This window comes from Hyperoodon ampullatus (assembly GCF_949752795.1).
Source record: "Hyperoodon ampullatus genome assembly, chromosome: 19".
Classification (NCBI taxonomy): Eukaryota; Metazoa; Chordata; class Mammalia; order Artiodactyla; family Ziphiidae; genus Hyperoodon; species Hyperoodon ampullatus.
Window position 1 is genome coordinate 18,497,148 of NC_136932.1, and position 57,539 is coordinate 18,554,686.

At 49.5% G+C, this 57,539-nt stretch overlaps 4 protein-coding genes across 10 annotated transcripts; 2 read left to right on the plus strand and 2 right to left on the minus strand.

The window, feature by feature from the left end:
• Window positions 1-415: 415 nt before the first annotated feature.
• On the plus strand, window positions 416-18,001 carry EXOC7 (exocyst complex component 7; the record flags this gene model as incomplete). 7 transcript variants are annotated; one of them, XM_079725950.1, is made up of 21 exons in its annotated part: window positions 416-481; window positions 690-755; window positions 1,905-2,089; window positions 2,290-2,395; window positions 4,662-4,884; window positions 7,067-7,234; window positions 10,144-10,236; window positions 11,121-11,189; window positions 12,169-12,314; window positions 12,597-12,749; window positions 13,021-13,119; window positions 13,518-13,580; window positions 13,850-13,916; window positions 14,676-14,714; window positions 15,468-15,533; window positions 15,859-15,979; window positions 16,195-16,290; window positions 17,016-17,079; window positions 17,301-17,342; window positions 17,450-17,583; window positions 17,829-18,001. In XM_079725950.1, 21 exons carry the CDS (start codon window positions 422-424, stop codon window positions 17,929-17,931), a joined length of 2,163 nt encoding a protein of 720 aa, XP_079582076.1. In that variant the 3' UTR covers window positions 17,932-18,001. The 7 variants fall into 7 exon arrangements, with proteins under 7 accessions (XP_079582076.1, XP_079582070.1, XP_079582073.1 ...); XM_079725944.1 differs by lacking the exon at window positions 14,676-14,714 and having other exon boundaries at window positions 422-481; XM_079725947.1 differs by lacking the exon at window positions 11,121-11,189 and having other exon boundaries at window positions 422-481.
• A 961-nt stretch (window positions 18,002-18,962) lies between these two features.
• ZACN (zinc activated ion channel) lies at window positions 18,963-21,106 on the minus strand (the record flags this gene model as incomplete). The annotated part of the gene is made up of 5 exons (XM_079725512.1): window positions 18,963-19,153; window positions 19,597-19,758; window positions 19,925-20,120; window positions 20,657-20,759; window positions 21,060-21,106. The coding sequence occupies 5 exons, from the start codon at window positions 21,104-21,106 to the stop codon at window positions 18,963-18,965; spliced, it is 699 nt and encodes a 232-aa protein (XP_079581638.1).
• A 323-nt stretch (window positions 21,107-21,429) lies between these two features.
• GALR2 (galanin receptor 2) lies at window positions 21,430-23,819 on the minus strand (the record flags this gene model as incomplete). The annotated part of the gene is given in 3 exon segments (XM_079725513.1): window positions 21,430-21,978; window positions 21,984-22,194; window positions 23,452-23,819. Coding segments are annotated over 3 exon segments (1,128 nt in total).
• Window positions 23,820-27,686: 3,867 nt separating this feature from the next.
• Window positions 27,687-56,944, plus strand: SRP68 (signal recognition particle 68; the record flags this gene model as incomplete). Its single annotated transcript, XM_079725230.1, has 16 exons — window positions 27,687-27,846; window positions 29,405-29,471; window positions 31,880-31,993; window positions 35,180-35,375; window positions 35,938-36,020; window positions 36,265-36,374; window positions 36,725-36,807; window positions 38,408-38,548; window positions 44,599-44,697; window positions 47,530-47,594; window positions 51,429-51,585; window positions 52,254-52,348; window positions 53,296-53,425; window positions 55,089-55,164; window positions 55,621-55,673; window positions 56,146-56,944. 16 exons carry the CDS (start codon window positions 27,687-27,689, stop codon window positions 56,371-56,373), a joined length of 1,857 nt encoding a protein of 618 aa, XP_079581356.1. The 3' UTR covers window positions 56,374-56,944.
• Between the last annotated feature and the right edge of the window lie 595 nt (window positions 56,945-57,539).

A 57,539-nucleotide genomic window follows, 5' to 3' on the forward strand; every position in this document is an offset into this window, starting at 1 on the left:
AGCTCTGTGCTATGCTTTGTGGGGAACGCGACATCGATGCCTGGATCCAGACTTCGATCTGGAGAAACGAATTCGTCATTGATCTTTGTGAGAAGAGTCAGCCTTCCCACGAAGACGGCAAGTGAGTTGTAACTGTTGTGACAAAACACCGCTCAAGAGAACCTTCTCTGTTGAGGGTGGAAACCCGCATCAAGGACAAACCCGAACACTGTTCTCTGTCACACCCAAGATGGCCACCGTCCCGGTGCCCCTGTACTGAGTTGCACGCAGGCGCACTCAGCCTGCCACTCCTAACATGGCACATCAGCGCGGCACCCCGGGGCGGGGCCGCGGGCGGAAGTGGGTGTGACAGGGACGGGAGCCGAGAGGGCACTCGGAGGCGAGGTACTGGGCAGTGAGAGCCGCTGGGAGGGTCGAAGTCATGATCCCCCCACAGGAGGCGTCCGCCCGGCGGCGGGAGATCGAGGACAAGCTGAAGCAGGTGGGGCTGGAGCTGGGGAGGCGGGGGAGGAGGTGAGGGAGGGGGGCGAGGTGCGGGCCGGGCCTCTACTCAGGGAGGCGGCGGGAGTGGGAGGGGGCCCTCCCTGCGAGGAGACCTAGTCTCCTAGGGGCGAGGCCGTGGATCTAGGACGCGGTGGTCTCCTTTAGCCTTCGGCTTCTGGTGATGTCCTTGCGTGCGCTCCCCCCAGGAGGAGGAGACGCTGTCCTTCATCCGAGACAGCCTGGAGAAGAGCGACCAGCTTACCAAGAACATGGTGAGTAACCCCTCAGCTGGGAGGGCTTCCAGACGCTGGAGGAGAACCCTGCGACCCGGTAGTTCCGGCACCTAAGGCCTGGGGGTGCGGGTCTGGGTAGTGGTGGTGGTAACCTGTGGGTTTCTCTAGCAACAGTGTGACACGTCTCTTAACACTCCCTTCCCCTTGTCCGCCCCTTCACTGAGGATGCTGCAGCCCCCACTGGCCTGGACTTTCTGCTTTCTGCCTAAGTTCTCCATTCTTCCTTCTCTCCTTCTGCAGACATCTAGTGAGACTGACTTAGGTGGGCTGGGTACTGGCCATGCGTCATCGTCAATTCAAGTGAGGGTTGGACGGCCGGGTTACCACTTCTGAGATTACTGAGGGCAGAAAAAGACTCGGCCTTCACCCCAGAGGGCTTGAGGTGTAAAATGAGCTCTGAAGTCAGAGAGATCTGGGGTCTAGTCCCCGCCCCTCCACTTATTTGTGTGTGGCCCCTGACAGGTAACTCTGAGCCTCAGTTACCTCCTCTGCTAAAACAGACGATGCCAACCTCCAGTGTAACTGTGAAGGTCATAGAAGCTAATGCATGCAGATGCATTTTGCATAGTACCTGGTATACAATAGGTCCTCAGTAAATATGAGTTTCCTTCCTTGTTCCTAGAGAAGACTGGAAAAGCACAAACTGAGCAGATACAAACTTGAGTATGTATTTAGTAACACAGTCATCAGGCGCTAGGCCTTACTTAATGAGATTCACTCTTAGAGAGAAAGGGTTTTGAAGGTACCAGCAATGCATTTGAGGCTACTCTGTATGAAACTACTTCCTGTTCAGTCCAGGAAAGCATCAGAGAGAATAGAGATTGAGATTTGGCTTCAAAGGGTGGAAGGGAAGCCATCCTGAGGTGATTATCTGAGGAGGAGTTAATTTAATGCTTGACTTGCCTTCAAATCAAACTTCAGCCAATTTATTTGGGCCACCTCCTATGTGCCAGGCACATGGTAGGTTCTGAGGATACAGTGGTGAACAGATATACCCTGTCCCTTCCCTCATGGAGCTTATTGTCTAGAAAACCAGAGAAGAGGCAGCAATTGCCAAGGACCTGGTGGGTGGCAGAAGCAGTGCTGGGACAACCCTGAGGCCTGAGAGCACGGAGCTTCCCCCCGCAGGTGTCTATCCTGTCATCCTTTGAGAGTCGCCTTATGAAGCTGGAGAACTCCATCATCCCTGTGCACAAACAGACGGAGAACCTGCAGCGGCTGCAGGAGAACGTTGAGAAGACTCTGTCCTGTCTGGACCACGTTATCAGCTACTACCATGTGGCCAGTGACACTGAGAAGATCATCAGGGAGGGGTGAGCTAGGGCCAGAAGGTCACATTCCTAACCTAGCCTCTTGCACCAGTGGCTGTAGGCCTTGGAAGGGAGGAGTAGAATATATTTGAGCCTCGAGTCCCCTGTGTTCATTCTCTTCTCCCCTTTCCAAATACCATTCTCTTGGTCCTTCCTCTTCAACTTCCATCTGCCCAGGCTAATAGGACTTTTCTCCTTTCCAGCCCCACAGGTAGGCTGGAAGAGTACCTGGGCAGCATGGCCAAGATTCAGAAGGCTGTGGAGTATTTCCAGGACAACAGCCCAGACAGCCCAGAGCTCAACAAAGTGGTAAGGGGCCAGCAGAGTGATGTGAGAGGTTTGGGGACACGAGTCACGGCCCTGGTCTCATGAGAGACACTGAACCAGCTTAAAAGAGAATATAGTAGAATAAACAGAAGTATATAATACCATACACATACTGTAGGCATTAAGATCTCTGTCTCAGAAATTACAGGTATACATTTTTATTGCATCTTAATAATTTAACTAAATTATAAGTTAAATATGAAGTATAAGTTTAACATTTGATTTTTATAAATGCATGGGTATTTTTTTATTGTAGCAAAAAATACATAATATAAAATTTGCCTTTTTAACCATCTTTAAGGGAACAGTTCAGTGACATTAAGTACGTTCGCACTGTCGTATAACCATCTCCAGAATTCTTTTCATCATCTCAGGCTGAAACCCTGTACCCATTAAACACTAACTCCCCTTTCTCCTCCCCACCAACGCCTGGCCATCATCACTCTACTTTCTGACTCAATGAATTTGACTAGTCAGGGGACCTGCATTCATGTTTTCATATTCAATTTTTTTGTGTCGTATCTTTGTGTTTAAGTTTTGGGGTCTTTAGATCACCAGAGGGAGATGGAGAAGGGCTGGGAAGTGAGATTTACTCAATGCATTGAGGAAAGGAGAGAATGCAGACAGGAGAAAAGGTGGGAGCAGAGGCCCAGCCATCCCAGCCACTGAGGAACATTAGAGGGCAGGCCAGCTTGGACCCCCAGTCACCTGGCACACCCTCCTGGTGACACCACAGTTCTTGCCCTGAGGCGTGTGTCTTACCCAGAAGAGGGGGTGGGATGGGGAACAAAGATGGGAAACTGGCTTTTCTCCCACCCAGAAAGCTGTTGCTTAGAACAGTGCCTCCCAGCTTTTCTCCCATCGTGGCTCCATCGGAAATGAGAATGTTTGTGTGGCACACTGAGGTAAAGTGGTAACTAGCCAGTGGTCTCTGGCTGCGCACAGCGCCACCTGGCTACCCGGAGGACTGACAAGATCAATACCTCAGCACACCAGTAACGCAGTGGGCACACACCAGTAAAACCATAATACTGCAGCCCTTGGGTGGGCAGCCTGGACTCAGAGATTGGGATGCCAGGGGCTGGAGAACTTGATTCTTGAGGGTCTCTACCAAGTTTGGATCACAGAGTGAAGAGCTCTGTGCTAGAACTTGGGTGTGGGAGTGGATTAGAGAAGGAGAATACAAAAAATATGCTATAGGTTTACCCTAGGGGACGTACTTTTCATTTAAGCAGAAATGCTCCAACTCCTCTCTCTATTTTTAAAACATCTTTACTGAGATATAATTCACATACCATAAAATTTACCCATTTAAAGTATAAAACGCAGTAGTGTTAGTATAATCACAGAGTTGTGCAGCAACACCGGAATAAGTTTTATAACATTTTCATCGCCTAAAAAAAGAAGTCCATTGGCAGTCACTCTTCTTCCCTTCCCTTCCCCATTCACCCAGCCTCTGGTAATCACTCAGCTATTTTCTGTCTCTGTAAATTTACCTATTCTGGACTTCTCCTGAAAATGGAATCACACAATATGTGACCTTTTGTGTCTGGCTTCCTTCACTTAGCATAATGTTTTCAAGGTTCATCTATGTGGTAGCGTGTGGCAGTGTTTCATTCCATTGTATGGTTGAATAATATTGCATTGTATGGATCTGCCACGTTTTGTTTATCCGTCCATCACTTGATGGTCACTCCACTTTTTGGCTGTTATGGACAGTATTGCTATGAACTCTTGTGTACGAACTTTTGTGTGGACATGTTTTCAATTCTCTTATCTGCTCTGGATACCTGTCGCTTGTCAGATACATGATTTGCAAGTATTTCCTCTCATTCTGTGAATTGTCTTTTCACTTTTTGGATGGTATCGTTTACAGCACAAAAGTTTTTAATTTGATGTAGTCCAATTTATCTGTTTTTTTTCTTTTGCAATCCCTTTTCTAACAAGAACACAAATTAATGGTACAATGAGAAAATAATCAGCTGATATCTGTGAAGCACCTACTTGTAAAACTCTGGGTTTCACCTATGAACATACATTTTGAGAGAACACAAGGGAAAGAAATCATCAGGGAAAGCTTCCCAGCGTTTGTTCTCTGGGAAAAAGGAAGTGAAGGCAGAGGAGGGCTGAGGCCCAGAATCAGGAAGGCAAAGGAAGGGGATGGGGAGGCGAGGGCCTGCCAAATGCTGGAACAGCCGTGGACCCTCTTTCTTCTTTCCCTCCTCTCTTCCTTCCTACTTCCCTGTAGAAGCTGCTGTTTGAGCGGGGGAAGGAGTCGCTGGAGTCCGAGTTCCGCAGCCTGATGACCCGGCACAGCAAGGTCGTGTCCCCTGTGCTCATCCTGGATCTGATCAGCGGTGAGGATGACCTGGAGGTACAGGAGGAGGTGCCCCTAGAGCACCTGCCTGAGAGCGTGCTGCAGGACGTGATCCGCATCTCCCGCTGGCTGGTGGAATATGGCCGCAACCAAGGTGAGGTGTCCTGGGGAGGCGGGGGCCCAGGTGGCAGGGCCAGAGGGAGTGGACTTTGCCCTCTGTTTCTTTAATCCACCTGCATTTCTTTTAAAACAAAGGAGTTTAGTAGGAAACAATATGAGCAATAAGTCTACAGCTTATGTATCAAATTATGAATCTAGCTAAATTCAAGCTTTTTTTTTTTTTTTCTTTGTGGTACGCGGGCCTCTCACTGCTGTGGCCTCTCCCGTTGTGGAGCACAGGCTCCAGACGTGCAGGCTCAGCGGCCATGGCTCACGGGCCCAGCCGCTCCGCGGCATGTGGGATCTTCCCGGACCAGGGCACGAACCCGCATCCTCTTCATTGGCAGGCGGACTCTCAACCACTGTGCCACCAGGGAAGCCCCCAAACTTTTTTTATGTACCTTACTTTCTTGTTTCTTTCCTTTTTTTGATTAATGATAAAAACTTCAAATAGCACAGAAAGGCTTAGGTGAAAAGCAAAAGTCCATCTCCCCACTTCCCTGATGCTTACAGTATCATAACCCAAAGATGAGTACTGTTAAGGTTATTTATACCCTGCCAAAAAATTCTTTATGCCACTGTGTGTGTGTGAGAGAGAGAGAGAGAGAGAATAAATATGTGTGTATCTGCTCCTCGTTCCCAAGTGGAAGGGAGCATACTAAACACTCCCCTATGATTGTTTTTTTGGATTTTGCTTTCAACTTAGTAATATGTCTTGAGAGTGTTCCATATCAGTACATGTGTATTGCTTCATTCTTTTTGGCAGCTGCATAATATTCCATGGTATGTTGGTACCATAATTTTTGAAATCCAGTCCCAGAATTTTTTTAAAAATCCCAAGTTAAGCAAAAAATTAAAAAAAAAAAACCCAACTGTAATGAATATTCAATTTTAAGCTTTTTAGCCCTCCACACTCTTCTTCTCTTTGTTAGTTTGTACACATACCAAGTTGTCAGTGTGCGTTATCACTATCCCTGCCTTCCCTCAAGGACTCTGTGGTGCCAGGTCTCAGGGCCACTTGTACTGACCACATGGCACGTCTGTGGCTCATGAGCTGCACTGTGGGAGCTGAGGGCTCAGCAGGAGCTTTTCAGGGGCTCCCTTGGGATAAGCCAGAGGCCAGTGGATGCCTCCAGACCCCTCAGTCCCCTTCAGTCAGAGCCTCAGTGCTTTGTTCCATTTTTCACATTGGCGACACACTCGTTGGGAACTGCTAAAATGTACCGTGGCATTCGTATCTTTTTCCTTGCTCGTTTGCATTTTTGGATTTTCCAGTTTTCCAGTATCGACAAATAGTGCTGCAGTGAGCACAATTGTATGGCTTGCTTTTCTTATTTAGGAAGTTCTCTGAGATATTTTCTCAAAGGTACAGTTATCAGGCAGAACTGTCTGAACAGATCTGTAACCTTCTTGCCGTCCTGAGTTCGTCTCCGGCTAGGTGGGGCCAGTCGACTGACCCATCGAAAATCCCACAGCTATTTGTTCTTCATTAGCTTTATTTATCTTAGCTATTTGACAGGGTTTTCACAATCCTCTAATTTTTTAAAATTTGCATTTCATTCATGGCTAAAGAAATGGTGTGTTTTTTAATTCAGTGACACTTGTTGTCTCTTTACCGCATATAAATTGCTCACATCCTTTGACCCCTTACCAAGTTGAAGCTGGATGTTAACTTTACCTTTTTTTTAATCTAAAAAAACCTTACTGTGGACTTCCTTGGCAGTCCAGCGGTTAAGACTCCGCAATTCCAGCTCAGGGGACATGGGTTCAATCCCTGGTCAGGGAAGACGCCATGTGGCATGGCAAAAAAAAAAACAAACAAACCTCACAGGGAATTCCCTGGCGGTTCAGTAGTTAGGACTTGGCACTTTCACTGCCAGGGGCCTGGGTTCAGTCCCTGGCTAGAGACCTAAGATCCCACAGGCCACACGGCACGGCCAAAAATAAATAAATAAAATAAAAAATAACAACTAACTGTTGGTTCTGTTGGGGGATACTTTCCCTTTTAAGCCTTTGATTTGGGACGGACGAGGTCATGTGGGAGGCCGCTAGGAAGGGGGTAGCAAGGAGCAGTGGTGGGCACCACTGCTGCCCTGCGGAGCTGCGTCTGGAAGTGAGAGGGAGGCCCTGGGGCCAGGCAGAGGCAGGGACCCCAGCTGTCGCCCATCTCTCCTCAGACTTCATGAACGTCTACTACCAGATCCGCTCCAGCCAGCTGGACCGCTCCATCAAAGGCCTGAAGGAGCATTTCCGGAAGAGCAGTTCTTCGTCCGGGGTCCCCTACTCCCCTGCTGTCCCCAACAAGAGGAAGGACACACCTACCAAGAAGCCGGTCAAGCGGCCAGGTGAGTCCCCACCCTGGCCCACCTCAGAACCAGACAGAAGCTCTGTGGGACCCGGGTTGCCTTTGGCCACCCTGGGGGTAGCAGCCGCTACAGCTTGACCTCACAGCGACCCCCAACTATAGGTACGCAGGACAGAAAGCAGGTGTCTGCCCACCTAGCAAGGCCCCATCCGCTGAGCTTCTCTCTGCCCAGCCGAGTCTGGGGGCTACATAAGGGTCCTTGGAGTGGAGGGTCACAGGCACAGAGAGGTGGGCTGACAGGGGTGCCGGGGCAGAGCCCCTTGCTGGACCCCCTTCTCCTCCCTGCGTCAGGAGGCCAGGCACGCTGCTGCCGCCAAAACCGTGGACAGGACGGGGCAGGCACTGCAGCCGTCACCTTGCAAAAAGCCAGGGTGGCTTGAAGAAGTGGATAGGGGAGAGTTTCCACTTCCACAGTCACCCAGAAAGGAAAATAACCCCACGCCTTCTTCTCCAAAGAACTTAATCCGGCTTTTGGGCTCCACTTGAAAGTTAGTGCCTTGCGGCGGGAGAGTCAAGGGAGGGGTGTTGAGGTGGGAGACGCCTGGGCTGTGGGCGTTGGTATCCTGGGCGAACAGCTCACTGTCTGTCCTTCTTCCCGTCATCACGTCCCCTGTAGTCTACGCTCCAGGTAAACAGTGTTCCTGGGTGTCAGCTTCCGCTTGGCAAGCCTGGCTGTGTCTGGCTGCTGAGAGGTGTGGCCCTCGAGAGGCTGGGGTATTCCAGGGTGAGGGGCTGCTGCAAGCCCCAGGGAGAGAGAGCCAGTGAGGCTGGGGGCTGCTCCCACCCTAGCCTTCCCTGTCCAGCTGCTGCTGTGGGCACACATCCCGGGTGCCCCGGCGGGACCCGCCCCTCATGACGGCGTTTTCCTTACCTGCCCGTCAGAGAACGAAGGGCCTGTTGACACTCGCCGCGAGCACCTGCTCCTCCTCAGGCCCTTGTTCAGGCTTCGGAGATACGGCTGAGCCGAGGGTGCCTGCAGGGGCGCAGGGGAATAGATCGTAAGGGAATCTGGGTGGCCCCAGCAGGAAGAGCCCTGCCTTCCCCCTCCCCAGTGTGGATATCCTGGCCGAGCCCCTGGGGAACCTGCCACAAACGGTGACTCTACTAAGCCAGCCTGCGCAGCCGCAGCTGGCTGCACCTGGGCCTGTCCGTCTCTGTGCCTTGGTTCCGGGAGGCTGCGAGGCTGCCTGGGCCTTGGCCAGTCTGTGCTCTCTTCCCCTCTGTCTCTTCTCTGATGGGTCCAGTGGAGGCCCCAGGACCCAGTCTGCATCCAAGAGTGCTGCTGGCCGTGCAGGGAGCAGGGATCTGATCTCGGGTCCCCCAGTGGGCCTAATCTAGCTTGGCTTAGAGCCCCAAGAGGAAAACTCGGGCTCTGAGCGTCCCTCTGGTTTCTGTGGGGTTTCAAGAGTTGTCAGGAGCTGGGGGGCTCAGGACTGACGTCAGGAACTAGGGAATCAGGCCCCTGGGACATCAGTTCCCAGCCCTTGAGGAGAGGAGCAGGGAGGCCTCGGTGGGTAATGAAGCACCGACCTCAGCGTCGTTCGTGGTCATTGTGCTCCTGATGGGTTTGGCGGCTGCCGGATCAGTGTCCCCAGCCCACGTCCACGCGAGCATACTGGCGAGGCTCCTGGAGGCCCGGCGGGCCCACCTGCTCCTGGTCGGTTGTGGGGCAGGGCACTGACTCGCTCATTAGCGGGGCTGCTCACTGAAGGGGCAGAACCCAGCAAGACAGATGCTGAGCCCAAGCCCCAAACCTGGTCATTAGTAACTACGTGCGGTTGGTGCAAACAGAAAGAAATGAGCCGCTCCAGACGCCGTCCCTTCTCCGCTAGCCTTCTGGGGAGCTGCCAGGACCCAAGAAGCCTCACTGTGTTCAGAGGTGCAAGGGGGCACCTGGGAGTCCCCAGGGAAGAGGGACGGAGTTACACTCATGGGTGCCTCCCCTGCCCCGGTACATTTTATTAACAGGGCAGCTGTACGCATCTGTTTTAAATGCTGTTTTATTTCCCCACATTTTCTGTCCTGTGACGTCTCGTTCCCACAGAGGTAGCTGACCCTGGAGGCCGTGGGCGCTGCAGTTTTGTTTTCATTGTTCTCACTTGTGATACTAACTGTTGGTTCCCCCCCCATGCCAAGAGCATGTGCCCTTTCCTGCTGCCCTCCCTCCTGCTCTCTGTGTGATGGCTCCTATTAACTTCTTTTTGGCTTTTGAGTTTTTCCCAATTGCTTTGGTGGTTTGGGTCCCTCCCCTGGTGTATGGGGCCAGTCTGCCTCTGGGTCTCCAAGCCTTCTGTCTTGGGCGCTGCTGTCCCAGGAAGCTCAGTCCCATTTCACCAACTCCTGGGTGCTGCTTTCCTTTGGCTACTGTTTAGCCGCGTCCCAGCACTGAGCATGCCCGGAGAACTCTGCCTGCCCTCTGGGGAGGAGCCATGGGCCTGCCCGCTTCAAGGTGCCCCCAGGCTCTGCCACTTGGTCTCGCCTTCTAGGTGTGAGAGCTCCATCGCTAGCTCCTCCATCCCAGGCCCTTGTCTATTTCTGAGTTAAGTGCCACTCAGTACTGTTTTTTATTTTTGGCTTCTCCTGGTGGATCTTGGTCCATCTCATCTCCTTCACCCTCTGCACTTCCTAAAATGAACTCAGATCTGGAACAGTGAGGGTCGCTGGCAGGATCAGGAGCTCCACTGGGGGAACGAAATGTGTCCGTTCCTCCATCTCCTTCCGCGGGGCCTCTGGCGGGCCCGGGAGAGGCCTGCTGGGAGAGATGGTACCTGGGCGTGCTCTCTGCTGGGGGTGGGCGTGGGCCTGGGGGGCAGGTGGAGGGCTGCTGCTGTTTTCTCTCACTCGTTTCCTAGGTCTTCTTATCTCCTCTCTGTGTGGCTCTGGTGACAGGGACGATCCGTAAGGCTCAGAACCTTCTGAAACAGTATTCCCAGCATGGTCTAGATGGGAAAAAGGGGGGCTCTAACCTCATTCCTCTGGAAGGTAATCGTCCTGTGTTCCTCTCCTCTTCCCTCCTCGTCCACCGTGTGTCCACTCTCGTGGTAGGGCAGAGCCTCCAACCCCCCAGAGGGCCTCGGGCGCAACCCTGAGAGGGGACCAGGGGTGGGAACTGAGGTCCTGGGCCTCTGACCCCAGCTGGCTCGGGGGCAGCTTTCATGGCCCTCGGCCTGGTCCTGTCTGGCTGACGGCAGCTCTGCCCTCCCGGAGGCTTCCCGCTCCCTCCCCTCCCTGTCTCTGTCCTTGTCTCCTGTTTGAACTCAGAGAAAGTTCTTTGTCACGGGCAGCCCTTTCACGCTCAGACCAGCAGTGGCAGGACCAAGGCAGCCGAGGCCTCCTGGCCGCCCCCCTCCACCTGAAAGGCGAGCATGTGCCACAGGGGACAGGCAGCCCGTACACCATGTCCCTGCCTCCCTCCCATCAGAGGAAGGACAGCCCTGCCCTAGTGGACCAGATCGCCTTCAAAAGAATGACCCTGGGGGCAAAAAGAAGCCTGTCCCCATTCACTGGGCAGTGACATTTCTCTAACTGGATCTCTCCCCAAATATGGTGAGATAAACCCCCTGGGGCTGAGCATCAGACCTTCCGCAGCTGCTGGAAACTTCAGAAACCCGGCTTTCTCTTAGCCTCCAGGCTTGGGGAAACCAGCTCCCGAGGATGGTCCGGGGCACTGCAAGTCAGGCATGAAACGGCTGTTCCCAAGGTGGTCTGAGCAGAGGAGGGGCTCAGAGCCCTCTCCAATGCCCCTTCCCCTACACCCCATCTCACATCCCCCCCTGGAGATCGAGGGCTTCTTCCCAGTCCCCCGAGAGGCAGCCACCCCGCCCCTGGATAAACGCTGCTTGTGTTTGCGGCCGACGTCTCGCTAGGTCACGAGCATGATTTCCGAGTTAAGCACCTGTCCGAGGCTCTGAACGACAAGCACGGGCCACTGGCCGGTGAGTACTGCAGCCCAGCCCGAGGGCAGCCGCCGCTGCATTCACGGCCGTCCCCAGAGGGCCTGTTCCGGCCTGGCCTAGCCGGCCGCTCCGCTCCAAGGATGAGCCTGGCCTACTCGCATCTCTCTCTCTCCGGTCTGTCTCTCTTTTGGGCACTAGGTCCCCTTGCCTCTCTCCAGGTGGGAGTGCACGCCTGGCTCTCAGGGCCTGGGCCAAGGGCAGAAGTTGCCGCCACTCGGAAGGCGGGCAGAGAGGGCAGGCGGGCCCCTGGAGGGCAGGGAGCACCAACACCTGACTCCAGCGATGGCTCCAAACCTCTGACTCCTCGGAGCCCGTCCCTCGGCACATAGGACCAGGTTGCCAGTGGGCACCCCTGCCCCAGCCTCCAATGCAGTAGCGGGATCCTGTCTCCTGCTGGGGCAGCTGACAACCAGGGAGCCCTCCCCCTCTGAGGCTCATTTTGCCTATTCTCCAGTTTTGACGCCATGCCAGCTAGCCTTATGGACCAGAGCCCACTGCCTTTTTATACGTTCCAGAAGGCCTGGCGGGGCTGGTATCTGGCTCCAGAGGCCCAGCATTTTCGGAGATGGATGACCGTTGTGCCTGCCTCCTTGAGGTGGACGCGGCCACTTGCCCATCCCTGGGCGTCCTCTTCCCAGTACAATTCAGAATCCTCAGTCTTGGGGTCAGGCGTGTCTTATCCAGGAAGTCGATTGGGGGATCTTCTTATCCTTTTTATCCATCTCCCCAACACCTCTCGTACCTGACGTTCTGGAACAAAGGCTGGACTCAGCCCGTTTTTCCCCTTGCACCCCGTCGGGCCTGCTGGAGTTCTCTCAGCTTCCTGCCAGCACAGTCTTCTTCCCCATCTGCTGCTAGTCTGGCTACAGGCCAGGAACTGGGGAGACTCGTGCCCCACCCCCCAGCAGGGAGAGGGTCTGCCCCAAGCCAGTAGCTCAGGGGCGCTGCTTTCCCCCAGGGAGAGATGACATGCTGGACATGGAGACCGACGCCTACATTCACAGCGTCAGTGCCTTTGTCAAGCTGGCCCAGAGCGAGTACCAGCTGCTGACGGATGTCATCCCTGAGCACCATCAGAAAAAGACCTTCGACTCTTTGATACAGGTCCTGCCCCACCCCACCCTGCCCCTGGGCCCTGACCAGATGCCCCAGCAAGAGCTGTCACTGCAGAAGCTTGAGTTTGGTCCAGGCATGCAGTCCATAGCCCTCAACTCCAGCCACCACCTCCACGTCCCATCCTGGGGATCTGTCCTGGGTGGCGTGTCCTGGTCGGGACCTCCCCATTGGGGGCATACTTCCCCCACGCCCCTCCAGGTGCCCTCACCGTCCCTGGGAACCGGCTGTCTGCCCCCTCCCCTGAGCCCTCTCCCTGCCCCGCTCTCTCAGGATGCCCTGGACGGGCTGATGTTTGAAGGGGAGAACATTGTGGCTGCTGCCCGGAAGGCCATCATCCGACACGACTTCTCGGCTGTGCTCACCGTCTTCCCCATCCTGCGGCACCTCAAGCAGACCAAGCCTGAGTTTGACCAGGTGCTCCAGGTATGTGGGTGAGGATGCCCTTGGGGACCCCGGGAGGAGGAATCCTGCTGCCCGGCATGGCCTCCCCGGAGAACTGTGTTCTCTACCCCCACGCGTCTGCTCCGAGGGTGAGTGGCGGCAGCTTCCTCGGGGCCCCGGGCATGTGGAGGTGCTCTCGGGGTGAGTGAAGAGGGGAGACAGTCCCCTGGGGTGAGGGGCTGGGAAGGAGCAGGGCCCCAGGCACAGCCTGTAGCCGGGTTCTGGTGCCCTGTGCAGCCATGTGCTTCCTCAGGGGACGGCCGCCAGCACCAAGAACAAGCTGCCCAGCCTCATCACCTCCATGGAGACCGTTGGAGCCAAAGCGCTGGAGGACTTCGCTGACAACATCAAGGTGCTCTCCCTCCCTCCGCTGCCATGCAGGACGGCCAGTGGGGCTGTGGGCAGGGCCACCGGTGACCTGGCTTGGAAACTCTTTCTGAAAGCAGGCCTCCAAGAGGGGTGGGCCTGCCCTGTGGGGAAGCCGGCCGTGCTGCTAGTCTCCAGTCAGTGCCCACGGGCCTCCCTTTCTTCCCCAGGGGCTCCAGAGGCCTCCACCCCAGGCGTCAAGCTCCTGCCCCGCTTTTCCCATCTAGTCATGTCCGTATGTCTGTCCCGCTCACCTTTGTGCCCGAGGGGCATCCTGACACCTGTCTGCCAGGAGGTGGCGCCATGAGCCCGCAGACTGGGGTGTGGGGTGGGCGCGAGACTCCCTGGGAGCTGCTTCAGGGAGTCAGGCTGTTCTTCCCACAGAACGACCCGGACAAGGAGTACAACATGCCCAAGGATGGCACTGTGCACGAGCTCACGAGCAACGTAGGTGCTGCCCAGAGGCTCCTGGGGTTGGGAGGGGGCGCAGGTGGCAGGATGGACTGCAAGGTGCTTAGTGCCCCCAGCAGACAGAGCCTTTCCCAGGAGGCCAAACCCACAGGGTGAAGCACGAAGTTTGCAGCCACCCTTTTCGCTGGGCAGGCCCCTGGCCCTGTACCTGTCCTGGAATGGTCAGGGGGTGAACTGTAGGAGGTGATCTGACCTTTGGGTCCTGCCCTTGACCTTCTTCCTGGACCTGTTTTCTCCCCACGCAGGCTATCCTCTTCCTGCAGCAGCTCCTGGACTTCCAGGAGACGGCGGGCGCCATGCTGGCCTCCCAAGGTACTTAGCCCCTCCCAGCGGGGCCCCGTGCCCCACTCCCTCTGGCCTGGAGACGTGGGGTTAGCCCCCTCTGGGTGAGGAGATTTCCCCCACCCTGTGGAGTGGGAAGGAGATGTGGCCTGTGGCGGGACCCCCAAGCTGCTTGGGCCATCTGGGCCCAGCCTCAGGAATGCAGCCGGGATGTGACTACCTTTCCTGCCTCCATGCCCTCTCGGCTCCCTCCACTGTCCTCACTCTGGAGAGCAGAACTCACTGGTTTGGAGATGCCCTTCCCGCCCCGCCCCTCCTTCTGCATTTCCCCACCTCCTCTTGTGTTGCCTGTCCTCCTAATTAGTCCAATACAGCTGACCCTTTACAGCTGGCATCTCAGGGCCAGCCTGGTATCTTCCCGTGACTGTGACTTGCTGTCCTGGGACTGGGGCTCAGGAGGTTAGCACGTGGGGAAGAGCACGCTTCCGAGCACTGAGACCCAGCGCAGCTTGTTGGGCCCTCAGGCCTTCCCTTTTCCCCCCAGTCTAGGGGCAAGGAGCCAAGGTGCAGCCTCTGGCCTGTGGTTCTCCAGATGTCCACTTTCCAGTGTGTCGCTGGCCTTCAGGGGTCCAGCCTGGGCTGTCCTGCTGTCTGTTTCTGGCGTCGCGGGGAGTAGTCTGCTTGGCTCGGGTGTTGCGGCCATTTCTAACCTGTTTTTGCACTTTGCATCTTTCTCCCTCCTCTGTCTCCCCCCCTTCCCCTCTGTGCGCACTGCCTCTCACTGCGTAGTTCTTGGGGACACATACAATATTCCTTTAGACCCCCGAGGTAAGCAGCAGGGCTCTGCAGCCCCATCCTTCCCCTCTGAAGCCCCATGAGTGAGGTTCCCTGGGGACAGAGGCACCTGGACAGACTCAGGACCCCAGTAGGAGCGGGGTCAGAGGGGACACGGGTTCCTTCCGGGTGCTCCCAACCCTCTCAGCTCCCTGACGGCCACTTTCTGTCTCTGGGTTTCTCCAGGCAGCATCCTGCTGTGTCCAGCATCCTGAGTACACCCTTCAAGCTGGTCTAGCACCTCCCTGTCCCCTTCCTCCCCCATCCGCTCCCTTCCCCCCTTGGCTTTCTGCTCTGTGCAGCCAGCAAGTCTGTTCAGAAGGCCCTGGTAGAGGAGGTTGTAGGCAGTGGGGGTGAAGGTGGAGAGGCAATGGGGGGCCTATTCTAAGAGTCTGTTGCTGACAAATGGAAGAAGTGGGCCTTGTTGGTACCCCCAGCATGGGTCAGAGGCTGGGTTGCAGAGGCTGTCCCGTTCCTGTCCTGCCAGCCTTCCTGCTGGCCCTGGGCCAGCTCATTACCCCCGCCAGCCGAGACCATGGAGGCGCCGGCCCTGGGTTCCAGGAAGAGTCCCAGGGAGCACCCCCCGCAGCGGGAAGGGAGCCCTGTAGCTCAGCACATCCCCAGCTCTGCCCGAGGGAGGCTCGGGCCCCTCCCAGGGTTTCCTCAGCCACTCCGCGGGCCTAGGGGAGGCCAGAGAGGGTCTCGGCTGCTGCCACTGCTGTGGTAACAGGACTCCTCCTCTCACAGAGACCAGTTCCTCAGCCACCAGCTACAGCTCCGAGTTCAGCAAGCGCCTCCTGAGCACCTACATCTGTGAGTGCACCCCGCCAGCCAGCAGCCTCCAGCCCCCGGCCTCCCTGCCTCCCTGCCTCTTCCCTTCCGTCTCCATTTTGTGCTCTCCTGCTAGTCCAGGTCCCGCTCCTGAGCACCAGCGCCCCGACTTTTAGAATTGCAGCCTGACCTCTGGTTGGGGGGCCGCGGGGGCTCGGCAAAAGCCTCCCAAGGCTGGCGAGGCTGGTGGGGTCTCGAGTCCGGGAGGAACAAGGAGCGACGGGTGGGAGTTGGTCTGTGGGCCCCAGGATTGGGTCGTTTGGGTCAGACTGCCACGGGAGGCATGACCACGTCCTGTCCTGTGCAGGTAAAGTCCTGGGCAACCTGCAGCTGAACTTGCTGAGCAAGTCCAAGGTGTACGAGGACCCGGCTCTGAGCGCCATCTTCCTGCACAACAACTACAACTACATCCTCAAGGCCCTGGAGAAGTAAGTGGCTACGGGTGCTGGTCTGCAGCTCTCACCCGCCCCTGCCTGGCCTGCCTGGGCTGGCTGTGCCCCCTCGTGTCCAGGGCGGGGAGGGCGCCGCTTTACCCTTCCCAGTCCCAGGACCCAGGGAGGTGGGAGGCAGGCCCCACTGGTGTTGCTGCAGAGGCCGGCAGCCTTTCTATCGTTCTCTCCTCTCTCGCCTGCTTCCACCCCAGGTCTGAGCTGATCCAGCTGGTGGCCGTGACCCAGAAGACTGCCGAGCGCTCCTACCGCGAGCACATCGAGCAGCAGATCCAGACTTACCAGCGCAGGTGGGCCTCCGCCCACCCTCCCGCTCCCCGACCTGTGTCCCCACCAGTAACGCTTCCTTCTCAGAGCCTCGGGATGCTGGGCCCAGTCAGAGTGGGCTCAATGACGGGGAACTGCCACCCTGTGAACCCCAATCCTCTACTTGTTTTTTAATCACACTCATGGAGTGGAGAAGGGTAGTTGCCAAGGGTGACGACTAAAATGGTTGAAGGGCTGCCCGTCAGAGATGTGGGTAACGTTTAGACCAAGGGACTCACAAGGTCCCTTGAACTTGGCTGAGCCTCACTCTACAGGGCTCTCTCTGCCCCTCTCCTCCTGTTTCTTAGTTTGTGCGTCTCCCTCTCCCTTTGGGTGTTTCTTCCCTGTGACCGTATCTCCCTCTGCTTTCCCGTTTATCTGTCCTCCATTCCCTCTTTTTTCATCTGCTTCTCCATCTTAATTGGCCATGATATCAACGTGAAGTGTAGTTGGTAGTGTTTGTTCAATTTATTGAATGTTCTGTTTCCTGTTCTTAATTTTAAAAGCGAGCAGCTTGAACGTTTTTATTCCCAAGGAAAAAAATCTCAGCTGTGTTTTGCTTAGTTACAACCCAGACTGATCCCTGCCCTCACCCTCTCCCCCAGTAGATCAAGAGATTTTTAAAAAACAAAACAATCGAGCCCCAGGGAAGGAGCAGCTGCCTGAGGCTGTCCCTTCTCTGCCCTCTGCTTCCCTCCCTGCCTGGCAGTTGGTTAAAGGTGACTGACTACATTGCTGAGAAGAATCTACCTGTGTTCCAGCCCGGAGTCAAGGTGGGCTGAAGGCCTGGGCTGGGAAGGGATTGTCTAGCAGATGTGGTGCTTTCTGTTGTGTCTCTGGGAAAAAACAGACAACTGGGATGAGAAAGCAAAGGACGCCCATGGCCATCCGGGCAGCAGGGGAGAGGGCTGGGCTTGGGGTTTGGGGAGGGAGCAGGGGCAGGATGATTCTGCTCTGAGGGACGCTTTCTCTGCCGTCTCCCCTGGCCCCCCAGCTTCGGGACAAGGAGCGGCAGGTGATCAAGGAACGTTTTAAGGTAAGTCGGGATCCTGCCCGCTCCACTGATCGCTGCTGCTACTGTAGCAACACAGACTCAGACATTTATCTTTGGGTCACTTCTGTTTCCACTGTTTTGGTGACCAGGGCTTCAACGATGGCCTGGAAGAATTGTGCAAGATACAGAAGGCCTGGGCTATTCCCGACACGGAGCAGAGGGACAAGATCCGCCAAGCCCAGAAAAACATTGTTAAGGAGACTTACGGGGCCTTTCTGCACAGGTTAGCCCTCCGTCTCTGCCCTGCCAGCCCCACGCTCCCCGCTGCCCCGGCTGGACCACTGGGCCCTTCTCTTCTTCAAGGAAACCTGGAGAGGGTGGTGGATTTGGGTGGCAGATCCAGCGCCCAGGGCTTTGGTGTGGGGCCAGACCCGGACATCACCCAGGGGCACCCCGTCGGGAGGGCCTTAGGCTGAGGCAGAGCTGGGGAGGGGCTGGGCGTCCCCACTGACCTCAGCGCCCGGTCAGGTACGGCAGCGTGCCCTTCACCAAGAACCCTGAGAAGTACATCAGGTACCGCGTGGAGCAGGTGGGCGACATGATCGATCGGCTCTTCGACACCTCCGCCTGAGCCGCCGCCGCCCCTGCCTGCTCTGCCAGGCCAGCCGTGTTAGCGGACAGATAAACCAGTGTTAACTTGCCTCTGGGCCCGGTGAGCGTGGCGTCCTTTGACACGGGGGTCTTTCTCCACCACCCCGACCAGGAGCCCCGTCCCGGAGCCCTCGGGTCCCGGTTTGCCCTTCCTCTCGCAGCCCCCAGTCCCCGCACAAGCAGCGCTCTCCCGGGACTCGGGGCTTCCCGCGCACCTTGGGTTTCGTGACCCTGACTGCAGCCCACAGGGGCCACGTGACGGCTTCAAGGCAGGAAGGACAGAGAAGGGAGACGGAGGTCTGTGCCCTCAGCCGCCTCGTGTGGACAGGAGCAGGAGAGCGGAGCACGCCCACCCCCGGGCCAGCTCGGACTTGGGGATGGAGAACCCCCTTCAGCCCAGGCGTGAGGGTTGGGCTCGGAGGAGCCGGCCACACTGCAGCCACAGGGCCTGGAGAAAGGCAGGCAGGGTTGACCCGCTCTCGGATTCAGTGCAGAGATTCACCGCATTCCCCGTCCCCGCAGTCCTGCGGTCTGGGGGGTTCTTCCCCTGAGGCATCCCCCCCGGTGGCTGGAGCGGGAGTGTTCTCTCCCCCGCCCTCTGGGGGCCAGCGCTCTGCAGGACTTCACAGCACGAGTTCTGACCAGCCCGTGCCTGGAGCCAAGCAGCAGTGGTTGCAGAGGAGCAGTTAGGCTGCGTGTGGGGACTGGGGGACCAGTGAACAATCGTGAGGCGACCTGGGGCAGAGTGGGGGTCGGGGGGCGTGAGATGGGCCCCACCTACTTCGATAGGAGTGAACAGCTGAGCTCAGTGAAGACAGACCCCTGAGGCGCCCTTGCACTGGGATGATGGGTTTATTCCACACTCCTTGCTTGCATGCTAACAGAAGGGAGCGCTCAGGGTGGCCTGGGGTCCTCCAGGCTTAGGGAAGAGAGTGGACCTCTCTCCCCACCTCTTTCCTGAGACCCTGTCACAGCCCAACCCCTCAGGTCTGTAGCCCCAGGCCCTGCCACCTACAGCCTGGGCCACCCACCGTGGGGTGCAGCCTCACCAGGGGCTGGGTCCGACTTGCATGTCGCCCACATCCAGAGCACAGCGAAGATGAACTGGCTACACAGCACCCCTGCCACGTACACCAGGAAGAAGATGTGATCAGCAGCCTCAGCCCAGCTCCTCCTGGACCCCTTTACTCCTCTGGAGGCTTCTGTGTGGGGAGAGGCAGGAAAAGGAGGTGTACTTCAGGGCTCCCCTGACATGCACGCTTTCCCGGAGCAGAAGGGTGAATCCCAGGAGGTGCCAGTCTGTATTTCTCCCTTCGTTAGAGTCACAACTAATGAATGTTTGGGTCTGGCCCATTCTAGGTCATCTTGAGTTGAAAAAACGTCCCACAAGAGAGGCTCTGCAAGGCAGAGGGTTATCCCAGGGAGTCTGAAGTCACCCGGGCCTTTAGGGAGGCTAACCCTGCTCCCTGCTCCAGACCTGCTGCTTCCAAGGGCAGCCGTGGTGGAACCCAGGGACAGTGGAGCCAGCAGAGTGCATGCAGGAACCTCTAAACAGCCTGGTAACCCACAACCCCAGCCCGCCAGCTTTGCCCCTAGGCCTCTTTTCTCAGCAGCCCCCAACGAACGGGCCCCAGGCCCTGCCCACCTTCAGGATTAGGCCCTGGGTTCCCACAGTCATGCTGCTCCCCGCTCAGGACTGGGCTGGGGCTGCTCTCAGCCCTGAGGTTGCTGTGGGCCAGCAGCCCGGACAACAGCACGGTCTCTGTGGTGCTGATGAAGAGCAGCAGCAGGGCAGTGAAGTAGTGAACTGGGGAGGTGGACAGGGAGGGGAGGCCAGGGGCCAGGTCCGGCCTTGAGAGCCCAGGGACCTGAGCAGAGGCACCCTGGCTTGGGCGACAGCAGGTGCGGGCAGAATGAGGTGGGCCCAGCGCAAGGTGGTCCTGCCCCCGGCCAGGCGAGGGTGTGGGCCTTACTGCGCAGCGGGTTGCAGGAGGAGAAGCTGGGCAGGGCCTGAACCAGGGAGCAGTGGAAGACGAGGTAGCCCAGCAGCAGAGTCACCTTGTAGGCAATGCGCTCTGTCCGGAGGGGCAGCAGCGCCCCGCACAGGTCAGCCAACAGCAGTGCCTCCCCGGGTACCAAGAGCGCTATGATGGCCTTTAGCGCTGTGTTCTGCAGGCACAACTGGAAGGAAGAAGGTCGGGGCTTTCCAGTGGGGGTTGCGCAGGGGTGGGCATAGAAGGGGGATGTCACGGCCTCTGGGCAGTTGGTTGGAGGCAGCTGTTCTGCGCACCAACCCTGGAGCCTTGGACTTGGCACGCCCCCACCCCAGGTTCAGCAAACACCTGAAGACAAAGCCCAGGACCCAGCCCCGCCCACCTTGCACCTGCCTAGGCTTCCCGGTCCTGCTCCATTTCCACCACCTGGAACCAATCATCACACTCAAGACCCATCACGCAGACCAGGGAAGCAGGGGACCCCTACCCAAACACACACACTTTTCTCTGACACTGTCCTTCCCGTCTGGCCAGGTGCAGCCTCTGTTTCCACAGCAGGCACCGCCTGGCTAAATACCCGGACCCCTACCAAAGTGCTCTGTGCTCAAAGACCTGAAGTGGGCACACCCTTGGGTTATCCTGCCTCTCCTCAAACACTGAACTAATTTCATGTAAAAAGCTTGGCTCAAGAACTCCGGGAGTGGGTCAAACCTGGGGACAGGTAGAGGCTAGCTCCTGACTAAAGCTTGGGGGCATTTTTGTTCGGAGCGGGATTCTCAGCCTGCCCCGGTCCAGCAGTGCCTTAGAACCGCTGCTGTGCACCCCAGAGCAGGACTGATGGGTGTGCGGGTGACTTTCCTGGCCTGAGGATAAACCAAGTCCTTGGAGACCAGATCCCAGATAGCTGCAGTGAAGGAAGGAAACCCAAAGGCTGAAGGTGGGTAGGCACTGATCTGGCTGGCATGACTCCAAGGGACCCCAGGGAGCTGGGAACAGGCAAGGACCCGCCACCCGCAGGCGCATGAACGCTACTAGGAACACACAGTGTCCAAGTCTGTCATCGACCGGTTTATCGAGCACGCTGAAACACTCAGCCCGCCTTTGTCGCGCTCACTGGCGGCTGCTGGTTCCCCGATCTATATACACCTGGCGCTTCCGCATGGTCACGTGCAAAGAGCCTTCGGTCGTCCCGCGCTCCCCAGCCTCAGTTAGGGATTTCTACACGGACTTTAACTCTGCCGCCTTCGGTGCGGGCCGCCCTCTTACCTTGTAACTAGGGAGGGCACCCGCCCTCACTTATCGAGAGCTCCCCTGTGAAGTCGTAGAGCCTCGTGAGATATGCGGAGACACGGCGCGCCAATGCACGCGGAATGGATTGCGCGTTTTATTAACAGATGAAACTCCCTCCACGATCCCCCGACCTCTGACTCCAATCTTTCAACACCCAAGTGTACTCCCTAAGTGCCTTCGGGTCACATTAACTGTCATATGGCTTTGGGAGCCTTTTGGTTCCGCCAGGACAGGCTGGGAACCGAGCTCGAGGACTGGTAGCTAAGAGGTGCAGGAGCAGAGGGCCCGGCTGCCTCGCTCACGTGCGTTACGTCGGTGGACTCGCGCTCCAGCACGCTGCCGTTGTGGGTGCCCTGGGCCGCGACGCACACGCGGCCGGAGGGTCTGCGCGGGGCGCGGCGCAACAGGCCCGCGCAGATCTTGCGGAAGCCCTTGCGGAAGTGCTTGGAGACGAGAGCGTAGACGATAGGATTGACGCAGGAGTTGGAGTAGGAGACGAGGTGCGAGAGGATACGCAGCGCGTAGGTAGCGCGCGTAAGGGGGAAGCGGCCGAAACACACGCAGAGGATAAGCGCGTGGTGAGGCATCCAACAGGGGCAGAAGAGCGCGGCCACGATGATGACCATACGCGTCAACTTGCGCTTGGCGCGCCGGGCGCCCGAGCCGGCGGCCACCGGGTCGACGGAGCGCCAGAGGTAGCGCAGGGTGCGCGCGTAGGTCAGGCCAAGCACCAGCACGGGCAGCTGAAGACAAAGGTGCAGAGGTCCATGGCGCGGCGGCGAGGCGCGCTCCACGCCGGGTGGCACACGGTCAGGTTGGCTAACCGTGACTGGCGGTAGTAACTCAAGTACGGCCCGGAAAAGAGCAGCGACAGCCCCCAGATGAGCCCCATGGCCGCCAGGGCGTTGCGAGGCGTGCGCAGCTCGCGGGAGTGCAGCGGGTAGCGGATGGCCGGATACCTGCGGGTCAGGCCAGAAAGGGAGACGTCTGGTGTGCCGGCGGATTCGCGGAGGCAGGGCCGGACCCCTCCACCTCGAGCCCCACGCTCAGTGTCGAGGAATGTTTCTAGCGCACGGTAATACCGCACAAGCCCGGAGGGCGACACAGAGCATCCCAGACACCCTCAGCCGCGCCTGCATGTGGGGCGGGACCCGGCAGCAGGAAAGGCCACTCATCTGCTCTTCCTGAGACTACGACCACAATCGGATTCCACCCGGGAGGGCACCCCGAAGATTAAACAGACTTTGGGGCTCCGGCAGGCTGTGATTACCCACCAGTGACGGTGCCCGGAGAGGTAGGACCCAGGCGCCTTGAGGCCCTAGGAGACAGCCTGGAGACACTGTCAGAGGGAATTCCTTAGAGAAGCCGACGTTCTATGGGTCCCACCAGCGCTCTCTTCTTGGAACCAACACACTTGGCATTCAGTGGAACTGGGAGGTATATGGGGAATGGGGCCTCACCTCGCTGCCTGTCCAGGGAAGGTTGGGAGGACGTGGGGACGGAGGGGGCCGGGGAGATACCAGGATTCCCTCCCTAGGAATGCCCCAGGTGACCTTTCAAGCTTCAGCTTCCAGGGGGACCCTTGGGCCCGCTCCTCTCCTGCCCTTGCCCCCGGGCCTGTTGGTCAGATTGTGGGACCGAGCTAGGGAGCCTCGGGCATGCTTGCTCGGAGTTTGGCATGGGCCCTCACGAAGGACCCAAATTCTGCAGTCCGCACCAGAGTCGGCTGTGCGGAGCAAACTGTGGCTTGGAGGCCAGCGAGGTGGAGGCGCCCGAGTTTGATGCCAGGAGACAGGCCAATGGCTTCACGCACAGGATTACTGGATGGGCAACTCTGAGCAAATCACGTACAAACTCGGTTTGGTCTGTAAATTGGGCACAGTAATCCCTCCCATCCCAGCCTCCCAGGGACATTGAGCTTCAAAGGAGACCCAGCATGGGGAAAAACGCTTTGTACCCAGAAACGTTGTGCTTTGTCAGATGCCAGTGGCGCTGGAGAGCTGAGGTCTCCAGCCTGAAGCCCCTGAGGATGCACCTAACAGAGAGACACGGAGGTCCCCCATTCGTATTCTTCTTTTTCCTCTTACACGCCTGCTTGTCTTTCGCTCCTTCCTGGTTCCCTTGCCTTCCTAGTGTTCTTTTCTACTTTCCACACATCCCTCCTTGACCCTCAAGTCCAGCCCCCTTCTCCAGCCACAGCCTGCCTGCCAGCTCACCTGTCCAGGGAGACGGCAGCCAGTGTGAAGCTGCTGGCATGCATGGTGAGGAAGATGAGGAAGTGCACCGCCTTGAAGAGCAGCGAGCCGAACACCCAGTCGTCCAGGGTGTAGATGGTGGCCTGGAAGGGCACGCAGCACACGATGAAACACAAGTTGGCCACGCCCAGGTTGAGGATGAACAGGTTGGTGGTGCTGACCGCCTGGCCACCACGAAGCAGCACGGCCAGCACCAGTGAGTTGCCTATGGTGCCCACGAGGAAGATGAGCGCAAATAGCATGGGCATGATGACCGCCTCAGGCTGCCAGCTACCCCGGCCGCCCGCCTCGTTCGTGTCCTCGGTGTCCAGGCCACCCGAGCCATTCATAGTGCCGCCGCACCGGGGCTGCCCCGACTTCTGCAGCCGTCTGCGTCCTGGCGAGCGCGCAGCTCCAGCGGCTTCAGCCGCTGCAGCGCCCAGAGCGACTCGGCGGAGCTGCGGGTGGAGTGAGTCTCGCTGAGACTGGGGCAGGAGAAGCGGGTGCGCTGGGGGCAGGGGGAGGAGCGAGCAGCCGAAGGGTGGGGTGTTCCCCCTGGCGGCAGGCCGCGCAGGGGGAAGGGCTGTCCAGTGGCCTCGGCGCGCCCCGGCCAAGGCACAGGCTGCCCACCCCTGGGGCGGAAGGCCGCGCCAGTGTCTGCTCCCCGGCCCTCCGGCGTCGTCGGCGCGCTCCAGCCTCCGACTCCGGGCTGTGCCGGGCTGAGCAGCGAACCGACCTCTGGGGCAGACGCCGGAGTGGTGGAGGGACCGCCTGCCGGGAGCGCTCGTCCGCTACCCCGCGCGCCTCGGCACTTCCCTGCAGCCTGGCGGGCGCGCCAGACCTCCTGGGGCAGGCTGGGGGGCGTCCTCGAGAGAGTTCCAGGTGGCGCCTAAAGCGTGGGGTGGGAGTGATGAAGGGCGGAGGCGGATGGGAGTGCTGTCGTTTTCCAGAACTGGCGAGTGGGACGGCCCTGCCGTGTGCCCCACGCCTCTTCCCACTTCTAATTCCCAGGAGCAGCGGTGGGGATGGTGCAAGGATTTCTTTCATTCCCTTCTCTCCCTCACTGAGCGCTCCCCGCTCCAATTCAGTCCGGTAAAAATTTATTGAGCATCTGCTGTGTGTCAGGCTCTGTTCCTGGCGCCGTGCCTCGGTTTCCTCAACATTACAATATGGGCTAATAACACCTTCTCAGAGGGCTCTGGTGAGAATGGAATGAGATGTGTGTGAGAGACCTGAGGCCAGTTGGTAGAATCTGGATGAATCCAACTCTTCTTCTTTTTCTCCTTACCCTATTCAGATATCCAACAAGGGGAAACTTAAAGGAAATACAAAACAGCAGAGGACCATGCATCAGGAGCATTTTCCTAGATAGCCAGGAGGGTGTTTAGGTTGCAAAAAAAACAACTTAAATATTTGTTTCTGATTTTGACATACTAGGCATCAAACATCTGTGACCCAGAATCATCACTGTTTCTATATAATTTTAAAACTGGGTTTGAACATCACTATCTTCTGTAGCTTGACCTCTGCTTCCCCTTTCCTTGCCCTGTTCCTTGAGTCCTAGTCAAAAACATTCTTTTTCCACTTTCCCCTCCAGGATCTCAGCCTCAGGAACCCAGCTACCTGCTCCTCTTGGTAAGGAAACCTTATTCACACCTCTGCCCTGCCTGCTTATTCACTGAATAGGAAGATAATAACCATTCATGTTTCTGAGATGCTTGCCATTCATTTATTGAATACACATTTATAAAGCACCTACTCCTTTCCAGGCACTGTTCTAGGTCCTTGGGATTTACCAGTGAGCTCTACAAAGATCAAGGCCCTTCATGAGCTTCCTTTCTAGCAGGGAAGAGACAATAAGTATAACTCAAGTTATTAATCAATTACAAGTTAAGTACTTGCAGGAAAAGTAAATCACGGTGAGGGAATTGGAAGTACTGGAGTGGTGGTGATGGTGCAATTTAAAATGGAGTGGTCAAGCAGACTCATTAGGAAGGTGATATTTGAGCAGAGTTGAAGGAGCTACCTAGGAGATAGCCAAGGGAAGTGCCTTCCAGATAGAACAGCCAGTGCAAAGGCCCTAAAGCAGGAGTGTGCCCGTGTCCCTAAGCAAGGAGGGTTGTCTGGCTTGAGCTGAATGAACAAGAAGGAGATTGGCACGAGAGAAGGTGAGAGGCGTAGCACGTAGGACTTTTTTCCATTGCAAGGAAGTCTTCTAGTCTGACTAAAAAGAGGAGCCATTACAGAGTTTTGACTAGAGGACTAACATCATCTGACTTACTTTTTTAAAAAAAGCTTTATTGAAATATAATTCACATACCATACAATTTGCCCATATAAAATGTTCATTTGTTTTTTAGTACATTCACAGAGTTGTGCAATCATCACCACAATCAATTTTAGGATGTTTTTGTTCCTGCCTCCCACCCCTAGCCCTACACAACCACTCTTTCTGTCTCTATAGATTTGCCTATTCTGGACATTTTATGTAAATGGAATCATACAATATGTGGCCTTCTGTGTATACCTTCTTTCACTTAGCCTAATGATTTCAACATTCGTCCACAATGTAGCATGTATCAGTACTTCATTCCTTTTTATGGCCAAATAATATTCCACTGTATGATAATCACATTTTGTTTACCAAATTCATTTGTTGATAGACATTTGTGAGACTTACTTTTTTAAAAATTATTTTTAATCTTGGTAAAATATACAAAACACAGTTTGCCACCTTAAACATTTTAAGTATATAGTTCAGTAGTGTTAAGTATATTCACATTGGTGTGCAACCAATCTCGAGAACTTTTTGATCCTGCAAAACTGACAGTCTATACCCATTAAACAATAACTCTCCATTTCCCCTGCCTTCAGCCCCCAGCAACCGTCATTCTACTTTCTATGAATTTGACTACACTAGATACCTTATATAAGTGGAATCATACCATATCTTTTCATGACTGGCTTACTTAGCACAATATTTCCAAGCTTCAATCATGTTGTAGCATGTGTCAGAATTTCCTTCCCTTTTAAGGCTGAATAATATTCCATTGTATGGACAGACCATATTTTGCTTATCCCTGAGGGCTGCTGGGTTGCTTCCATCTCTTGGCTATTGTGAATAATGCTACTATAAACGTGGGTGTACAAATAACTCTTCAAGACCCTGCTTTCAATCCTTTTGGATATATACCCAGAAGTGAAATTGCTGGATCATATGGCAATTCTTCTGATTTTATAAAGAGCTGCCATACTGTCTTCCACTGTGGATGTACCATTTTATATTTGCACCAAAAGTGCACCAAGGTTACAATTTCTCCACATCGTCGCCAATACACTATTTTCTATAGTAGCCACCTTAATGGGTGTGAGGTGATCACTCATTGTGGTTTTGATTTGCATTTCCCTAATGATTAGTGCAGACTTACTTTAAAAATGCACCATTTAATTTAGTCTTCACCACCCTAATTGGTTATCCCCGTTCACAGATGAGGGAAAAGGTTTAGAGGGAGATTATTTGCCCAACATCTCCTAACCAGTAATGGCAGAGCCAGAATTGGAGCTGCAGAGAACAGACTCCACAGCTAGCAGTGCCATATTGCAGAGGAAAGATTCATAGTATCCCTCGCTTCAGCACTTCTCACTCCTCAGACTGCTCGACCGGAAGTCCAGGGAAGGGCACCGGTCCCCATCCATTAGGGAAAGTCCCTGCACTATGGTCGGCTCCAAAGGAAAGCGCAGACAGAGGCGGTTCCCTCCCAGGCGTGGTGTTTCGTTGCGTAGGGTGGGAACCCCATCTCCGGAGCCCCCGGGGAGGTAGACACTCCGAAATCCAAAGGTCTTAGCCAACTGCACCCGCTCTCTGTGCGCGGGACGTGAGCCGGATCCCCTGTGCAGGGATGCAGGAGGTGTGGGAGGGGGACATCTCCGGGTTCTCCACCCTTGGTGGACGGGAAGTAGGATTGCCCCCAGGAGACCTCAGCAGTTACGGCGTCCGCGAGCTTCGGGACCCTCAGCCTAGCCCACCACCGTTTGAGACCCGGAAGCCTAGTCCACGCGCAGGCGCCCTCCAACAAGTGGCCGCTGCCTGCGGGCAGGGCCGTCGGCGGCGGAGTCCGCCGGTATCCCGTCAGCCCGCCCGAGCCGGCTCCGCTCTCTCTCTCTCCCCGGTCGTCCCGCCTTCTCTATCCCGTCCTGCTCTGCGGCGCAGGGGCAAGATGGCTGCTGAGAAACAGGTACCTGCAGGCGGCGGTGGTAGCAGCAGCGGCGGTAGCGGTGGTGGACGCGGTGCCGGAGGAGAGGAAAATAAGGAAAACGAACGGCCTTCAGCTGGATCGAAGGCAAACAAAGAATTCGGGGATAGCCTGAGTTTGGAGAGTATCCTACAGTAATCGGGCCTAATTCGCCATGACTACGTGTCGATCTGGCGGGCCGGGGGCGGGAGAGGCGGCGGGTTGCGGCACGACCTGGGCAGGAGAGGCCGAAGGTTGCAGTTTCTCTCGCTTCTACTTTTTGGCACTTAGAGTTTCAGGGTCTGGTTTTCGACTGGCCTTTCCTCGCATGTTCTTTGTCCTCCAGTCTGGGGAACGTCCTCTTCTTTCAAGCGGCACCGGAATATTGGGCAGTTTTCTTCAGTTTCCCCGCAGTTGCCCAGTTGGAGGGCTGGTGATGGGGCTGACACTGGCCACTCTGGTGAACTACTGCCTTGGCAACTGGGGCCACTGAACTGGGGAGAGGAAACTGCAGTCTTGACCTTTTGGCCTAATACTTCTGTCTGACAGCCGTTGGGGAATGGATAATAAAAATTACAGTTTGATGTTTTGGAAGTGGAGGCAAAGGTTCCGTGTTGTAAGGGAAAGCTTATTGCCCGTTTTGAATATAAATCATTGTAGATTGTTAACATTACTTGTATAGCTTTCTTAATAGGTCTGTAGACCTTTTATCTTGTTGAGAGTCATTCAGATGAATCGGTTTCTAGTTTTCATCAGAGTGTGTTACAATTGAGTGTTGACGACATTAGTTTGTGGCTTTTTGAAATGAATAAGTAGTGGAGAAAATGTAGGTGAATTTCTGATATAATACATTTAGCTTGACATCTTAATATAGTGAAGTTTTCAGGAGATTGAAGTTTTACTTTTTGAACTGGTGCTATCCTTTCAAATGGATGTTAGAATGCCTTGATTTTACTGCACACCTTATATATGTTTGTCTCTTTTTAGTTATTGAAATAGCCCCAGTGTTTTAAAATACATCTGTAAAGAAGCATTGAGGAAACTTTAAAAGAAAACTAAAATTGTAGACAAAGGTCGTTGGACTTCCTGAAGTTTGGGATATAATCTTAAAATATTTTAAGATTCTTAAAAAGGAGAGTTTGCTCAGGGCTTTTTAATTTTTTTAAAGAAAAACTAGTATTTTAATGCAAGCTGTGGTCTGGTTTGGTTGGCATGTGCTCACCATAGGCACATGCAGCGTCACAGCTGTTAAGGAAAGTCAGATTTGGCAGATGTAGGAGGTTATGCAAATAGAGGAGTAATACACGTCATTTATAACCTGAATCTGCTAAAATGAGTAAAACATTGGGTCCAGGTGTAAATCACTGGGAATCACCCCAGATGTAGTCAGTATTTAGAATCAAGCAGCTTTAGCTGTTGGGTCTCATTAATCCTCAATGGCTAATGATGCCCTCCTTTTTTAGTTTGAAAGTAGTAATAGTTCAGGCAGTCAACTTTTCTACATGCTTCGCCCTGGTCCTGCCCTATGGTAAGATAGCTATTGAAAATGCTTACCAGAGATTTCACTCATGTACTAAGTATTTCAGAAATGTTTAATATGCTGTGATTTGATACAAATGTAGACTAATAGTGCTAATATAGATGAATGTTTTGATTTATTTGGATTCTTGGCACTGTAAGCGTTTCCTTAATCTTGGCTCTAGTTCTTCAGATTATTAAGGAATCCCAGCAGCAGCATGGTTTACGGCATGGAGATTTTCAGAGGTACAGGTTAGTATCATGTGCAAGATATGTACAAATCTCTGTGGAATTTTCAGATTTGGTTTGCTTTTTTACTATCCTACTTATTCTGCTGTACCAGAAAGTATACCTAGAAAGTCTAGTTCTTAACTTGTATTGAATTCTCAAGAAGATACTTAATTTTCAAATTTAAAAGGAGCCAATCTTTTTATCCATTTTGTCTCACAATATTGCAGATACATTGGAGGCTTCTGCTGAAAATAACAGTTATGGTAATCTTTTTTTTTTTTTTTTTTAACTTAACCATATTATAGAATCTGGGTCACATTCCAGCTGTTGGCAATCACTGTTCTGATTTCCATTGTTATAGTTTTGCTTTTTTTCAGAACATAGCCTTTTGTGTCTAGATTCTCTCACCTAATAGATACTGCTCAGTAGTATTCCATTGCAGGGATGAATCGCAGTCTGCTTTTGTTCCCCAATTGAATGGCTATTGGTTGACTCCGATTTTTGTTTTTGTTTTTTCTAGTTATTATTGTTTTCAATGTTACATTTTTGATTAGATTTTTTGGTGGTAAAATATTCATAACATAAAAATGACTTTGATGTGTACCTTTTAGTACGTTTTTATGTCTTTTAGTACATAAATATATTTGTATGTATGTGCCTACCAAGTAGTATTTTTGTTCTTCTAGTCTCTTTCTATGCATTTTTTTCATAAGTTTGCTCATATTATATATACAACTTTGTATTCTGCTTTTCTGCCGAACGTTATATGGTATGTATTTCTCCATGCCTATAAAAATGTTCCATACATGTGATTTTTATTAGTTGCAGTATAACTCAATATATAGGCCTACCATAATTTATTTACCTATTCCCCCAAGTTGGTTATTTATACCATAGCCAGTTTTGTAGGTTTAAAAATATTGTTCCCGTGAACCTCTGTTCATACCTCTTTGTATTTCTGATCATTTCTTTAATATAGAGTAGTATAGAAATAGACTGTCAGTTCAGGAAGTATGAACATTTTTAAGGATCTTGATAAATGTATCCATATTGCCAGAAAATTTTTACCGATTTATATTTCTACTCATAATGTGTGAGTGTCCCATTTGATTTTTATGTGATAATTAAAGCATAATTATGAATCGAGGGAAAAGATCTAGTTCATAGATTTGGTCAGACTATTATTTCTTCTTTTTAATAACCTGTGCTCTGGTAGCTTTTTTATTTTTAATAAATTTATTTATTTATTTATTTATTTTTGGCTGTGTTGGGTCTTCGTTGCTGCACTCGGGCTTTCTCTGGTTGTAGCGAGCGGGGGCTACTCTGCATTGCGGTGCGCGGGCTTCTCATTGCAGTGGCTTCTCTTGTTGCGGAGCACGGGCTCTAGTCACGCAGGCTTCAGTAGTTGCAGCACGTGGGCTCAGTAGTTGTGGCTCATGGGCTCTAGAGTGCAGGCTCAGTGGTTGTGGCACACGGGCTTAGTTGCTCCGCGGCATGTGGGATCTTCCCAGACCAGGGCTCGAACCCGTGTCCCCTGCATTGGGAGGCAGATTCTTAACCACTGCGCCACCAGGGAGGTCCGCTCTGGTAGCTTTAAGGCTGAGATTTTGAAGTACCATTTAATATCATTTTGTATTGTAAATTTTATGCTATATTATTTGATTAAGGGTGGTAAAATTTTACATGTACTTTTACACAATTTAGTCAAAATACATTTATTGCATATCTATATGTTAGGCACTGTGCTATGACATTGGGGGAAACTTGAAAATAAAATCATCTTTGCACTAAAGGAGTTTATGTTAGTGAGATAGACATAATAAGAACATAATATAATGCCCTCATATTGTAGTAGAAGTAAGAAAAAATGTTGCATGAGTACAGAAGAGAGAGGCTTGGCATAGAGGTGATGTTTATAGTTTTCTTATTGATATCCTAATTAACCTCCTCATTTTTCTTCACATATGCTTGCAGTTTCTTTCTCCACGTCTTCATTGTCATCACAGTCTCCCTCAGGATGCCCCTTCTTCCCTTTTACATCCATCAGAATCCTACTCATTCTTTCAAAACCCACCATAAGTCCACTCCAGCAAAGTGGGTTAGCAAGAAGAGCATGATGACTTGTGTCCTATACGTTCAGTTTGACATTGGCCTTGTTTTTTTGGTTGCCATTCTATCTGCATGATTCTCTCCAACTAGAGTATGGGTTCTTTGAGAATGGGTACTGTGTCCTTGTCTCTTCCTGTCTTCTGTGATACCAGTCATATTGCTTGCAAGTTTCCATTCAATAAATGTTTGCAAGAGGATGGTGGTATCTATAGCAACCATAAGTAGAATACCCCGAACTTTTGACCTTACTTTATTGTAGAATTTACTGTTGAAAGTATTATCAGCTTGGCCAAATGATTTTTGGTTGTGGTTTCCTACAGAGGCTACTGTTCCCGTAGACAAAGACGTCTTCGGAAAACACTCAACTTCAAGATGGGGAACAGACACAAATTCACAGGGAAAAAAGTAACGGAAGATCTTCTGACTGATAACAGGTATTGACTGCTCAATGCTAAGTGCTGAATGCATCTTGCTAATACATTTATTGAACAATTACAGCGTGACGGGTGTTGTGTCAGACTCTTAGTTATTTCACGTGATCCTGTGGAATAGACATCTTTACTACTCCTGTGTTATAAGATGAGGAGACTGAGCCTCAGAGAGACTCTCTAACTTGTTCAGGAACTATGGTAGAATGGTAAATGTGGAAGTCAGTGATTAGACTCTAACTGGTTATTAGGTAAGGTTTCTAGAACGCAAATTTCAGTGTTTGAGTACTTACTTAAATCATTATGTCTTAAGCGAAATCTGGCCATGTGTAAATTATTACAGAAGAGTTTTATATTTTGGTGCTGAATGCATTCATGCTTAACATGACAGGATTACTCTGTGAAAGCAATATGTATTAAAAGTCTATGGGTCAGTTCCTCAGACTTTGACCTGTGGGCCAAAATGGTCTTCCTGCCACCTGTTTATTGTAAATAAAGTTGGAACACAGCCACACCATTTATTTAGATATTGCTTACAGCTGCTTTTGTGCTACAGTAGCAGAGTAGTTGTGACAGAGACCATATGGCCTCTAAACCCTAAAATACTTACTGTTGGGCCCTTTATGAAAAAAGTTTGCTGCCCCCTGGTCCAGTATGTGGCCAGAACTGAGTTAGACATCATATTGGATGTAGAAGAGTTGGGGAGGCATAGTTACTGAACCTCATTGACTCTGATATTGTTGAGAGATATTGGTTGAGTACAGAACAGGGAACACTACAAGATAGCAAAACTGCTATATTGTGTGTAATTTACTCATAAGAATTCTGAAGTCTTGGAAGGGAGAAGTTAGTTTGGGGGTTCTTGATGGGGAAGCCAGGAAGCCTGCATGGAGGAGGCTGGACCTTTAAGGGTTTGTGAGAAGAAAAGACATTCTGTGTTCAGGGAAACAGCATGCCATGTTGTCTTTGAATGCAGTGTAGGAACTGTAATGCTCTGGGCAGTTGTTAGCTACTGCTCAGGCAGCGAAGAGGCTTGGAGCTTGGTGTATGAGACACAGTCAGAAAACTAGATCATGATGGGATGAAGCAGGATGAATTGATTAAATCCGATGAGATGAAGTTAGGAAGAGTCTGTTATAACAGTGAGACCAGGCTAAGCTGCAGTTAAAGGAAGATTAATCAAGGCAGTAGTTTAAAGAAAGATTCACCATAATAATAATAAAGTAGCTAACTTATATAGCAGTTAGTAAGTGCCAGGCTCTGGTCTAAGTGTGTTGTATGTATTACTGCATGGGAGAGTGAAGCACAGAAAGGTTAGTATTTTGCCCAAAATCACACAGCTAGTGAGTGGTGGCACTGAGATTCCAATCCAGGCCCTTAACCACTTCAGTATACTGCCTCTCTTTGCACAGCGAAAAAAACCATCAACAAAATGAACAGGCAGCCTATTAAGTGGGAGAAGATATTTCCAAATGACATATCCGATGAGGGGTTAATATCCAAAATATATAAAGAACTCATACAGCTCAATATCAAAAAGACAGACAATTCGATTAAAAAATGGGCAGAGGATCTGAATAGAAATTTTTCCAAGGAAGTTATATAGATGGCCATCAGGCACCTGAAAAGATGCTCCACGTCACTAGTTGTCAGGGAAATGCAAATCAGAACCACGATGAGATATCACCTCACACCTGTCGGAATAGCTGTTATCAAAAAGACAAGAAATAACAAGTGTTGGTGAGGATGTGGAGAGAAGGGAGCTCTCGTGCACTGTTGGTGGGAATGTATGTAAATTGGTGCGGTCACTATGGAAAACAGTACAGAGGTTCCTCCAAAAATTAAAAATAGAACTATATGACTCAGCAATTACACTTCTGGGTATTTATCTGGAAAAAACTCCCAAAAACATGAATTAAAAAAGATATATGCAGGGCTTCCCTGGTGGCGCAGTGGTTGCTAGTCCGCCTGCCGATGCAGGGGACGCGGGTTCGTGCCCCGGTCTGGGAAGATCCCACATGCCGCGGAGCGGCTGGGCCCGTGAGCCATGGCCGCTGAGCCTGCGCGTCCGGAGCCTGTGCTCCGCAATGGGAGAGGCCACAACATTGAGAGGCCCCCGTAACGCAAAAAAAAAAAAAAAAAAAAAAGATATATGCATGTCAGCGTTTATTGTGTAGCATTGTTTACAATAGCTAGGATGTGGAAGCAGCTAAAGTGTCCACTGATAGATAAAGAAGGTTTTATATCTAAGTCTGTGTCTATATATTTTTATGTATATTTAAACCAGAGCTCAGAAACAAAAACAAGGGATGCCAACTTCATCTTGTAAAAGCAAGATCAGGTTACATATATGTGACTCAGCCATAAAAAAGAATGAAATCTTGCCATTTGCGACAACATGGATGGACGTAGAGAGTATTATGCTAAGTGAAATTAGAGGAAGACAGATACTGTATGATCTCACTTATACGTGGAATCTAAAAAACAAATGAACAAACAAAACAGACTCGTAGAGAACAAGCTGGTGGTTGCCAGAGGGGAGAGAAGTGGGAAGGGGTGGGTGAAATAGGGGAAGGGGATTAAGAAGTACAAACTTCCAGTTATACAATAGAGTCACAGGGATATAATGCACAACATAGGGAATATAGTCAATAATATAGTAATACCTTTGTATGGTGACAGATGGTGACTAGACTTCCTGTGGTGATCATTTCATAATGTATAAAAATATCGGATCTCTGTGTGATACACCTGAAACTAATATAATATTGTAAGTCAGCTATGCTTCAATTAAAAAAAATACACACACACATATATATATATGTATGTATACACTGCTTCTCAAGGACTTGGTTTCTAACTGAGTTGGGATGAAGGAGATATGATTCAAAGATGAGGCCAGATTATGTGCCTAGACTGCCTCTATTTGTTAACTTTGGGAGGGTAAGTCTGGGTTTGCCAAGTTTGAGGCGATAGCAGGCTTTTCAATGAGATGTGTCTGATAGGTGGTTAGAAACCTATCAGAGATGCTGATTTGGGAGCCATGGTTGATACTGAAGAGCAGCTCTGAGGAGGAAGGCAAGGGAGAGCATAGGGAAAAGGTGAGAGGCCAAAGAGTGCACGTCAGAGAATATCTGAGTCTGGTGCTCTTGGCCTTTGCTGTTCAGTTGGCCCATTCTGTCTCTGGTTTAGATACTTGCTTCTGGTTCTGATGGATGCTGAGAGAGCCTGGAGCTATGCCATGCAGCTCAAACAGGAAGCCAACACTGAACCCCGAAAACGGTTCCACTTGTTATCTCGCCTACGCAAAGCTGTGAAGCATGCGGAGGAGTTGGAACGCTTGTGTGAGAGCAATCGTGTGGACGCCAAGACCAAGTTGGAGGCTCAGGTTAGTGTCTCAACATCAGCTTTGCTTTACTGTGGAGATTAGAGGTGTAAACAGAACAGAGTTTCTTACATTATATGTTGGTAGTCAGGAGAGGAAAAAACCTAATCTTGCTTTTAAAAGGTGAAGTTGGCTCTTGTTTTTGTTTTTGAGCTCTTGGTTTTTAACAATTAGCTCTAACTTTTAAGAAAGCCCATGCTTCTTTTGATACGTGCATGGAGAACTTGTATCTGGGAAGTTCACAAAATAAGAATTTTTTTCTTAATGAATATTTGAAAAGAGATGAAAGATATTTCAACTTGTAATGCTTATGTTATAGCCCAGAAGCGGGTTGTTAAATAAAATGAAGGGAACAAATTTTCTTTATTTTGCAGTTCTTTCCTAGGAAGTAAAATGAATCATAAAATTACCTATGTATCACATTTTATTAGTGAAATAAATTTTTTTCTTTTAGAATCAACCTGAATATCTCTGTATTCTTGATATCAAAGTTTGAAGCAAGTAGAGGTTGGGCTGTCTGGTTATCGGGTGTTGAAGCAGTTTCTCTTTTCCCGTCACCTTACAGGCTTACACAGCTTACCTCTCAGGAATGCTGCGGTTTGAACATCAAGAATGGAAAGCCGCTATTGAGGCTTTTAACAAATGCAAGTAAGTCCTCTGGTCCAAAGGCTGTGACCAGTTTTAATGATAGTAACATTCAAGCTGCAGATCAGCTAATGCTTGTTTCTGTGAAAGTTATTACAATTTCTTTCTTTTTTTCTTCTCTTTAGAAATGTTGATTCTTCTCTTTCAGCCTCAGAACATGCCAGTTCTGGTAGTTGGTCTGTGTTCCTTGTGAGTTTATTTTCTTAAAGTGAGGCTGCTGTGAACCGTGATGTTTCTTTCCTTGCAGGACTATCTATGAGAAGCTGGCCAGCGCTTTCACAGAAGAGCAGGCTGTGCTGTACAACCAGCGTGTGGAGGAGATCTCGCCCAACATCCGCTACTGTGCATATAACATTGGTGAGCGGGCTGCATAGGGCATCGACAGGTGGCTTGGTGGTAGTTCATCTCAGAGAGCCTAGAGAACTTCTTTAACTTTCTTCCCTTTCCCTTGCTTCCATATTTGGTGTGGGTTTTGGTTGATGAAAAAAGTAGAATTGTCGAGCCCTGCTCGAAATCCGGAAGGGAATTCCATTGCTTCAGTTTTGGCCCTGCCATCTTCTTTACTCGCCAAGAGCTTTGTGAAAGGACTTGGGAGGCCTTCAAACGTGCTTATGGAGGGAGAAGAGCTTGGAGTTGAATCTAGTGGTTCTTGAGGGAACAGCCAACTCCCTCGAGGATTTTCCACTCAATATCTCTCTTTTTCTTAGGGGACCAGTCAGCTATCAATGAACTCATGCAGATGAGATTGAGGTCTGGGGGCACTGAGGGTCTCCTGGCTGAAAAATTGGAGGTAATCCAGTATGCACATTTTTGTGAAAAGTCTTTGGTTTGAAAAAAGTCCAGTAAAAGAAGTAATCCATAATCCCATCATCCAAGGATAATTGCTGTCAATATATGCATATTTATATCTATTTTTAGCAAAAAGTATTTTCACTTAATATTTTTAAGTGTTCAACTTTCTTACTTTGGTACTCATAGAAAAAATAGGAAATATAAAAGACTGGGAAAGATTGGGGGAAAAAAATAGAATCATTTAGGAGCTTCCCTTGTGGCGCAGTGGTTGAGAATCCACCTGCTAGTGCAGGGGACATGGGTTCGAGCCCTGGTCCGGGAAGATCCCACATGCTGCAGAGCAGCTAAGCCTGCGCGCCATAACTGCTGAGCCTGTGCTCTGGAGCCCGCGTGCCGCAGCTGCTGAGGCCCACGCGCCTAGAGCCCATGCTCCACAACGAGAAGCCACTGCAATGAGAAGCCTGTGTACCGCAATGAACAGTAGCCCCCGCTCACCGCAACTAGAGAAAGCCCGCTCACGGCAACAAAGACCCAACACAGCCAAAAATAAAAAATAAAATAAATTAAAAAAAAAAGAATCATGTGGGTTACCACCCAGAGGTAACCACTGTTAATGATATGAATATCTTGCAACCTTTTTTTTTTTAATTTTATTTATTTATTTATTTATTTATGGCTGCTTTGGGTCTTCACTACCGCATGTGGGCTTTCTCTAGTTGCGGCGAGCGGGGGCTACTCTTCACTGTGGTGCCCAGGCTTCTCACTGCGGTGGCTTCTCTAGTTGCAGAGCACGGGCTCTAGTCGCACTGGCTTCAGTAGTTGTGGCTCGTGGGCTCTAGAGCGCCGGCTCAGTAGTTGTGGGGCACAGGCTTAGTTGCTCCGCAGCATGTGGGATCTTCCCGGACTAGGGCTCAAACCCATGTCCCCTGCATTGGCAGGCAGATTCTTAACCACTGCGCCACCAGGGAAGTCCCGCAAACTTGTATATGTAGAGAAAAAGGCATATGTTTTAAAAATAGAATCTCAGTATACACTGTTTAGTAACGTGCTTCTTAAATTTAATGTCATGTGCATTTTTTCCACTTCAGTAAATACATTTCCATGCATCTTTTGATGACCGCATGGTATTCCATTGTGGTACATGTTTTATTTGACCACTCATTATGTTAATTGTTTAAAGTGGTAACTGGTATTGCCATGAATATCTGTGTCCCCAGTTTTTGTATACATTCTTAGTTATTTCCTGAGGATAAATTTGTAAAAGTGGAATTGAATGTTTTGGAAGCTTTTGATACATATTGACAAATACTTTTAGTAAGTTTCTACTAATTTACATTTCTGCTTGTGATGCTTTTCTCCTTACACTCCTTGCCAAAACTTAATGTTGCTCTTGTTAGCCTTCTGTCATGTCCTTTTAATATTGGAGTTTCTATAAGCTAAGAAATATGCCAGGGAGGAATTTAAATACAAATTTGTATATACTCTATAAGCTGTAATATGTTAGTTTTAGAAAGAGACAAATGATAGTTTCCATTGATTTTCACCTTGATCACTCATATCCACAGTTAAAGCTTTAACTTTTTAAAACCACCTTCCAGGCCTTGATCACTCAGACTCGAGCCAAGCAGGCAGCCACCATGAGTGAAGTGGAATGGAGAGGCAGGACGGTCCCGGTGAAGATTGACAAAGTGAGGATATTTTTACTGGGATTGGCTGACAATGAGGCAGCCATCGCCCAGGTAAGGAGCAAGGACCTATTCTGTTCTCTTCTGTGTGTGTCTGGAGGTTGTCCTTGTGTGTTTAACACGTAGTGTTTTGTTGCTGCTTGGGATTTGGTAACAGTCTCAAGATGTACCCTCTTGAATAAAATTATTTTGAAAGCTGAGTTTATCAAGGAGTTCTTATGTTTGGAGGGCAAAGAAATTGACAGTGACAGCCTTCAGTAAAAATGGGAGCAACAAGGGTCTGCTTAAAGTCAGGGCTTACATTCGGCCCAGCAGGTGGTGCAGCAGCATGACTGTTATGTCCCTTGTGTCTGTCTGACCTCTTGTCCTAGCCTTCTAGCCCTAAAGGGCCACCTCTTGTCCCTGGGCCCTTTAAAGACAGCTAAACCAGAACATCTTGTTTTATGTGTGGTATGTATGCAGTATTCATGCAAAGCCATACTACCTGATGCTCCTGCTGAGATGATTCTTACCTGTTTGTGGGTGTGAACAACCAAGTGAGTTCCAAAAGATGAGAGATCCTGGTGATCTTGGTTTGTATGAAGTAGGCAGTGATTGAGGCATTTTTCTAGAGCTCCTTCTCCATATTAGGTGAAGAACGTCTGAGAAAAAACCAGGCTGCTCCCTGTGTCTCCAGCCTCAGCAGGGACCAGTGGCATTTCGTGAGACTTCACAGCAAGCTACTGCACCCGGAGTGATATTTGTATGAGGTGCTTTCTTAGTTGTGCTGATGAGTTGTCTTAAGCATCCAAACCTTTCAGTGACTTGTTCCAAAATGGCTCCTTCGGGTTGGGGACAGCTTTCAACAACTGAAGGATTTCTTTGTGCCTTTTGTCTGTATTACATATTGCCCCTTATTTACCCTTTATTTCCTTGAAAGACAGAAGACTAGAACAATACCAGAAAGTTGAGTTTTCATTAATCTAAAAGACTAAACTTTTTCTGAGAACATTTCATTGGCATTTAGGGTATAGAGGTCTCTCTTCTGGACTAGGGCTGATAGCGACCATTTAGATTATGCAACTGTGTTAACTCTTTTGTTTTAAAGCGGTACATACTGGAAGAAAAGAACTGCTACAGTTCTGTGCCAGGCATCAGGCAGTGACAGTGGGGCAGAATTTCTGGATAGAATAGGGTGCAAGGGAGGTCAGTAGGGGCAAATAAAATAGGGACTCCTTAGGAATGGGGACACAGACATACATCAGACAAAGGACAAGAAAAGATAATATTTATTAAGTAACTTTAAAAAGTTGTTCATGCTTAACATTTATAAAATATAAATTAAAAAAATGTTTCCTTTATTTATTTTGGCTGTGCCGTGTCTTAGTTGTGGCATGCAGGATCTTTAGTTGACTCATGTGGACTTCCGAGTTGCGGCATGTGGGATCTAGTTCCCCAACCAGGGATCAAACCTGGGCCCCCTGCATTGGGAGCGTGAAGTCTTACCCACTGGACCACCAGGGAAGTCCCAAAATATAAATGTTTTTAAGAAATCAACCTGACTTAAGAAAACAACCTGTGATGAGGTGACTGACCATGACTTTCTCTAGTTGCGGCGAGCAGGGGCTACTCTGTTGCAGTGTGCCGGCTTCTCATTGCGGTGGCTTCTCTTGTTGCAGAGCACGGGCCCTAGAGTGTGCGGGCTTCAGTAGTTGTGTCATGCAGGCTCTAGAGTGCAGGCTCAGTAGTTGTGGTACACGGGCTTAGTTGCTCCGTGGCACGTGGGATCTTCCTGGACCAGGGATCGAACCCATGTCCCCTGCATTAGCAGGCGGTTTCTTGACCACTGTGCCACCAGGGAAGTCCTGTATGAGTTTTTAATTGTTATCCTGCAAGATACAGTGGTGTGTTTGAGGAGTGTATGAAATCAAAGGGTTGGAAAGAACCATATAGGGATAGTTTCAAATCTTTAAAGGCTGAAGCGGGAAGAATATTTGAAGCCTGTTAACTTAGTGAATTACATTGATTAATTTTCGGTGTTTAAGCCAACCTTGAATATCTGGGATAACCCACTTGGTTATAATATATTGTACTTTTTATTTATACATTGCTGGATTTGGTTTGTTAATACTTTAAGAATTTTGCATCTGTTTTCATGAGAAAGAGTGGCCTATGATTTTCTTGTCTTGTATGTAATGTCTTTTTTAGGGTTGGGGTCAGGGTTATACATACCTAATAAAACAAATTTGGAGGTGTTCCCTTCTCTTTTTATGAAAGAGTATGAAACACTGGTATTCTTTTTTCCTTAAATGTTTGTTATAATTCACCAGGGATACCATTGGTCCTGGAGTTTTCTTTGTGGGAAGGTTTTTAAAATTTGTTTTTGCTTGTTTTAAACAAATATTATTCCTTTACAAGTTGTAGGGCTGTTCGGATTTCCTGTTTCATCTTGTGTCAGTTTGGATTTTATTTTTTTAAAGGAATTTGTTAATTTCATGTAAATTGTTGATTTTACTGACATAGAGTTTACAATATTCCGTTATCATTTTAATGTCTGTAGAATCTTTTAAGTGCCTGGTAATGTGCTTGTTGCGGTGAATAGTTATCTGTGATTTTTAAGCATCTTACAGTACATTAGGATCACTTGAGTATCAGAGACCTTTAAATAATTTGGTAGGTCAAACAAAATGTGTATTAATCCCAGGAATCCCATTAAGGTTTTAACATTAACAGCAGGGTGGGGGGAGATGGATTGGGAGATTGGGATTGACATATATACACTATTGATACTATGTATAAAATAGGTAACTAGTGAGAACCTACTGTATAGCACAGGGAACACAGGATGATTTGCCTGTTCTCCTTATTGTATCGAGTTGTTCTCTGCCCTGGAAACCAAGCACTCTGCCTGAGAGAGACAGGGCTTTTCATTGCAGTGTTTCCTAACCCGGCTGATGTTGGTGTTCACCACCCTCTGGGAACTGGAATTCAGGAATTTGGTAGCCCCAGCTTCTTGCTTGCTTGTAGAGGTTTTTATGACATTTAAATATTAAACTGCAGTTTACTGAAAAGCGCGGAAGGAAGAAATAATTCAGGGAGATAATATTAAACTGCAAAGACTGGAGCTGAGGCTTAATCAGCTGCCAAACTCCATCTGCAAAATCCTTCCTTTCTTTAGCCAAGCTTTAGGTTCTCATGTCTTTAATATTGTCTTACTTTATAATTTATTTCTGTTTTGCTTTGTTAGTCCTTGGTCCTACCTGAATTGTCACTGGTGGTGATTTGAGGATGTAAGGCAGCTCTTGGGTGGGCTGGGGGGGTGGGCAGCTTTAAAGTCTCTGCAGGTTTCATGATTCTTATCCTCAGGTTATGGCTAATGTTTTAATGTTTGACTGGAAGGGAGATCATTTCCCCTTTTCTCTAAAAAAAAAAAAAAAATCTATTTTTAAGTGAGGTTTGTATCCTCTTTTACTCAAGGCCCATGTGTTTTTCACTAGACCTCACTGGGCCGAGTGAGGCTTGGTTCCCATCCCCTTGGTTCTCCTGCGAGTATAGTGGAGAATGTGATCAGTCTCGCCTTGTTGTCTCTTAGTCATACCACCAGCAATTTTTGTAGACAAGCGAAAACATTCTGGGAGCTCTGTTTTAAAGAGCTGGGGGTCTCTACCTCAGGACACAAGCAGCTGGTTTTAGTCAGCGTTGAGACGTGGTTTGAGGCTGTGGAAAAGCACATCGGAAAGTGTTTGAAGTTTTATAAAAATTGATCTCGAGTTTGTTTATTAGGACTGAGTAACACATTACTTCTGGGCTTCAGGTTTCTCTCTGTCATAGGCACACCTGGGAAAGGTCCAGGCAGACCACAAATTCTTATGTAGGGGGTTTGCCCCTGTGTTTAGGAGCACGTTCTTGTTGGTTCAGTGGCAGACTTGAGACATATGCATGTGGATTCTGAGGGACCCTCCCTCTGCATACGTATAGAGAGATGTTTCTTGTTCCACTGCCCCTTCAGGATTATCTTAGCCTCCAAGATAGGTTTATGGAATAAACGGGTAAGTAGCAAAATACGTTTCAGGCTTCCTGTTTGGAGACATTTTGTCCAGCCCGGGAGAATCATGAGAAGTTCTGCTCCGGAGATGAGTGGTCTCCACGTCACTGTGCAGTGCAGCTGCTATTAGGAAAACACAATTGACTGAAGTCCTCCCCTTCAGATAGGCTTTTTCCTTCATTGTGGTTTAAGACTTTTGTAAGATTCCCAATGGAACTTAGAATTTTCTGGAAGCAGAGGGAAAATTTGCTTATGTTCAGTACCTTGATACAGAGGTTTCCTTATTCAAAGGGAACGAAGGTAATACATGGCATTAAAGAGATTTAGCATTTTAGACATCATTTTAATTTTTTTATTTGAGCCATTCCCTCCCTGTAGGAAAGGAGACAGATCCTGTGTAGCTGGTAAAACCAAATTTACTCTTTTCTTACTTATACACCCATTGCCCTGACGCTGAGCCCCACCCATCTTAAAAGGGTGTCGGTGGCCTGTTTGCTGGATTGCATGGTATCAAACTGATGCTGGAGTTTATCCTGCCTGCTCACGACATGGCTCTGGTATGTGTGTGGTTAGTGCCAGGTCTGTTCGCGTATCTTATTCTATGGCTGCTCCGTTCCACGGGATCTGTACTTTGAAAAATTTGGCCAGTTTGATTAAATGATTATAAAGAATCTTGCTAACTTGAGATGCTTAATTAACAGTGTTTCATGTGAGTGTGTTTCTCCAGAGCTGGGCTGTACTGTCCAGTACAGTAGCCACTTGAACACATACAGCTATTTAAATTAATTAAAATTTCAGATTGCTCAGCATCCACATGTAGCTAATGATGACTACAATGGACAGTGCAGATACATCATTATCACAGAAAGTTCTAGTGGACAGCACTGCTCTAGGCTTCAGTGAGTTAATGGTGGCTGTGTTTGCCTTTATAAGTTTATAGAATAGCTGTGCCCCTGATTTGTTCCTAAGTTACTGAACAACAGGAAAGTCAAGTAACTTATAAATAGAAAAGTATGTTCGATTTATATTGGGTGATTTACAAGGAAGTTTTTTTCCACCCTGGAAACTAGGAAAAACATAAGCGTTCTTAAGAGAAGAAAAGGTTTTTCTTTAAGCCCCTCCCAGCCACCTCTTAAAGGAGTGGGTGGTACCGGTTTTCTTTGGGGCTTTCTTGGAGGTCAGTTGAGTGTCAGGAGATCAGATTGGATGTTAGTTTCTGTGGAAAGTCAAACATAATCATGGGAATGTTGATGTTCTAATGTCAGAGTGGGTCAGCAAGTAACACAAGTTCATCTCCTTTTTGCTTTTTGTTCATTCCCACCTGCTCAGTCAGATTCTTTAGAATGATAATGTGGTTTGGCAGGTATTCAGTTAATGAATCACTTTTTGCCTTATCCCAGCCGGCTGGCAGAGGGTTGACGCCCTATGCTTTGTCAACCTCATCTGCCCTAAAAATGTTCTCAGCATAGCCGTATGGAATATCTGAGGGCAGAATTTCTGTGGTGAGGAGAACCTCATATGGCATTTAGGAGAAATATATTTTTGATTAGGTATTGATTAGTAATGTTACTCACCTGCTTGGACTTAAAAGAAATCCAGTATGTGCAAGTCCATTGGGTTACATTTGTAAGGAAAAGAAACTTCTGCTGTGCTGAGCCTCAGCGTGAGGTAGCAGTGCCCCAAATCTAGTCCATAAGGCCCCTCTAGGGAAGCCAGGTGCAGGTCGGGAGCAGAGGTAGAAGAGTTGGAGGAGAATAGTAGAAAGTTCTATGACAGAGGAAACATTAAAGCATCTGTTGCCTGACAGTTTAGATCAGTTATACAGATACTTTTTCAGTATGTTCAGTTTATATATATATATTTCTCATTTCCATACAAATAAAGACTAAAACCATAAGAAAAATCGTATATGATAGAGAATATTAACAATTGAAATAATCTCTGATTCGGGCCATTTTTTGGTTGATGTGTGTATTTGTGTCTGATGGGAGGAATCAAAGCGATGTTATGCCTTCCTCCCATCAGAGTGCTATGTCTTACTCAAAAGAAAATCTTTTTACTGCCTTCTGCCTTTGTTTAGGCTGAAAGTGAAGAAACCAAGGAGCGTCTGTTTGAATCCATGCTCAGTGAGTGTCGGGATGCCATCCAGGCCGTTCGGGAAGAGCTCAAGCCAGATCAGGTAGGACTCTGAGCTGAGCCATGGGCTCTTGTTCTGGGCTGAGGTCCTCTTCAGTCTGTGTGTCGCATTCTCAGTGCACTGACTCTTAGCCACCGTTGTATATAGGTGTGATTGGCTAATGAACAACAGAAGCCTCTTCTGGGCTCCATCAGGTTGAGAAATTCTTTTGTCTATCCTGTTTCTCCTAATGGTTTCACGTATTACCTGGTAAGCTTTGATCTCAAATTCATATCTCCAGGTGGATTTCTCCAGTGCTCCCTTTCTCTAATAATATCACTGTGATTCATTCAGGCATCTAGGCTGAAAACCTCAGAACCATTTTTGTCTCTTTATTCCCTGTCACCAAAAACCCTGTTTATTTTGCCTTTGTAATTTCTCTCGCCTCTTGTCCATTTCACCTGTTACTAATAAGCCCTTTATATTATGCCTGGACTACCACAAAAGTCTCCTGATTGCTTTTCCTATCTTGGTTTCAGTTTGGTTTTCCAGACCTTTTTGCCAGAAGAACAGACTGAACCTCTCCAGATCCTATTTCACTGCCTACTTGTGAAAAAAGCCCAGTGATTCTCTGAGGTCTAGAGCAGTGGTCGCTAAACTTCTATGATCATGCACCCCATAAGTAAAATTGAGCATTTATCTCTGATAACATTTATTTGTAAATTATATACCTTATTATTCAACTGATTTGTGATATAGAAAATGTATTAAAATAAAGTTTTTAGAATTGAGATAGATATAAATAGAAGTTCTAGTTTTCTTCTTATACCCGTACCCTGAGGGTTATGTACACCCTACTTTAGATACCACAGTGTCTAGCAAATACATTTCAAACTCCTTGAGCTGGTATATGAGCCTCCGCTGGGTGTTTCTAGCCTGTTTCCAGTGTTGTACTTGGCTACTTCCCTCTGAGTCTTCTGCCTCAGGCTCTTGTACTCACTGTCTTATTGTGCCTGTCCCACTGCAGTGCATTCCTTACACTGTTGTCCTTTCCCCCCTCCTCACACCTGGCTTCTTCCACTCCCTTTTCACCTGTCCAAACGCTGGCTGTCTTTCAAGATGTGGCTCATAGCTCACTGTCTCTGAGAAGCCTGCCTATACCATCCTCGCCCACATCTCTCCATTTTCCAAATATCTGATCCTTGCAGCTATAATTTTTGTTTGATAGTTAATCAAGCATTGCCTTTTTAAAATTAATTAATTAATTTAATTTTGGCTGCATTGGGTCTTCGTTGCTGAGCACGGGCTTTCTATAGTTGCGGTGTGCGGGCTTCTCATTGCAGTGGCTTCTCTTGTCGCTGAGCACGGGCTCTAGGCATGTGGGCTTCAGTAGTTGTGGCACACGGGCTTAGAAGTTGTGGCTCGTGGGCTCTAGAGCACGGGCTCAGAAGTTGTGGTGTACGGGCTTAGTTGCTCCACGGCATGTGTGATCTTCCCAGACCAGGACTCAAACCCGTGTCCCCTGCATTGGCAGGCGGATTCTTAACCACTGCACCACCAGGGAAGTCCCAGTCAAGCACAGTCTTTTAACATTTTGTGTATTGTTTTATATTTACCTTCTCATTACATTTTTTTAAGATTATAAGCATATTAAAAGTAACTATATATTTCTTTAATCATCTGCCGTAGTACCTTCTGTATGAAATATTCAATAAATGTATGTTGGGCTGTAGTCGCATGTTTCCTCCTCCAGTAAAGCAGCCTTTATATATTATACTTCCCTTGATTCATTTAGCAGGAACATACAGAGCCCCAGCCTCATCATTCACTTTGAATTCACAGCAGCTGAATTCAGCAGACAGCTCACAGAATGTAATGAATATGGTGATAGCAAGGTGTTCCTGTTGCTGCTGTAACATTACCACAAACTTAGTGGCTAAAACAACACAAGTATATTATCTTACAGTCCTGGAGGATGGAAGTCTAAAATGAGTTCGTAGGGCTGCATTCCTTTTGGAAGCTCTAGGAGAGAATCCATTTCCAGTATTCCAGAGAGTGCACTTTCCTGCATTTCTTGCCTGTTGTCCCTTCCTCCATCTTCAAAGCCAGCAGCATAGCATCTTCTCTCCTGTCTGACCTCTGCTTCAGTCCCAGTATCTTCTCTATATTGTTGACCCTACTGCCTCCCTCTTATAAGGAGTCTATGTTTATGTTGGCCCCCCCTGGATAATCCAGGCTAATTAAGAGATCCTTCATCACATCTGTAAGGTCTCTTGCCATGTAAGGTAACATCTTCACAGGTTCCTGTTAGGATGTGAACATCTTTAGAGGCCATTATTCAGCCAGCCACAAAGGCAAGAGCTAACAGCACAAGGCATAGAACTTGGGTCTAAGACACAGGTCTTAAAATGGAACCGAGGACCATGGACTGTCTGCCTTAATGCTTTGGGTCTGAACACTGGACGCAGTGGACAGGAAGCCTTACTGGCCATTACTCTGAATCCTCTTATTCAAGTCTGATTTTTAGATGCCAGTGGCAACTGAGTGACCCTGTCATTCTAGAATATATGCAGTAGACCTCTGATATTTGAGGACCCTTAACTTACTAGAGTCTATGCCTGTATTCCAGGGCACTTGGGGGACCACACCATTAAATGAAATGGTCAACCTAGAGGGGTGGGATAGGGAGGGTGGGAGGGAGGGAGATGCAAGAGGGAGGGGATATGGGGATATATGTGTATGTACAGCTGATTCACTTTGTAATACAGCAGAAACTAACACACCATTGTAAAATAGTTATACTCCAGTAAAGATGTTAAGAAAAAAAAAAAATCGAGGTGGTCAGAGCCAAGGATAGGATCAGCCATTTTATCTTTACCTTTTCACTTTCTGCAGAAACAGAGAGATTATACCCTTGAAGGGGAATCGGGGAAGGTATCTAATCTTCAGTACCTGCACAGGTAAGGGTTGTGATGTTTTTACTTTTTAACATTGTATGATGTATCTTTGGAACAAAAGAGTATATATAATGTTTATGTACATTATAATTTATTGATACATACTAAAATCTGAATGCATCTATTCACATTTTATCATATGAGTTTTGAATTTGTATATTATTCTAATATACATATAATTTAAAATTTTTATACAGTGTAAGAACTAGAATACAGCCAGTAACTTTGAAGCTCCTTGTGGCCCCACCCTTGCTGATTCCTCCCCCTCTTCTGGAGCTAACCACTGTCCTTCCCGTGCCAAGCTCCCAGAGTGACTCTCCTCTGTGTTCTGAATGTTTTACATTGTCCCTTTTATATTTGAGTTCAATTTCAACTCAAGTTTACTTCCATCTAGAGTTTATTTTTGAGTGAGGTAAGGATCTATTTCACCTTGTTCCATGAGGACAATGGATTAGTCCAGTGTATGATTTATTGGCTGTTCTGTCCTTTCCCCACTGATCTGCAGGAATACATTCCATTTTCTCCTTGCGTGCTCTTTTTTTCTGGACTCTCTTCTGCTCTGCTGATTTATTTGTACTGACACCAGCACAGTGACTTACTATAACTTTTTTTTTTTTTTGCGGTACGCGGGCCTCTCACTGTTGTGGCCTCTCCCGCTGCGGAGCACAGGCTCCAGATGCGCAGGCTCAGCGGCCATGGCTCACGGGCCCAGCCGTTCTGCGGCATGTGGGATCCTCCCGGACCGGGGCACGAACCCGTGTTCCCTGCATCGGCAGGCAGACTCTCAACCACTGCGCCACCTGGGAAGCCCCTACTATAACTTTATCATAAGTCTTGGTATCTGGTCGAGCAAGTTTTCCCCACTAGGTTTCTGCTCAGGCACATCTTGACTGTTTTTCTCCCTTTGCTCTTTCATATGCATTTTTAAATCACCTTGTCAAGTTTAAATTTTTTAAGAGGTAGATCATTTTGTTTCACAGGAGAAAGGAGGAAGAGTGACATTTTTCGAACTTCCTGGGGAGAAATAAAATTCCACTTCTCCTCAGATTCTCTTTCCATGTGACCTTGATATTTTAATTTCTTAGTCACTGCTTATAACTTTTTAGTGAACCTGGCTGTATTTTCAGTCATTCCCGTGCCCCCCCCCTTTTATAAAAAAAGCAAAACCATAAAAACTCCTCTCCCTGCCTTAATCTCCGTTCTTAGGGGATTTGGTGTTATGTGAATGTCAAATTGACGGCTAGATGACTCGGGTGCACAGAATATCAGCAAGAACGGCCCTTAGCCATCTTCTTCAATAACCTAAGGAGAAAGATGAGGCTTCAGGAGGTTAGGGGACATGTTGGTAGTTAACAACCGTAACAAGGCAGAGGCAGTTGATCAACTTCCTAACCTTGAAAGACCCAGAGAGCTTCAGCAGGGCTCAGGAAACTTTCAAATTGTGAAGCCCCTTGCCCTTGGATCCATTCTCCCACTTCCACGTGTAGCTAGTATCAGGATCATAATCAGTTAGGATCGGAAGCCAGCTTTGGGGTAAATTGAAGTCGAGAATCAGGTAGCTCTTGTATTTTAATAAAACTCTTGTATTTTAATAAAGATGTATCTGGACTCCTATACTACTCTGAATAATAGTTACTTTATTTTGAGAGTTTGATTTTTCTACAGAGCTTTAGAAAAAACCATCTCATGACCTTTCCTCCCATTTCTCAGAAGCATCCACTTTTGGGAATTCCCTGATGGTCCAGTGGTTAAGACTCCGAGCTTCCACTGCAGGGGGCGCGGGTTTGATCCTTGGTTGGGGAACTAAGATCCCACAATCTATGCAGTGTGGCAAGAAAAAAAAAAAAGGTGGCAGCAGCCACTTTTAATTCTTTTTTTTTTTAATATTATTTATTTGGTTGCGCTGGGTTCTAATTTCGGCAGGCGGGCTCCTTAGTTGTGGTATGCGCACTCGTAGTTGCAGCAAGCATGTGGGATCTAGTTCCCTGACCAGAGATTGAACCCGACCCCCCTGCAAGGGAAGCGTGGAGTCTTACCCACTGCGCGCCACCAGGGAAGTCCCTACTTTTAATTCTTTTAACAAATTCTTTTGGTATTTACCTCCATGTCTCTAAATGACATGAGTTATGTTGCTACTTGTTGATTTTTGGCTTTCAGCATTTCTTACCACTTTCCCCTACAGCCTTCTCTCACCAATTCTACTCCCGCTCTTCACCCTGACCCCTCTTTGACTTCCCATCTGACTCCTACACAGGCTTCCTCATTTCCAATGCCATTAAATAAATTAATTAATTATTTTGCCGCGCCGCACAGCATGTGGGATTCTAGTTCCCTGACCAGGGATCAAATCCGTGCCCCCTGCAGTGGAAGTGCAGAGTCCTAACCACTGGACCATCAGGGAAGTCCCGATTTTAATTTCGAAGAGCTCATTTGTGTTCTTTGAATATTATTTTAAAACAGTGTCTCATTCTAACTTCACACCCACAAAGTCTTCACTTTCTGAAATTATTAATAATAGTTGTCTAAAGTTTTCTTCTCCCTACAAAGTTTGGTTCTTCCAAGTTGCTTTTTTCCCCCTCTCAGTCTTGGCCCCTTCTGTCTTATCAGAGGTTTTCCTTAAGTGTCTGGTGATCCTTGTTCATCCACTCCTGTTAAAGACTGTGTGTTGTCTGTTGGGAGCTCTTGCATGGAGCTCCTCAGCTGTGGCTTCACTGTAGGCGCTCTGGGTCTGCGTTTCACTGAGGACCCTGACTCCAGAATCTTGAAGGGTTTTTTCTCTTGGGCTGGTCAGATCCTCAGAATATATCAAGCTGTTCTTATTCTGGAAGCCGAGTAGGAGAAGAATGCTAGGAGGTCAGCCCTCAGAGCTTGACAGTCTCTTAACCCCCCTGGTTCATTATGGAGCCCCTGACCTCAGCTGTGCCTGTATCCCCTGTCCCCAGGCCTCTTTTATATCCTCCCTTTCCCAGGATGCCTCCAGCCTCTGCCACAGTGAGATGGGGATCTAGAGGCCTAAACACTTCTTAAGCAAACTTAAATAGTTACCATGTTTTTAATCGCCAAATATTAAAGGACTTTCCAGATGGTACAGTTAAAATAAGCAGGCATCACTCATAGTCTCCGGTATATACACACATTTAATATGCATAACCCTCCAAAGAGACTGTCCCTCGGTATTTTCTGAGAAGAGAAGGTCATCAGCTGAACAGGAGCAGCTGTTGTGCATGTACGCTGTCCCTGTAGTGTGGGCCAGGCAGGTAACTAGTCCTTGTTCCAGGGACTAGCTTGCCATCCATTAGCCATCTTAAGGACCAGCAGTGTCCTCTGAAATTAGTAGCTCTCTGGCTCTTTAATAAAGATACAGAGAGGGGCTTCCCTGGTGGCGCAGTGGTTGAGAGTCCGCCTGCCGATGCAGGGGACACGGATTCGTGCCCCGGTCCGGGAAGATCCCACATGCCGCAGAGCGGCTGGGCCCGTGAGCCATGGCCGCTGAGCCTGCACGTCCGGAGCCTGTGCTCCGCAACGGGAGAGGCCACAACAGTGAGAGGCCCGCGTACCGCAAAAATTTTAAAAATTTAAAAAATAAAGATACAGAGGATATAATTCAAGCTAAAATCAGATTTTGTCATAAGGTTTCATACTGGTCCCCTGCAGTTAGCCACTGAACAGCAGCCAGAATTGAAGGCCCTTGGAGCTTGAGGCCCAGGCCGGAGAGCCCTGCGATATGACATGCCCTCACCCCCATAATTCCCTAGGGCAGTCCCAGCTTGTGGTCTAGTGCTCCTCCCAGAACATCAGCTTCCCTCATAACCTGAGCTGACATGTGGTCCATTCCAGCTACCTGACTTACATCAAGCTGTCAACAGCAATCAAGCGGAACGAGAACATGGCTAAAGGCCTGCAGAAGGCAGTGCTGCAGCAGCAGCCGGAGGATGACAGCAAGCGCTCCCCCCGGCCCCAGGACCTGATCCGGCTCTATGACATCATTCTTCAGGTGACCCTGGAGGGCTGGGAATGCAAGAGCCTGTCCTGTGTTTGTGTTGGACACAAATGACTGAGCTTTGCATAGCGAAAGGGCTGTGACAGCCAGGAGCTGTTAGCGTCTCGATAAAAGATAGAGGTCTTGTTTTCGTGCCATTTCAGCCATCCGTGAGCCCGATATTCAGACATGTTGATGTGTAGACACTTGTAAACCACAGGTATTCACTGAGCACTTCCCCTCTGCAGGGTGGTCTCCCGTATGCTGTGGAGCATCCTGGGACCTGAGGTCACTCTGCCTCGGCCCACTGGGAGCTCACCAATGAGTAAGGTTGTGAGACCCCTGCACATCTGCACTTATTCGTGTAGATGCCACAGGAGTGGGCTGTCTGAAATGAGAATTCAGAGCCGGAGAAATCCCCTCTAGCTGAGAGGGTCCAAGAAGTCTCTGAAGGAGGTGGAGTGTGACTGAGAGAGAAAGGACACGTGGGCTTTCAGTGTCAGAGAGGAGGGTGGAGGTGACACCAGATGTGGCTGCTGCTGAGTCACGCGTCACAGACTTTTTCCCATTATTTGAAGCCTAGACTCTTTCGTTTTGCCCATGTCTGTTCTCACAAGTCTTCTGTCAAACTGTCAGTGCGAGGCCTCCTCTTCATGAGTTTTCCTGTTGCATCTGTTGTGCAGAATCTGGTGGAATTGCTCCAGCTTCCTGGCTTAGAGGAGGACAGAGCCTTCCAGAAAGAGATAGGCCTTAAAACTCGGGTCTACAAGGCTTACAGGTAAGTGCCTGCGGGACAGACAGGGCTCTCCTCTACCATCCAGTGGTTCTAGAAGCCTTGGGAGTACGTCCCTGGAAGGTTGGGTATGTGATCAGAGAGCAGTTAGCCCAGCGTGTTCAAGGGAAGTTTCAGGTTGTGGCTGGGAGTTTCCAGTGCAGTTTTGCTCTTTGGAAAGGGGAGCTGGAAAGCACATACATTACCTGTCTTCTCCCTTCCCTTTCCTTCCTCCTCCCAGTGGAAAAGGGATAAGTGTTGGAAAAAGCGTTAATTAGCAGAACCAGAGCAGCTGATTCAGGGAGACTGAACTGAGTTGGGAGAAAGCTCAGTGTCTCAGTTTCTTACATGCACCGTGCTATTTGTAACTTGGGAGTGGACTGTGTAGCAACATGGGGTCTAGACAGAATGGCTCAGTAGAGCCCTGAGTGCTTTTGCCCTTCCTTTTCTGGCCCGCCTGCCCCTGCGCTCTCTGGCTCCTGCCAAAGGCCAGCAGCGTGCAGGCTCTGTTGATCCCAGCAGAGTAATTGCTGTTAGGAAGAGGTTTGTTTCTTTGGATTTGGTTTTTGAAAGACATGTGCAGAGGTGAACGTTTGCGACCTCGATGTGTGGGCAGTTGTGGGTGGGTTTTATATCTGGGCAGCCTCCCTCCTTCCTGCCTGTCTCCAGCTTCCTCCCTGTGCCTTTTGGGAATTACCTCTTTTTTGCAGAGCCAACAGTAAGTAAAAGACAGTGGGTCAGCTTTGGACCTACACTTGTTGGCTCCAATTTCGGGGACAAGTCCGCAGGTTAGGCTGGCAAACTGGAACAGTGAGAACGGTGGGATCTCCCATCCCAGGTAGTGAGCCTGAGGTTAAGAAACTTTACAATTTATTTAGCCTAAACAGCAAGGAAAGCCTTGATCTTGGGTGATTTTTGCTTAAGAACACTGTGGCTCTTTCCTTCCCCATCAGGTGTTTCTTCATCGCTCAGTCCTATGTGCTGGTGAAGAAGTGGAGCGAAGCCCTTGTCCTGTACGACAGGGTCCTGAAATACGCAGATGAGGTGAATTCTGATGCCGGAGCCTTCAAGAACAGCCTAAAGGTGAGCTGTTGTTCTCTCTTGTTTTCGAAGCCCTGAGCACTTTTGCTGTGAGGCTGCGACGCCTTCCCAGACTGGTCCTGCCTGGTCAGCCATGGCATGTGGTACATCCCTGAGTGCCGAGGAGCTGCGGAGTGCAGCTCATGGCAGCATTCCAGGCCCGAAGAGGACTCGGGTACCAAGAGGGACGGCCTTCCTCTGGTTAAAACCACCCTGAAGTACTGTTCTCAGACTCGGCTACATGTTGGAATTGCCAGGGAAGATTTTTAAAAGGTGGATGTCCGGGTTCCACCCTCAGAGATATTGGTTCTAATTGGTGTGGGATCTGGTATGAGCATTGGGGTCTTTTAAGCCCCTCAGTTATTCTAATGTGTAGCCAAGTTGAAAACCACTGGTGAAGCCTTTCCACACAATGTGTGCCTGGACCAGCAGCAGCAGCATTTGGGAGTTTGCTAGAAATGCAGGTTCTCAGGCCCCACCCCAGGCCTGCTGAGTCAAAAGTGCGTTTTGGCAAGACCCCCAGGTGACTTGGGTATATATCAAAGCTTACATGCTGATCTGGTTTGATTTAGTGATTGTTGAATGGCAGCTAGCTTTTTAAGCTTGTGGACTGCTGTGAGGTTATAGATTCTTAAAGCACTGGTCCAAGGAATCCATGTGTGTTTTATAAGTAGAGACTTTAGAAAAGCGGGCTAGGGTTACTGTTCCTAACACTGTCACAGGCAGTGTGAGAGGGGCTGCTGTTGGGGCACTCGTGTCTGCTGGGAACAGCCCTGGGCTCGGGGGTGGAGGAGAACTCTGGTTTCTCCCTTCGGAGAGCTTGTGGTTTTGCTGCAGCCATGGGACTTGCATAGGACCCACCTGTGAATACAGAAGAAGATAGAGGGTGAGGTCAGAGAAATAGGAAGGAGTACATGGGAGGCGGCTGTGGGCAGAGGGTGGGCTGGCGAGTGTAGCAGCGTCATCTGGTAGGGTGCCGTTGGAATGTGGAGACAAACCAGTGTGGATGGCTTATCTCCGGAGAGAAGTAAGAGGCATTTTACAAAAGCCCATCTGACCTAATGTGACGGCTGGTTTCAGGGGAAAGCGTTAGGGAACAGAGGTGTAGGGGATTCAGCAGTATCCAGACCTAGTCAGATCTTTCCCAATTTGCCGAGTAAGAGGCTGAGGCAAGAGAATGGCATTGCCCTTGTAGAAGGGGTCAGTGGGTGGGGGCTCAGGCCCTGGAGCCAGCCGTCCTAGTTCTGAAGCCCCGCCCTACTGCCACGGGGAATGTGACTGGACACATTCTTTGGCCCCTCTGTGCTTTAGTCTTCTCATCTGTAAAATGCAAGTACAAACTATCTCAGGATTATTGCGAAGATGAAATGAACGATTATGTGAACTACTTAGAGCCCTGGCACATAATGCATTTAGTATATGATAAATTTATTAATATTATCATTGTTGTCATTATTATTTCCAGGCAGTATTACTTAAGCCATGGCATAGATTTCCCCCTTTGAAACAGGCTAGTTTTTGTGTGTTGTTTCTTTTAATAGGGAGACCATTTAAAAAAGTCTAAAATTCATGAAAATACCAGTGGGGTCACTTAGCTCAGGTTAGTGTGGTGCGCTTCTCTGGCCTGACTCCAGCTCACGAGTCCCCGTTTTCCACATTGTTACAGGACCTGCCTGACGTGCAAGAGCTCATCACGCAAGTGAGGTCGGAAAAGTGCTCTCTGCAGGCGGCCGCAATCCTGGGTGAGGCGCCTGCCTGTTCTCTGCGGCCTGTCTTCTCAGACTCCCCTTCACTGCTGCTCCTTTTCTCTCCCACCCCCTATGCCACTGTTTTAAGATTGAAAGGGGCTGTTTTGGTTAATCTGTAAGCAGTTTTTTCCTGCCATTCCTTCTGCCCCATTGAGGCATCAGGTTATGTGGAAGAATTTAGAGAAACGCTGTTGTGCTGTCCATTCTGCCTATCAGTGTCTTGCATTCAACGGTGCTTGCTTCGCTGGGCCGACCACATTGGTCTGGGGTTAGTTGTCTGTTATCTGCACTACTTCTCTCTGAGTTTGGACTCAGGAGGCAGAGGGCTAACTCCCCACAGATGGGCTACTTTTGCTCTTAGCATTTAGAACCCAGACGTGTGATAGGTGTCATTCGTGACTATGGTGTGTTATAAGTCCCTGTTCTTACTGAATCCTGTGAAACTTTCAGATACAAATGATTCCCACCAAACAGAGACCTCTTTCCAAGTCAAGGACAATAAGGTGAGTCTGGGCTGTGGCTTGAGTCTGGGCTGTGGCTTTTGAGGAATAAAAAGGATTCATAACTTACTAGGAATGTGTACTCATTTGTAGAAGGAGGACCCTAAATTTCTAAGTGAACACCCTACTTCCCTCCCTTCTTTTACTCAGGACCTGAAAGCTGCCTATGTAAGATTTGTTAGGTGTCATCTAGATGGTCCCAAATAGAGTTAGGAACCTGCTGTGTGCCCTGGCTAGGAGCTGTGACTTGGACATCGGACAGGCTTATACCTCAGTCCCAGCCCACCTCTCTCAACCTCTCTAGATTTCAGTGACTCTCAACTATAAAATGACATGAAAGCCCCTCATAGGAGGTTTGTGGGCATCGAGTGAGATAGCACATATAAGCTCTGAACTGGGTGCTCGGCCCGTAGTGAATGTTCCACCAGTGGGCTGTGATTAACATCTGGGTTCCTGCTTTTGGTTTGACTTCCAGCCCCTGGTCGAACGGTTTGAGACATTCTGCCTGGACCCTTCCCTCGTCACCAAGCAAGCCAACCTCGTGCACTTCCCGCCGGGATTCCAGCCCATCCCATGCAAGCCTTTGTTCTTTGACCTGGCCCTCAACCATGTGGCTTTCCCACCCCTTGAGGACAAGTTGGAGCAGAAGACCAAGAGTGGCCTCACTGGATATATCAAGGGCATCTTTGGATTCAGGAGCTAACCAGGCTCTTCCTTGGGGGCAGGGGGAGATTCTGACTCTTAATCTGTATTGTGAGAAAACCCCAGAAGCTTCCATGATATTAAATCCAGGTCTGCATTGGCCCAGGGCAGAAGTTTAACATCCTCAACCCTGCATTCCTATGTCTTGTGTGTTTGTACACTTCCATTCTTAACCAGGGTGCTAGAAGGGCACCCTGTTGTCTTCTGATAAATATGTGCAGGGTCCTGTGTCCGTCCCCTGGAGGAGGGACCCCTGCCGTCTGGTCTCATGTGAGCCTTTGGTCAGTAATGTGGTCGTGGGGGTCCACACCAGGCACAGATTGGGGCTGAGAATGTTTTGTCGTATTTCTTCAGTACCATGGATTTGAAATGAACTCATTCTTGCTGTGAGCATCCAGAATCCCTTGAAGAGTTTGTCCGTGACTAGGAAACATTGGCAGCCTTATTCCCCTTCACCTCCAAGTGAAAGTTAAGAAGTTTCAGAACAAGCAAAGAGCTCTATTTTTAGAAGAAATATGTTACACTCAGAAATGATGAAAACAAATCTTATATTAAAAGGCAAAGATGCTGGATACTGTGCCCATTCTTTGCACATCCTCATTCACGTCTGGTCCCAGCTTTCTCCTCGGGAACCTTGTTGCAAGATCCTATCATGTCATGTGGATCCTGACTTCCTGGCAACGTGGGTATGTCTGATGCCTGATACGAGTGATGGAGGCACTGTTTCTAAAGAGTTCCCAACCTGTAATTTTTAGATGCCATTATATTTTCATCACTTCCTTTCCTTACCCTTTATTTTTTCTTCATCACTTGTTTTTATTTCTATTATAGTATCAATAATAGGAGTCACAAAAGTAATGTCAGAAAGCAAGGAATAAAAGTGACTTAAACATGAGATGCATGAAACCCTCTGTGGGCTCAGAGGTGCCTCTGTTTTCCCAGTGAGCTGCAGAGGAAATCGCCAGAAGTTAGGAGAGGGTGGTGGGAAGACAGATCAGATGTGTCCCTTAGACTTGAGCATTGGCAGGGGCTTTCGAGATGCTCAGAGATAAGAACTCTTCTCCCCCCAGGATTTGCTTTGGGTCAGAGAGTCTCAGGAAGCTGATCTTTTTAAATTTTAATTGAAAGTTTCATCATTTCATCATCTGTGCCATGCAATTTAGGGGT